Below are 72,089 nucleotides of genomic sequence, written 5' to 3'. Positions count from 1 at the left end.
CAGTGCGCCAACAAAGCAGTCTTTACGAACTGGCGCTGTTATCGGTTGTGATAGATTGGAAAATTATCAACGGTCCCAAAGTTATTTTTCCCGTTTGACCAATGCGGTTGGATGTTGTTGGTTGGTTGGTTGTTGGTGCTGACGTTGCCACCATATGTTTTGTCTTGCCTTCATTGATGTGTAGCCCAAGATCTGGCGCCGCTTGCTCGATCTGGTTTGTACGTCTCGGGTCGTTTTTCCCATGATGTCGATATCGTCAGCATAGGGCAGTAATTGGGTGGACTTAAAGAGGATCGCACCCTTGGCATTTACCTCAGCATCACGGATCACTTTCTCGAGGGCCAGGTTAAAGAGGACGCATGACAGGGCATCCCCTTATCGTAGACCGTTTTTGATGTCGAATGGTCTTAAGAGTGATCTCCTTGTCATATCCCGTTGTTGATGTTCGAATGGTCTTCAGAGTGATCCTGCTGCTTTTACCTGGCCTCGCACATTGGTCAGAGTCAGCCTAGTCAGTCTTATCAATTTCGTCGGGATATCGAATTCTCTCATGGCCGTGTACAGTTTTCCCCTGGCTATGCTATTCTAGGCCGCTTTAAAGTCAATGAAAAGATGGTGCAACTCATGTCCATATTCCAACAGTTTTTCCATCGCTTGCCGCAGGGAGAAAATCTGATCTGTTGCTGATTTGGCTGGAGTGAAGCCTCTTTGGTATGGGCCAATCCGGCTATCCGGCCTAGCAAGATAGCGAAGAATATCTTATAGATGGTACTCAGCAACGTGATACTTCAATAATTGCTGCACTGTATAATATCCCCCCTTTTATGTATGAGCCAGCTAATGCTTCGTTGCCTGTCGACAGGCATTGATTCGCTGTCCCACACTTTGAGGGGATTGTAGGTGGTATTGTAATTCGAGCTCAGAACACTATGTCAACGAGATAGTGATCCGAGTCTACATTGTCCCCCCTATATGTTCTGACATTCATCAAAGCTGAGAGGTGGCGGTGTTTGATCAGCACGCGATTAATTTGGTTGAAATTGATTGCGTCTGGAGAGGCCCACGTTTGTTTGTGGATCGCTTTCGGCGCAAACCAGGTACTTCCAACAACCATTTCGTATGACACTGCTACTTGAATAATCCGCAGTCCATTATCCCAAAGTATGATTTTGATATGATATCTGGGACAGGCTTCGAGGGTTCGTTCTACTGCCTCGTAGAAGGTATCCTTCTCCGACTCTGCAGTCTCCTCTGTAGGGGCGTGAACGTTAATGAGGCTTATATTTCCGTATAGGATGTCAGCCCTATCCAACCCCCAATCTGGAGGACCAGTTGGTACAATTTGTCCCGTTTTTAGGCGCGGGAGACTCACCTTCATCCTTCTCCGTCTGCAGTTTTTCGTTAAGAAAGAGCTCCCAACGGTCACCACGTGGAGGTGGAGATTGGATTTGGTAGAAGAGCTGTTGGTGTTGGTTCAGCAGGCGTTTCCCAGGTTTTATCCTCCATCATAGGTATCAATCCACGTTTCGCCCTGGGACCTATACTACCCTTTGACCACCAATGTTCTATTTAGTCTGCCTATATTTTTCACTTCCACCCATCGTGACCATTTATAGTCACGCGGGAAAATCAATAAAACGGCACTCCCCAATAAATACATTCAAATTTGAATGATTCCTTCACTTTCCTGAATTACATCGCACAGCGATGACTATGGAAATTGTTCCTATATTTGATTCAAGTGGTTTATCTTTTAACTTTTCCGGCTCCTGGGTCAACCAAAGCTAGCTCATCCTTGTCACTAACCTGTCCAACTGTCATCCTTACTTTTCATGGAAGCATTTTTTTAACTGGAAATATAAAGCAATATTTTTCGTAAAATACGTTTTATTGGCGTGACATTCAACAGATTTCAGTGATCAAAAGACAACGTTGTCTACACTCAGCGGTAGAAACTATGGAAGCAAAAACCCTAATGATAGTGCTAATATGCAGGAGCAATACGACGTAATTTGATATGCATGCTATTTCGGTACCATTCCCGAGGGTAGGTAGGTAAGTATCAGTGGCCGCTCCGAGGAGCCCAATTAGCGCTTTGGTGCGCCGTTTTGACGCCACAAACTCCTAAGACCGTGACTGTTGTTATGGGAGCAGGGAGGCAGAGTCCAGCCGGCTCGGATCTTCTGAGCCAGCCCGTAGCATTCACGAAGGGAAGCAGCTCTCCGAACCTGCAGCTAGACATCTCTCTGAGGTCCCCAAAGAATGATTTACCCAGTGTCCACAGCCTGATTCTAGCCAGAGCTGGGCAATCGCAGAGAAAGTGCATGAGGGTTTCCCTTCTTCGCAGCTTCGGCAATGCGAGTTGTAGGGTATACCGAGCCTAGCGGCATGGTCCCCTATGGGCCAGTGCCCTGTGCAGGCCGCCTTGATTTTGAAGGCATTTGCACGCGTCTGGCACAGGAGCTCTCGTAATCGGGCTATTTTATAAGCGGGCCAAATTCTCCTTGACTTGGCACAACTTGTAAGCCTTCGCCATCTCAGGCCCGCGGCTGCTAGGTAGTGCCAGTAGACTCGGCCCCCGACAGCCGCCAGCGAAACACCGACTGTATTCGCCGAGGGACTGCCAAGAGCAGAGCCTTGCCTGGCCAATCCGTCAGCCCGTTCATTCCCCTCTATGTTCCTATGCCCGGGAACGAAGAGGAGAGTGACCTTGAGCGTGCCGTCCAGACTGTTGAGCGCATCTCTGCACTGCCCCACCAGCCGGGAAGATGTCGTCGTTGAGTACAAGGCCTTGATGGCCGTTTGGCTGTCGGTTAGAATGGCTATGTTACGCTTGGGGCTCGAATCACGCTCCAACCATCAACAGACTTCCAATATCGCCAGTACTTCCGCCTAGAATACACTGGCGAAACCTGGGAGACCATACGACTTGGATACACCGTGTGTATTCGAGAAAACCCCCGCACCGACTCCATAGGCCATCTTTGATCCGTCCGTAAAAAATAATGTATCATAGTCTTGCAACACGCCGCACTTTGCCCTGGTTGGAAGGTCCACAGCAAAGTTTCTCGTGAAGTTCAGCTTGCGTGTGACATAGTCCGTGGGGGATGCCCAAATTTCCCGAGGTATTTCATCTAGGATGTTGCTGTGGCCGTAGGACTTCGCTGTCCAGCATCCGGACTCACGTAGTCTGACGGCATTGCACGCTGCAACATATTTAATGTGGAGGTCTAGGGGGAGGAGATGCAGGAGTACATTGAGAGCATCTGCTGGGCAGGACTGCAGAGCCCCAATAGCACCTGCACACGCGGTTCTTTGAATCCTATTAAGTTTCGTTCTATTGTATTTTTTCTTCAAAGCCTGCCACCATACAATAGAGCCGTACGTCAGGATCGGACGCACTACAGCGGTGTACATCCAGAGAACCATCCTCGGCCAGAGACCCCATTTCTTTGCAAAGGTTCTTTTGCAGGCATAGAAGGCTATACAGGCCTTCTTAACCCTCAGTTCTATGTTCAACCTCCAATTTGGCTTAGGATCCACGATTACACTCAGATACTTTACATTAGAGGAAAAAACCAATCTTTGTTCATTCAGCCGTGGTAGATAGAATTCAGGTATCCTTGTCTTGGTGGTGAATAGCATCAGTTGCGTTTTGGTTGGGTTTATGCTGAGTCCGCATTTTGCGGCCCACAGGCACACCTTTCACAACGCTCCTTCCATGATGTCACTCATAATGGACAGAAACATCCCTGATACTAATATCACCAAGTCGTCGGCATACGCCACCACTTTCACCCCGCTGCTGTCTAATGTACGTAATGTACGTCGCTTGCACTGCAGCGACCGCTCAACCGTGCCAATTACCTCGTGGAGGGCGGTTTCTGTGGATTTCCGTTTGAGGTAGGCATGCTGGGACTTAGAGAAGGGCGTTCTCTCCATAATCGTCCTTAAATGAAAGTCCAGGACGCGTTCTAGGGTCTTCAGCACGAAAGAGGTCAGGCCGCGTCTGCCCGCACAGTCTCACAGTTCTGACTCACAGTCCTCCTTGCTGGAGGGAAAGTACGTTTGAACCAGCAGCTCCAAGGTTTCGTCCAGGAGCCTTCCGACTTTTTAAGGAAGGATGGGCTCTTATGTTCCTTGGACAGAATTTTACTGAGCCTCGCGGATTCACTAGTGTTTTCGATGTTCTGACAATAGTCCAGCCAAAACCACCTCTTGGCGGTCCTGATGGCCGACTTGTACTTCTTCAGGCAGTCCTTGTATGGCTGCCAGTATTTTTGCCTGTAGCAGATGTTGAAGATTTCTCTGGGTAGTTTCCTGAGACTAGAGAGATCTTCATTCCACCACGGTGGCAGGATCTTTTTGTTGTACTTAGTAGGGCACGAGACTTTAAAGGCGGTATCAAATGCCTTCTCCAGAGCCCCGACCTTTGACTCCAGTTCGTCTGTCGTGGCAATTCTACCAATTTGCGCACCGGAGAGTTTGTTCGCCATTCCCAAACTCTGAAAAAATAATTAAATGACTTCTAAAATGTATTCGAGAATAAACCTCAGTCATCTATCACATGGGAACCCTAACGAACATCACTATCTTTTCGTTTCAAATTCAAATATCCACTATCTAGTGCAACCGGCTGTTACTATACTGTTCAAAAGCAGGTGTGAATAAACACAGGTAAGGAGAGAAGGAAATGTGGTTCAATTCCATAAAAACTATGTGTATAAATTTATACATTAAATTAGTTGAATGAACGCATTACATCGCCTCACAGGCATATATCTATTTATCTATAGCTCATAAATAAATCCCATCAAAAGTAAAAAAGATGGAAAAACCCCTAAAAGAATGACCGTAGATAAAGGCGATAAGTAAGGTTGCAATATAATAGCAATAACAACAATGAAAATATACAAACATATTCGCATTGAACTAGCTCCAAAAACTTGACTGCAGCAAAGTAAAAAATCGTTAAAACTTTCAAATGCGCAAAAACTTCAACGGTTACTGTTGGCGCGTATTTCAATATTCGAATGGTTAGCGTCAATGAACTAGAATTCGCGTTTAATGACTCCACGCGTGGCAAAGCTACAGTAAGTCAACAATTCGCATTGAAGTTTAGACGAAAAGCCCCCAAGTAGGTGCTTCCTCTATTCTGTTCACTTTCCTACATATTCTAATGTAGGAATCAAAAGACGGTTATGAAACTGCTCGAAACGCTCATATGTTTCGTTTCCAGCTTGGTGGAACGATAGAGCGAAAAAAAATCATAAAGCTTCTTTCGACACCTTGGTACCCACAGTGGTAATTAACCTTCGAAATATTAACAAATTTGTGGTTTTATTTGATATCTTTCTTTTCCCAGAATCAACAGCCAGCTCAGGTGGGGTTCTTTCTAAATGCATTCCAATATTTAATTTTGCTCTTTTGCTTCCTTCTTTCCTACATGCCATCATGCTTTAGGCAATCGAGTATTTTAAAATTATTTAGCAGCCATAATTTGGCGATTTGGCTGCGGTTCTTTCAAATGTACATAGTAAGGGGATGAACCTTTCTGAAATAGTGGGATAATAAGGATAACGAAAAAACTACCCAATTTTGGAAAGATATGCATCATGGTACAAGACGGGTGGATATTCTAAAGAATTTTAGTAATTGTAATGACTGTGTTAATTTAGAGATGGTCAGTATGCCATTCTAGAGTGACTATGATCGAGGACCGAGTTCTTCCAAGATCTAAAACAATTAGCGAAATTTGACGGGCAGGTCCGCCAATACTAAATGCAGTCAAATTGAAATATCCTAAAAATACCGTATATCGGAAATCAGTTGTTCCCTTTTTCAGGGTTTTTTCGCGTCAGAAAGAACAACTGGTTCTCGAAATATGGTATTTGCTTGAATAAACTAAATTGTAGCCAAAAAATGGATAGAAAGTTTTTTTCGTACGTGTTTCCTTTTTGTCTGTCACGCGCGCTTTTCTCAGAAATGGTGACTCTTATTGGCACTCAATTCGTTAGAAAGGTTAGAACCTCATACATCTAAAAGAGGAGTATACCATTTCTTTTCACCGAATATGGCCATGCGGGGTATCAAAAGAAAGGTCTCGAGGAGTCTTTTCCGAGCTATTAGCTTGGAAAGGAGTAAGGGAGTTCGAAATAGGCCAATTATTTCAAGGACTCGCTCTAGGAAACTACCCAACCGAAAAATCAGTACCATATACATGATATCTGGGCTCAGAAATACCCTCCCTTACGATATCAAATGAAGTTAATGATAGTGTATCATTATATTTTCAAATTTGCTGCGAACCCCCTTTATATTTATCCTAGATCGGTAAAATAATAATATTGGCTTTAATATGAAGCAGCATACTGGAAAGTTTGATGAAAATAATAATAAGTAAATAATTAAAAGAATTTTCCATTTTCAATAACAATCCAGTGTACGTTTATATATATATTTACCTTGATTTTTCGTCCCAACATCATGTCATTGTGTACAAGTGCATTACACTAGCCACAGACTTGCGGACGACCTAGCCGTAATAATTACCGGCAAGTTTGCGGACACAGTATGTGACCGCTTGAATGCAACTCTGCATGTAATCCACAGCTGGTGCCTCCGCAATGGACTCACGGTGAACGCTAGGAAGACTGGACTAGTTATGTTCACTAGGAACGTCAGGTGGGGCAGCTATACGCTACCCACCTTAGCAGGAGCGGAAATCCAGCTGGCACAAACAGTCAAGTATTTAGGAGTACATTTCGACTCCAAGTTAACGTGGAAGCATCATATCCAGGAACAATACCAGAAATCCTGCAGATTGCTCTGGTGCTGTAGGAATGCGATAGGTAAGACCTGGGGACTTTCACCTAAACGGATATATTGGATGTATACATCCATAAAAAAACCCATTTTGATGTATGCATGCATCGTCTGGTGGCCAAGACTGAACTTTGCTAACAGCAGGAAGCTGCTAACGCAGATTCAGAGACTTGGTTGCCTAAGTATTACTGGAACAATGAGTACTACGCCGACTGCGGCACTTGAAGCTATTCTAAATTTACCTCCCATTCACTTGGAGGTGAAACGGGAAGCAGCCAACGACGCATATAGGCTCGATACCATTGGGGCGTGGAAAGGCGGCCAATCCAACGGGCATGCGTCTATCTGGAAATTCCTTGAAAAACATCCGCTAGCCCTGATGCCGACCGATCATATGGTTTCCAGATTCGTCTTTGAAAAGACATACACTGTCGTAATCACCGAAAGAGAAGAATGGTCGACAAGTGGCCATGAGTCTTTTCAGATTACAGACCTAATAATCTTCACCGACGGGTCAGTCACGGAGGATGGATCGGGTGCAGGTGTGTTTTCGGAGAATCCGATTATAGAACTGTCACGACCCCTCCGAAAAATGACGAACATATTCCAGGTGGAGATATATGCCATTTCATTGGCAGCAGAAGAATGTCTGCGACAAAAATGGAGGGGTCGCACCATTCGAATCTGTTCCGACAGTCGGGTGGCATTATCAGCACTAAATGGCAACAACATAACCAGTTGGTGTGGAGTTGTCATCAGGTGCTGCTGAAACTTGGCCGACTGAACGAAACATTCCTGATGTGGGTGCCGGGGCACTCTAACATCGCTGGTAATGAGGGGGCTGATAGACTGGCTCGCCGAGGGTCTGGATCCACAATGGTGGGGCGAGAACCAGCTCTTGGAATCCGACCATCTACTGTCAAGTCTACTCTGAAGGGTGAAATTGCAAGGATTCACGCAACCGAGTGGAGAAATGTGGACTCTTGCCGGCAAGCGAAAATCCTTGCGAAGGAGCCTATGGCCACTAGCGGCATTTTTGTTGTCCCTTAAGAAGTGGGACATGAAAACCCTAGTAGGGCTTTTGACGGGACACTGCCCCTTAAACTACCATATGGAAAAGATTGGGGTAGTGGTTTCGGCTATGTGCAGCCAATGTGAGGAGGAGGAGGAGACAGCTCTGCACTTTTTATGCAGCTGCTCGGCATCCTCAGATCTCAGACGAAGACACCTTGGCAAGGTTTCCTTCAATGAAGAATCTGCACACTCTCTGCCTCTTGAGAATGTTCTCAGATTCGCTAAAGCCTGCGAACACCGTGGGCAGGAAGCCATTAAATAGGCAACTTACGGGGATAGTACAATGGCCTGAGTGCTCGGAGCTGCGGCTCCCCCCAGTTAACTAAACTAAACTAAGCCACAGACTTGCAAACAAGTTGTTGGTTGGCGTAATTGACCCAGCAAGATTCACTTCACGAATGGCAATTGTCCTAATGGAATCTGTGAGCGAATGATGCTTCAGAATTTCTCTATAGGAGGATTGGTGGAAGTACTCTGTCTATATGCTTGTGCTTGGGACTTTTTGTTAAAATTTGGCAAATATGTGGACGCCGTTTTCGGCTTCAATCAGAGTATTTCCGGCTAAATGAGAATTGCTCAATTTCTCAGTGAAAAGGCCATTCTTGGTGGAAAATCTTTCAGTTTGCAAATTGTTTTATATATTTTTAAGGTTTTGTTGAAACCAAAGCCTTATTAAAATCGATTTAGTGTCTGTCTGTTTGCCACACCTATTTGCTCAGAAACGGTTACTCCTATTGATACGAAATTCGCTGGAAATTGAAGAACTGTGAATCCCCTTCCATGCCAGGAGTAACATTGTTCTTCGTAGAATTTAAGAGGGTCTCTCTTTATATTCAAAAGGGGGATGGAATTTTTTTATGGTATATAACCATGTGGGATATCAAGTTGTTTGCAAAGGAAAGAAATGCGAGGTTCCGAAAAGGGTCAATTATGTCAAGGACAGAAATTATCTGACCTAAAAATTTGAAAAAAGATTGTGGTGGTCAGTGCATATCGTATTTAGGCCTCAAAGTACTTCCGCTAGGGTATCTGCTTAAATAAAGTTAATAATAGTATATTATACCATGTCGAACTGATTATCAGGTATATTCACCAGCTATGTTCTATACATTACACTCCCCATATAGTCTTCTGTGATACGTTTTTCTATTCGGTCTTTTTGGGATAGTGGATTCCAATGCATGGTATACTCAATTTTGGCCTAGATACTCATTCTAGATTACCTCAAGCCAGTTCGATAACCCGGATTCAGGAGGAGGCTAAAGAAAAACATCTTCGAATTAAAATGCCGTTTGTTATAAACAATTTGTAGTAGTCGAAGTTAGAAATTATGGAGTCGCAAAGATATTAATGCTTTGCTAGGATCCGTGTCTTTAAAATAAGGTTTCCAAGGCAATGGAGCCGCGAGAAGCGCCTTTCTGTGGGATGCGTCCACACTGCAGTGTAGCTTGGTTTTCTTCCTTCAAATCTCTATCAATCAGAGCTCGCGTTAGTTATGCGAAATGTTTGGACATGCGAAAGTGGGTCAGATAGTTGAACGCCATCGTTCCGTCGCAGGCCCTTATAGACTTTTCGGGGTGGATCATCCTCATCCACCCACCGCAACCTATTGAGCCTACTCCTGCTCCATTGCTGCTAATAATTACTCATATATAAGCTCGTTTGACAAAAAGAAAAATTCGTAAAAACAATATGGTGGCATTGCAGCTGTGACAAAACGATCTTTTCTTTCGTTGACTTATTTGGATGAACAGTTATTGTTCGTATACCTGCATCTGGAACAAAGAATAATTTTTTTTTGTAAAATGTAACCTAAAATCGAGTGAGGATTGTACAATTTCTTCTAAGGCTTTGTGCGTAACAAAATTTTACTAAAATCGATTCAGTGTCTGTCTGGCTATCCCTATCTCCGACTGCTGTCACACCTAATTTTCCCGGAAGCGGCTGTGGTCTGTGAAACCCTTTACATCCAACAAGTGGCATCATTTTTCGTTGGGTTCCCATACTTGCGAAAGAGTGCGCAAATTTTTTTTTTCACAAATAGAGTCAATAATAGCATATTACCATATATTTAAAGGAATAGATGGCGCGTAGATTTGTCTATAATATGGAGGCGGCTTGGCTGGTGGATGCTGTCGGCTTGATAGCGCCGGCTTTAGTTTTCCGATTAATTCGACTGCACAATCCACGTGCGCGGTGGGGGCACGTACTCCGAACCTCGCATGGTAAAACCAGAACCTGTCGGGCGACGGCGAATCCTTCCTTGACAACGAACGAGAACTCCGATTGCTATTAGATTTTTTCAACTCCGACAACGAACGAAAACCTCTATTGGGGTTAGACTTCTTCAATTTCGAAAGAAGGACGGACAACTCACGCAATTCAGAGAGGACTCAACATGTGAGCTAAACCTGCACATGAAAGATAAAATAATGGCATAACGCGCGTGAGAAACCGTAAAATTTCGTACAAGAGTGCCACGATTGAAAGGAAATATCCTCAACGGATCGCATCCTCGATCGATGCTTCTCCATCTTTTAGGTAAGGTGCAGTCTTTGGTGCTCCTACCCTGCTTTGATATCCCTTAGGCCATTATATTGGAGGATGCGGAAGAGGGAATCCCCAAATAAAAAAAAACGTAGGACAATGTATGGATGGTATTGCCTTCGTGTTAGCGGAAAGTGATGCTCTGGTTATCCCTCTTCTACGGAGAATTTACGAATTCTATGGAAGTATCTGTAATTTCGGAAGCATTTATTATGTGTCTTCTTCTTATTGGACAGCTCCTTAATCTTTTTAACTTCCTCAATCGGACATCAAGACGCACCTACAAAACAAAATCATCAAAAAATGAAAATTCATTAATAATAATGTGGTCTTCTTAACGTTTTGACAATACTTCCTAATAGATTCACTGATATAATTTCTCACTTTATGCACTGGAGATCAGCTCTTCCAAATCTCAGCTGGTCCAGGCCACTAATTTTGCTATGGTTGATCTCGACTTTGCATTCAGCGTAGCGCAGGGGTCATAGCAATTTTCCTATCCTCTATGTCCCGAATCGCTTTATTACAAACAAGCTCCAATTCGTCCCAGTCTGAGACAAAACGTTAGGAATGCATATAATAATATGACGCATGAACAAGCCTATATGCAAGCAAAACGGCAACGATCGTTTCGAAATATTAGGAAGTGGATATATTAAAAGTTGAAATATTTAAACGGGAATGTATTTTAGGGTTTTGGGGAAGGTACTAGGGGGGCAGGGTTTTGTAAATAAAAATTAATTTGATTGATTATTTTAAAATTTAAATTTTTAGTATAAGTGAATGATTGGATGGGAATTAAGAAATTAGAAGGAGTATATTGGAGAAGCTAATGGGCGCTAAAATGTGAGAAAAAGAAGAACTGCTGCATATAAGCAAATGTACTGTCTTGTCAGATTGTCACTGGACAAGGCGCATGAAGTATTTCATATGCCGCAAAGCCGCAGATACTACAAATGTTAAAGATGAACTTGAATTTAATGGAGAGCAAGGAATTTGGAACAGTAGGAATTATGAAAGCTCTATTATTGGGAAAGAAAAGGGATGTAGCCAACTGAATGAATTTGCTAGTCTATTCCAGAGCAATCCCCTAAAGTACATAAGTTGTCCGTGAAACGTAAAAACGCTGTTAATATAAATAAAAAACCAAAACCGACTTGAGTGGTTTGGTATAATGGAATAGGAGGGAAGTAATATTATTGGATAAGAAGCATCTTAAGGACAGTTGATTCTGGAAAAATTAGCAGTTGCGTGAGGAAATGGTTAGGTGCAAGAAATGAAATACAAGCCCAAGTGTGGTCAAAGAAAAATTGGAAACCTAATTGACATTCTATCTGACACTTGTAGAGCAATCCAATTAACTCCCCCCTCTGACAAATAAGAAAGCTGAAATAAGGTGAACTATAAGTGACGAGTAATGTAAGTATCCTTAGCATCGGTGGTATTTTTTTTGGGATGGGGGTTTGACTTCAGTCGCATCTATGTTACCACCACCATCTTATGTTCACTCATGGCAATTATCTTTTGCCGCTCATGCTCTAGTTGAATTGTGTTCTTGTCAGATCTCTACAACGAAATTTGGACAAATTTTCGCGCTTTTGGTTTCGCAGACTTCTTTACGAGAAAAGGGGAAAATGAAAGTTCATTTGGCAGCTTCATTTCTTCTAATCTTTAGGTAGTGACAATAATAACAATTGGCAAATAGATTCTATACAGATTTCACTCTTTTTCAGATTTGTTTATTAATTATTAATTTTTTACAGTTCCAATAATTTTTTGGTTCCACGCTTAGTCAGTCAATGTATGAGGAGCTAATCAATATTTTATCATCATAAGGAAGTCATCAAAATTGGTCACGATGAACTCTCGGAAATGACCATTAGATTGTTTCTGACTAAAAACTGTATTCAATGAACTTTAGTCTGATTGAACGGTCATAATTTCAGAATGTCAATCTTTTGTGATAAGAGGTTTACATTGGCCAAACGTAATATTCAGGTGTAAACACAAGTCATTGAAATTACTGAACTGCTGAAAGTTCATTTGAAATAGCAAATATTATATTATCTGAAAACACCATTTTTCAGAAGAGCCAACTAACATTCTATATCACATTAGATAAATTTTGCGCAAACTTTGATAAAAGCGCGACAAGATTCAGATTAGCTAAACTCTTTCCAATAATAATACGTGATATCATTTGAGTTTTGTTTACGCATTTTACGTATAATTTCCTGAGATTGGAAGAAACTTGAATATTTATATTTCCAGATATATCTTCATTATCATATTGTAAATTATTAGAGCAGTTGTTTGGCTTTGTGTGGAGTTAAAAAAATATCAGACACTAAGTCTATGTTAATTTCAAGTTCATTGCTGTTATTCGTTAAAATAATTAATTGTATAATGATCATAAAAGTAAATCATAATGAACACTTTTCTAATATTTAATGATAATATTTTTCGGGTTTATTCCGTTGATGATTTGAATTAAGACAAAAATTAGCAATTAAAATTACATTATGAATAGAAAGCCCAGTTTTTGGTGAATTAATTGAACACTTGTAAGTGAAAATTGCCTGAAATCTATGATCTAAATTACAATGCAGAGCATAATTTACAGTTCCTTCACCTGCAAAGTAATTATGAATTTACAAAACATGAATAGATACAAAACATGAATAGATACATATTTGTACAAAAAATTGGAGAAAGGTAGAAAGGTTTGAAGTGTAAATAAACCGAGTCTAAGGAAATTTTTGATGTAATTTCAGTAAGGTATATGATTTTCGTATTTCACTCTTAAAATTGCGAAAAAAACTTCAATATCAACGATAACTATGTACAATGCTGGTGGTCATAATAACAAAGTTTTATTGAAAATGGTAGAAATTATACGGGAAAGCTTCTTGCGGCCAATAATTTGCGCATTGTGTATCATTGCAAATAGGAGTGAATGTAGTTAAGGAGGAATAGGTATTTTTAGAGTTATATTCATCCGATAATCGCTTTAGATTGCGTTTGATAACTAGTTACAATCAAAGAAATTTTACAATTTCTAGTAATCCTGTTTCGTTAAACATCTATAGTAATTGGACGTGGAGTTGATAGGGAGTCGACCTCTAAATTCGCATGGTGAATCCAGATGATCTATTATGGATAGGAATCTTGCTTCTGGACATACTTTCTTTACAGATTTTTATGACTGAATCGCAAGCTTACCAGTTATAAAACAACGTTTTCCCATATTTAGTTTATACATGGTTATTTTGTGGAGATAGTTCACACAATGCGACTATATCCTAAGTGGATGGAATTTGTCAAGAATGTGGAAATTGCTTCAATCAGGAGCATTATTGTGACAGAAGCTGCTCGTGATTCAAATAATTATTATAGTCTACTCCAAGGTTTGGATAGTTATGATAGTGTCAACCCCTGCTGATCCAGTAAAGGGAACCCAAGTATCACTTTCATCTGAATGAAAAATCAGGAAGGACAGCTACTGTGGTAGTTGTGGCGTGTATCAAGAGCCAGCCCCTTCGGGATCCCCGAGGATATACGCGTTCCTGACTATTGTGACCCGCTCCATTGCACACGATGCGCTGGTCAAGAACTGGGAAAGAAATGGCAAACACCAACAATACAAACAAGTAGATAGTGGGAATGGAGAGTGAGCTGGCTGCATTTATATACAGCTCGAAAATGCGTCGCTCGCCCCAGCGCCCAGCATAGGACGCAACAAGGGTTGAAATACCCGACCAGACAACGGAATCCGCAGGCATAGAAGAAGGCTCATAAAATGATGCGACATCTGCAACAGAGATGGCGAACCAGTACCACACAGCGCTATAGTTGCGGAAGGAAGCACAGTGGAAACTGCCGAAACTAACCAAATGGTTTCGAATATAAGCCGAGTGGGAGTGTTGTCAACTACTCTGACGAAAGCTGAAGAAAAGAGGCCAATTAAGTAATGCGCGGGAGTTGTGAAGCGCATGTGATTTGCGACGTTTCTCCAGAAAAACATCAGCAAAGGAGTGAAAAGTAGGTTAATGGAGTTGGAGGAACTCCTGGATAGAATTTCATATTATAGGCGGACATGAAGAGTAAGAGAAAATCCACGGGAAGTAGAAACAACCGCATCTTCTAATGAGAATACTACGAGCGTCAAACGGATCGCAGACAGCCCATGCAGGGCGAACTTGGGAAAAAACGAAAGGAAGAAGGGGCATCTGAAGGAAATTTCACTCAGGTACTCCCCAGGGTTTAAAACAAGAAGGTGAAGAGGGACAAGAGACAACAGCACGCCGCGTCATCCGAAAAACCTGTGCTGCGTACATGAAGGACGGAGCACCATAAGAAAAGACGAAGGGCGGAAGCCAAGACATTTGCGAAAGTTGTCAGTGAAATCCGTTACAGGATCAAATCGGAAATAATTGAGCAGAAGTGTCTCCCATTCAATGAAGAATGGTAGAGTCCTAGTCGAACTAAGCCCGATTACAACAAAGAAAGTTACGTTCTGTGAAGCAGTCAAGGGGCTTCTGGGAGAGAAAGCTTCGGTTTCCAGGATGAAACCCACGTGTTCTCTGGAAATCCGAGACTTTGACTGCCTCAGAGAATAGAGCGAGGTAGAAGAGGCCATCAAACGCGAATACCCGAGACCAAAAAACTCGCTGTTGTGGAAGTTACGGAGCAATACACGAGGAACCTTCTAAAAAGCGGAAAAATCAGTATAGGGGTAGTGTAGTGTGTAGGATACGAATCCAGGCGGCCTCAACTAGCAGTGTTACAGATGTTTGGATTATGCGCAGACATAGAAGCGCAGCATGCCACAAATGCGGTCAGACAGGCCATAAAGCGAACACTTGCAGCGAAAAGGAAAGCTGCGTCCTATGCAGGGACCGTGGCGCGTCTGATGAGAGTGTTGTGCATACTGTGGACTCTGGGCGGTGTCCAGTCTTCCGAGCAGAACTGGACAAAGCTAGGTCTACATAATCTGTATCCTACAAATCAATATGCGCCGGAGTGCAGCGGCTCACGAGTTACTAGCGCAGTTCGCTGCAGAAATCAAACCTTATTTAGTGCTCATCAGTGAGCAGTACCGAAACAAGAACCCAGTTTCATGGCACCCTGACATATCGGGTGCTATCTGGGTTCGGGACGACACCAAGGCCGAGGGGCGGCTTTGTCTGGATTCGGTGTCTAGGGATAACGTTTTTGAGTGTTTATCTTACGCCGAGTGAGACGATGTCGGGATTCGATGCAGGCTTGATGCATTCGAGGACGTTATTTTGGGCACAGAGGGGCGAATCCTGGTCGGAGGTGACTTCAATGCCAGCGTACTTGAATGGCGCATGCTTGACCCAGACCCCAGAGGGAAATGAATTCTCGAAATCGCGGCAAAAACAGGATTGGTAGTTTTAAACACCGGATTCACTCCAATATTCCGGCACCCAGACTGCGAGGGGAGCATTGCAGACGTAACCTTCGCGTCGGAGACACTAGTGTCGCTGGTGGACGAGTGGCAAGTTCTGGAAGACTTCTCGGCAAACGACCATCAATACATTGCCCTCGAAGTAGTTGACACAAACTCTCGGTTTGCGCCACCCCGGCACTCTTTCTTTGCATGGAACGTTGCGAAGGTGAACACCGGGAAATTTGTCAAAACCCTTGGAACAGATGGGGCCGCGCTGGAGGGTACTCCTGCGATCCTGGCTAAAAAGACAATTCCGACCCTGCGTCCATATCGTTCGGCAAGTCGATAATCAACTCAAAATCAATGGTAAGGAACCTTGGGCTGACTCTTGACTCAAAGATGAGCTTTTTTGAGCAAATCAAAGCAATAGCGAGCAAGGCTGCAGCTGAAGTCTCGGCGTTTAGCAGGCTGATGACAAATATTGTGGGTCTTACGTCTTGCAGACGACGTCTCCTGATGAGTTCAACGCAATATGTCCTGCTCTCCGGCGCAGAACTATGAGCTGACACTCTTGACAAGGAGGTACATCGTAAGCGTCTTGCGTAAGTACAGAGACGGGGAGCTTTGCGGGTGATGTCTGCGTACCGCACTATTTCTGAACCGGTCATGGTGTTGATCGCGGGAGTGATCCCCGTTGCCCTTCTTGCTAAGGAACGTTAAACCATATACCACCGCAAGGGAGGCAACTCTCTGGCAAAGTGAAATTAGTGGCAGATGGACTGCGCAGCTCATCGCATGGCTTTTTCGATAAATTAACTATGCTTCAGATCATGATGTTGTCATAGCTGAGACTTTGAGCAGAGAGTTCAATATGGCCCTCAGCAGGCTTCTCTCTTTCTGTAAGAGATATAACAATGTTCTTATCACTGGGGATTTATTTGCCAGATCCAAATATCTTGGAGACTACCTCAGTAATCGCAAAGGGATGAATTTGGAGACAGTTGTCTTCAACTGCTCTTTTAACTTCATAATAATATTGGACTGCCCACTTATTTCAACCCACCCTCTATGCTGAACCAATTGGGTTCCGTGTTAGACATTACTCTTTCTTACTCCACTTGGCAATGATGACAGCTTCAAAATTAAAAATTGATACCAATAAGTTAAAGGTTCAGATCATCAATATAAATCCAAAAGCAGATATCCCCACTTTAACTATCATTAAGTTATGTAACGTGAAATAGCTGTCTCATCTAGACCTATTTAAGTAACAAAAGTCAGCCCAAGACTTGGTGGTCCCCGAGCTCAAGATTTTCTTCAAAAAGAAAAAAATCGCGTGTAAACGATTCAGGGCCAAATCAAAAACTACAAGTTTTCTCCTTTTTGAGGAGGCTAAACGCGAAGCGATCGCGTGAGATCTGGACTGACCTGACTATGACAAAGGATGTAAAGTCTTTCTAGAAATTCATGAAGGGTTTCCGTAAATACCTTAGTGATAAATCTATGCTGGGACCCAAGGAGAAACCTTGAATATCTTGAATTTTTGGCTGGGCAGTTTTGCCCCATCTCCCTCACTGCCTGACTACCTTAGATATCTTAAAGTTTCCCAACCTTTCCCGGAAGAAGACTTATTGCTGCCCTATCTAGGCACAAAACAGTCTCTGCCCCTAGTCCAGGCAATATTAATTTCCAGTATATATGTTGGTTAGCGCCGGAAGCGTTCTCTTCATTGAAGAATAGAAAATCCTCCCCGCAAACTGTTATGCTTATACTGCAGGTAAATCCACATCCTCCTGTATCAATGATCTTTTATTCTACATCTCAACCGCCAAAAGTAAAGGTCAACACGTGTTGGCTGTGGCGCTTGAAGTGTAGAACGCCTCTGAGAAGGTTGATCTGGCGACGTTGAGTGACACAATGTCAAAGTTCCTTTTTTCTGCTGAGATTGTTCAATGGGTGACAACTAGCAGTTTCAGCTATGTCTGGATTCTGCAAGAGTCACCACTCCGTTTCAGAAGGCCCCTGCTGGTAGTCGAGGAATTTCTCAAATTAAAGGAAAAGAATCTTAAAACCTATCAATTGGTAGTGCAAACCCAGATGCTGACATTGGTCTATCCTCGATTTTTAATTCTTTCCAAAGCTTGTTCGATACTTTAATTCCCAATGTTATTCCTACAACCCCTTAATAAGATTAAGGTTATTCTGTCTTATGACTGTGGTGGCACGTGCGGCGGCTGCGTGTGGTAGGGTCGTGGAACGCCTCAAATCAAGGAATTTTCTTGTCCTTGCGTCGGACGCTGCTTTCATTCGGGATTGGTCTGCCTGCACTGTAATTGGTCCTAAGGGGACGGATGTCTCACGCTTTTCTTTAAAAGTAAGTACAGTCTTAGTCGCTGAACATTTTGCTGTTTTTGTGGCCTTCAGAATGGATGCCCAACTTTTTGCGTTAAAAGTTGCTATCATTACGGGCTTTCTCCATGCCTGTAAATTACTCGAACATACTGCGTTGTCGCATCACCTAGTGGTTAAAATGAATACATGCCCTCGCGTCCGACTTCCTTTTTAAGTCACTGAAAATTTTATGGTTCCCGGTTCATGGGGGGTACCCACTAAACGACTGAGGACGCTTTTACAACAATTCAGGTACACTTCTTTAGAGAACGGAGAGAGGATTTTCTAGCAAAATCACGAATCAAAGAACTCTTTTTCTCCAACATTCACACAACTCTACCTTTAACTAAACAGGAGCCCACATATAAACTTACTTCCGAAGAAAAATTACTTAATCGTTTTCAAACCAATCATTCCATTCGCTTTGTTAAGCGTTGGTCCACTAACTCCAACTTGGTCGGCTTTACCAAATGTCTAAATTCATGGCAAGAAGTGTAAACAGTTTACATTCACTATACTCACTTCGACACTGTAAATTACAAGATACTTCTATCCAAACTCTCGCCATACCACTTGTTTTATGGCTTGCCGCTACCTCTCTTTCTCCTCTGACGTCCCGCAGGGATCTATTCTGGGTCCTTTATTATCTTTATTTTTATCAGCGAGCTTCCCCCTCCTTACTTTTTCCTGTTTGCTCTATGCCGACGACCTTAAGCTGTTTTCTGCTATATCGTCGCCTATGGATTGTGTTTTCCTTAAATTTAACCTAGATACTCTGGTTCGTAGGTGCTCTGCTAATGGTTTAGCGCTAAACGTCAGAAAGTGTCTCTCTATGTGCTACTCGCTTGAACTCACCCACTTCCTTCTCCTACTCTCTTAACGGACATTCCTTATCATACCGAAATTCCATTCACGACCTCGGAGTCGCTTTTGACAATAAGCTCTGCTTCGACACCTATTGCTTCGAAGTCACCAATCGAGCAACGAAATTGCCATATACTTCGCTCTTCCAATGATTTTGACTCCATCTAAGCCTCCTTAGCTCTCTTCAATTCCCTGGTGAGGAATACCCTCGAGTACTGCTCCATGATCTGGTCACCTTCCAGTAACTCTGATTGTCTTGCCCTTGCAAATGTGCAATGTAGATTACCCCGTTCCCTCCTCTTCAAGAAAAACTTCCCTTGTGTGGACCACCCCTCCCGCCACTGTTCTCTGAACCTCCCCTTCCCCAACAGCGTAGATCCTATCTGAAGTTATGCGAGTTTTTTAAACTTTCCTCGGGTCTGATGGACTGCTCCACCTCTAGTGACACCATCTGCCGTCCTGTGTCTTATAACACACATAACGCAGACATTTTCAACGTGCTTTTCGCAAAGCTCGAAATCTGCTTCCATTCCCTGATTCCTAGGGATTGAGGAGTCCTAAGTTAGCATCCACTTAATGTCGGATCGAACCAACTTGCTCCCGCTCTTTATGGTCGCGGACTCCTCTTTTTGGGCTTAACACCCAAAGTTCAAAAATTAAAAGAGGGACGAAAACAGCTACGGTTTCGTACCATGGCAGAGGCAACTCATCTGACACTGCCTCACCTCTGTCCTGGGAATCCCCCATCCCCTTTTATAATTCGCAAGACAGGACAAAAGTGCAAATTACATCCAACGTAAATCCGTCCCTAGTTCGGACCAACGCTTAGCCGGAGTTAGAATTTTTTTGTTTAGGGATTGAGGAGTCCTGTGTCGGCATCCATTTAATGTCGGACCTGACCAAATGGAGAGCAACTTGCCCCCACTCACCCTTGTCGTGTTTTGCGAATTATAAAAAGGAGCACACCTGTGAGCCGCTTAGGTTACGCTGCTCCCAGTGCAGAGGTGAGGCAGCATCTGATGAGTTGGTTCTGCTGTAGCACGAAACCGTAGCCGTCTTCGTCCCTCTTTTAACAACGAACAGTATATGCATACATGTCGATTGAAGTGAACTTTTCAGGCTCATACGCAACACACTTCAATGTCGAAGTGTCCAATAAGCCGGCGGATTTGTTAATTTATTATCGGCGGCTTTTCATTGATGATTACGCGTTGCTTCCAGCACGCGTGGCGAGTTTTTTCCTATTTTTAGATTTCTTGCAATACCAGCAATCAAATAACTTTGGATTAATGTCCACTGTTGGAGGTTTTACTGTATTTTAGTAATCCGTTCAGTAAAATATCAATTTTTGGCACAAATGTAAAAAAGCCAGTTTCTATAATTAGCAAAGTGCCTACTAAGCAGTTCCGCTGCTGACCCTGTTTATCTATTTACTTTTAGAAAACGAAACTCTGCATTTTTGTTGATCGCGGTTTTTCCTTTCTTTTTACAACATACCGTATCAATGCTGAGAAAAAGATTCATAATCTTAAATTAAAATTCCATTCATTGAAAGACGTACCATCCGGAATTAATTAGCAACTGACCAAAAATTGTTGCTCATATCTACGAGTATGTTGGAAATTTCAACTATGATTTTCACAAGCTTACTAAGATGGAAATGTGAGTTTTCAGCAACTTATCTAAATTGTGTGAATTGCATAAAGAATGTAAATGATGATTTGTTGGTATAACATTGCGTACATCCAACATATATTTTGGCAAAAATCAACTTTAGATAAACAAGTAGTGAAACAGAAAAGTTATAAACAAACTACGTAAGTTTATCTTTCTAGTCTACCACCACTGCTCATAGATATTCATATTGAAATAAAGATGCTCTGCCTAACCTTGAGCGCGTTTATTAACCTAGAAAAAGACGATGCCTTCGACTAGTGGTTGTATGATATAAAATACAAACACGATATATCGTAGATTATTTTGATTTTATTAGTAGGAAAAAATGGCTAAAGGTTCCAGTTGTTCGACAGTGTATCCAAAGATGAATGAGAACTAGAGTAGAAGCAGCATTTAAATTCGAATAATGAATCTCATTAGTTAACAGTATAGTATTACTTCATAACATGTCTAAAATAAAAGGTGATTCTGCTATTATAATCAGGTTTTGGCAAAACACGTGGTCCTTTCACACGCACGCGTTGCCGGAGTATTTCAACTAATGTGAGATAGGAAATTGCGTGATATTGTCGTTGCTGACTAGAACTTACGACTATCACTATCATACAAGTCGGGAAACCGGAAGCTTCAGTATAAAAGGTTTTGTGTATCCCTATGTGCATGCATGCATGACAGTTCCGTATGTACATAGTTAAAAATTCCATTGTTCTCTATTTTTAAACCTTATTAAAACCGGTTTACTGTCCGTCTGCCTGTCTGTCTGTCCGTCACAGGCATTTTTCTCAGAGACTGTAGCAGCGGTTGACACCAAATTTGGTGAAAAGGTGGGAACTGGCAATGCTCACGCATATAGCGGGAACATCCTTTTACATCGAATTTAAGGGGAGGTCCCCATGCAAAAGGGAGGTGTACATTTTTTTTCACCAAATATAGTCATGTGGGGTATCAAATGAAAGGTTTCGGTCATTACTTTCCGAAGCTGGTCTTAGTTTTGACATTTGTTGGAAATGCGGGGAGTTTGGGGGGTCGAAAGTGATCATTTATTTAACGGGGCCATTTGCAGAGACTGAACAACCGAAAAATCTGAAAAAAAAACAAGAGGCTGCCATTATTTGGTGGCTAGGCTCAGAAATACCTTCCATACTATACTATAATTTTCAGTAATTGGCTGCAGCACCCCCCCCCCCTTAATTATGACGTCAGCATCTAATTTCTATGCCTTAGAATGCGGGCAATTTGCCTGAAATTGGTAAGTTTTAACTACTATATTTCCATGAAATGAAAGATATTGTCTTCTATGCTGTTGCAAAATTTAGTATTCCTAAGATGAACTTAAGGGGGGTTTTCAGTCAATTTTTAAGAGTTGGTAACATTCTATTAGAAAGTTCATTTGAGCAGATGTCGAAATGGCATATATTTTGAGGCCTAGATAACTGCACGTAATAATCTCGTGGTTGCCGATCTTTTTGTTTGCCCGATATATACCTTCGGGCAATCTGAGCAGGCGATTTTATAAATGCCGCTCATCTCTTCTACCGTTTTTCGATCTTTTTCCCCCGCCAGCTGGGTTTTTAGCTGGTAGATACGGCTTGATCCTACCAGCTGTATGTCAAACCTTTTCAATGTCCTTTGTATGTGTTTGGACAGATTTGAGAAGGTGACACTTGATCTTTTTTGAGCAGTTAAGATTAATTGTTGGCTATAGAGTGTAGTAAGATTACTACGTTCTAACCTTCGGGTGTGTTTCTTAATCATTGTTTCTATGGTGGCGCCGGGGTACCCGTTCTTCATAGCCGTGTGCAAGATGTAGAGTTTTTCGCTCCGGTGGTTTTCCTCAGTGAGCGGGATTGTTAGGAGGCGGTGGATCATGGTGCCATAAGCAGCCATTTTGTGTTGGTAGCTGTGGAACGAAGTGGCCGGGATTGTACGTTGAGTGCTGGTCGGTTTCCTGAAAATAGACGTTTGATTGTCAAATCTAGGAAAGCCAATTGATTATTAACCTCAATCTCATGAGTGAAGGTTATTTTAGGGTGCAGCGTGTTGATTTTATCCAGCATATTTTGGATATTTGTGTCCGGGATTACTGCCAAAATGTCGTCCACGTACCTGAACCATTTATTTGGCAATAATCCATCCTCCTCCATTTTTTCCTCTAGTGATGCCATGAAAATTTCACTTAGGAGTGGGGAGAGGGGATTGCCCATCGCTACACCTGAGGTCTTTTTGAAATATTTTCCCCTGAATGTGAAATAGTTCTCACTCATGCAGAGGGAAGCCAACCTCGCATATTGTTTAGCCTTTTTCCTCCATTCTGGTGTCGAACCAAAACGTAGTAGCCACTCTTCAAATTTTGTTATGGCTTCTTTTACAGGCGTGCTTGGGAATAGAGCTTTGACGTCAAATGACACTAGTCGTTCATTATCCGCCAAAGCCCCCACTGCACTCAATCTATCAATCAATTCTTTCGAGTTTTTTACGGATTGGTTTCCGTTAATGGATCCCAATTTTTGGCATTCATCGACCAACCATTTAGCAATGTTGTACGTAGGGGAGTTAGAATCTGCAATGATCTCCCTCATCTCATTGCCTGGTTTATGAATTTTTGGTTGGCATCTAATTCTAGGTAACGATGGGTTTGGCATCCGCAGCCTGGTGGGGTTACCAACCACTAGAGAGCATTCTTTGAAGGCCTTCTCTACTTTTTTTATAGATCCTGGTAGCGGGTCATTCCTTAGTTCGAAATAGTTTCCTCCAGTCAACTTTTCCATTACAAGGTTATCGTAATGTTGCTTGTCCATAATTACGATCATGTTACCCTTATCCGCTTTTAAGTAGTATACCGACTTCTTCTTCAGTTCTCGTACGATCTTGATTTCACGCTGGTTAGCAGACTTCCGAAACCTGTTCTGGTGAGCCATGGCTTTTGACATTTCGTGCCGGATTTCCTCCTTTGCTTCATTGCCCATGAATTTTATAGCTCCTTCTACATCTACTACAGTGTGCTCAACTGGCAGGTCGGATTTTACAGCGTAGTTCCAACCCTTGTTTAGGAGATCCATTTCATCCTTGTTGAAACTAGTAGAGGATTTTTTAATAACTTGATTAGGAATAGTACTTACCGTTGGTTTTTCATGACTAGTGTGCGGGGAGTTTTTTATCAACAGACTGAGCTTTTTCCTTAGCAAAGTCCGCTTGCGTTCCTTTTCACATTCGTAACCCCGTTGAATTTTGAAGAAGGTAGATTCCGCACAGTTTTCTGTTGCTGCTAATTGCAAGTGCGCATTATATGCCTTCAGTGTGGTATAGGCTAATTTTGCATGAAGCTTTTTAGCACTAGTCCTAATTAAGGTTTCTTCTACTGATCTAGTAAGATTATAGGGTAAACTTAAACCTGACTTAATACTAACCACATGGGACTTAGGCGTGACGCCATATTTCAAGCATAGTTTAAGAAATTTGATGTCTTCACCGAGTGCAGCCATGCTTTTTTTGAATTTGAGCAAACTATTAAAAACCGCTTGAGGCTTGACGGCCATGTTAATCAGAGTGAATTTGGGGTAAAAAAATTAGAAACCTTTTGAAAAGTACCGGTTTTAATTCTCGAATTGCTAGCAATAAACCGTACATTTTCTTAGTGAATAAGAAAAAGCACCTCGAGTTTGCAGAAAAGTACATCTCCAAGGGCGAAACTTTTTTTTAGAACGGTCTTCTATGACGCGTCCAAATTCAATTTGTTCGGTAGCGCCGGGAACAATGAATTTATGTCAGGATTTGGGGTTGTTTCGCGGCGCACTGCAGTTTATTGAAGGAACGATGACTGCCATCAAAATTTTAAAACAAAATCTGCGACAGAGTGCTGAGGAATTAGGCATCTTAGATTCGTTCTAGTTTTACTAGGATAACGATCCGAATCATAAAGCGTATGTAACTCGGGCATGGTTCCTTTACAACTGTCCTAAATTATTAGCCACGTCTCTCCAATCACTGGATCTCAATCCTATTGAAAACCTATAGGACCAATTGTACCGCAATATTCGTCAGCGCCCACCCGTCAGAAATAAAGCAGAAATGAGAACGCGACTCCTCGAAAAATAGAATAATCTTCTGACACATTATTTTCGAACCCTGGTGGAATCGAAGACTTACCGGTTGTTAGCCGTAATTAAAGCCAACGGTGGATACAGGAAGTATTAACAACTGTTTTGATTCTGTCTTTTGAGCGCGATTGCTGGGGAGTTGGATTTGCTTTCCTTTTCCTACGACTGTGATAATTTGATTCACTTTTTTTCATTTTGAAGGTTTTGTGTAAAACACAACCTTATTAAAATCGGGTTACTGTCTGCCTGTCTCTCCATCCCACGCATTTTTCTCGGAGACGGTTTGTGGAAAGGTGGGGACTGAGAACGCTCAAGCATACAGTGAGTTACATAATTCCCCATCGAATTTAAGGGGGTGGAGGTCTCCGTACATGCAAAACTTGTTTTTCATCAAACATAGTCATGTCGGGTATCAAATGACAGGTCTCGGTTAGCGCTTTCAGAAACCGATCTTAATTTGGTCATTTGTTGGAAAGGTGGGGAATTCGGGGGTCGAAAGTGATCATTTCTTTAACGGAGCCATTCTCAGAAACTATCAAACCCACAAATCAGAGAAAAATCAAGAGGCTTCCACTAAGGGCTAGGGTCCGAAATACCGCACATACCGACATCTGTTCAAATAAAGTTAATAGTTTTTTTTTGATAGTTTTTAGTAATTGGTTGCAAATCCCCCTTAAGTTCATTCTAGCACCACAAAATAGGATACAATATAGATCAAGATCCTACAAAGTTTGGTGGAAATTATACTATTACTAACAAAACTTCATACCGGAAGCGTCGCGCTTCCGGTTTCCTGACTTGTTTTTTTTGTACATGTTGTAATGATATGAGTGGAAATAGGAGATCAGGTCGATCATTCTGAGTGGCCGATAACGACCTAGAGGGCAGAGCTATCCCAAAAATCTAAACAAATTGGCTAAATTGACCGTGAAGTTCCGCCCACAAAGATTGAAGCTCTATCAAAGTGCTGGGTCGACACGTTCTTGCACGCCTCTGTGCTAGCCAGGCTCGGGAATTTGGGGGGGTCCTTTGAGCGCTTTGATCCCTCACGCTTCAATCTTTGTGGGCGGACCTTCACGGTCAATTTAGCCAATTTGTTTAGATTTTTGGGATAGCTCTGCCCTCTAGGTCGTTATCGGCCACTCAGGATGATAGACCTGATCTCCTATTTCCACTCATATCATTACAAATGGCGCCCAACGTGGGGCCCGAACCCACGACGCTGAGATTAAGAGTCTCATGCTTTACCGACTGAGCTAGCCGGGCGGAGGAGGAAAACAACGAGGAGTTTGGTGAGTGAGGAGAAGGTTGCTAGAAGTTCATTATGGTCATGAACATTCCTGAGATTAATTTATAATGTGGATTGGAAAGCGTTGCGCGGAAAAATAACCGGGAGTTGGATTTTTGGCGGAGTGGAAAGGACAAAGAAGTTTTTGGGATCGAAGACAAAGGAAGTAACGTATTGCAAAAGAAAGGGTGGAACACCGGCTTCAAAGAGTGCATGAAGGGTCGTGAGCGTAGTGGAGTGATTTGCCAGTTGCGTTGTGATTCCGTAAGATACTTAAAACTTCACCTACTTAAAGCGGAAGCGCCAGAACAGTTTGTGGGAATAACTGGTTCGATACGTTATTTTATGGATGAGCGGAACTTTCGCTGAGTGAATTCAGTGATTTTGCAAATGTTTGACGGGGTCCATTCCAGGACTATCCGTGGACTTGCTAGCACTCCCTCCTTGAAGTGAACGGGGTACAAGCTGAACACTCTCACAAAACAAACGAAAATCTTGTGTAAATTGAGTTTTCCCACCTAGATTTTGACCAGGACGGAATTCCAAACTCAACTTACAAAATCTCTCGTCCTGTCCTGTTGGAGTCGTGCGTAGATCTGGTTTTTGCAGTACTGTCCTCCCCAGTCATTTCAGTTCCCTGTACTGAGGCTTGGAATTTTGATATCTGGATGAATATTCAGTAAAAGTGTTTCGTGTACTTCCTGGCGTCAGGACGACTTCAGTGTGCTGCTGTTCATCTGCATCACATAAAACTAAGGTTACTAGAATAAGAACATAATGTAGAAAGGCGTCCAAGCAATTACTTAAAAATAGAGTAAGCAACCTTGAACAAAGTAAACCAGCATCAATCCGAGCTCGGAGTGACACCTGGGTAAGTCCTTGTTTTTTTATTTTCTTTTCTATTTTCTTTTTTTTTTTCTATGATTTCATTTTTTCTTTAAATCTTACATTTTGTTTATTTTTATTTTCATTTTTTCTTTAAATTTTATATTTTGTTTACTTTTATTTTCATTTTTTTTGTAATAATTTTTGTAATAATTAATGAATGCTTGAACAACGAACAATGGTGATTGACTAATCTAATCGTAGTTTGAGGACTTCCTCCCTTTCGTTCCTCCGTACTCCCGCGGAATTTCTATAAAGGGACATCCTCAAAGTGAATAATTGGCCGGAGGATGTCGAGGAAGGGTGGGAACCTCAGAGTCCGCGTCTCATACAAGATCTGAGGCGGAAGAGACAGCAATTGAGACGGTGATCCGTCGTGGATCTTCCCCTCCTTGATCGCGGCACTCGGGTCCGGAGACTTACGGCTCCACGCGCGCGGTCGAGCCGGTTTTTTTTCTCTTTTCTATTTTCCAACGTTAGCTCGCGTTCTGTTTGTCCTTCGATAGGCCGTCGCGAAATTCGTTGTAATGGAGAATTTAAAATCCGGTGCGGACCCACGCATCGAAAAAGGCACGTTGTTTTGAGTAATGAAGCGTGAGGGATCAAAGCGCTCAAAGGACCCCCCACATTCCCGAGCCTGGCTAGCACAGAGGCGTGCAAGAACGTGTCGACCGAGCACTTTGATAGCGCTTCAATCTTTGTGGGCGGAACTTCACGGTCAATTTAGCCAATTTGTTTAGATTTTTGGGATAGCTCTGCCCTCTAGGTCGTTATCGGCCACTCAGGATGATCGACCTGATCTCCTATTTCCACTCATATCATTACAATGTGTATTGAATAATGTTTCTTTTGTATATCACAACCCATTCTGGCATAATAAACGAATTGTTTTCCTACATTACCTCTCGTGTTCATTTTATTGGGCGTTATTGACAAACTTTTGACCACTGTTTGTTATACAATTTCGAGTTTTTTCTAATTCGTACATCGATTACGGCACCTAGAGTTAATTTTCTTTATTTTGGACTCCCGATAATTGATAATCGTAATATTTCGTACCAAATCTTCTGTAATAGTTTTTTTTGTTTTTTTTGGGGTAGGGTAGGTGAATGCATTTACGCACACAGTGTTGGACTCCCGATTCAGTACGTTGTCGGACTACCAACTAAACACCTTCCCATCGTCAGAGAGCTAGCCTGGAACCGTTTGTCACATTACTTCGGGCCAGCCCCCGAACTCTCCCGCCTTGCGGAGCCTTCAAATCAGGGAATTCCTTTCACCAACGGGAGGGGAGAGGAGGAAGGGAACTGTCAGTTCAAGGAACCCCCTGCCATCCGGCTCCTCCACCGGTCGAGTTCTATCTTCTTAGCAACGAGAAGAGCCCGAACGTAATGGGCAACACGGTTCCAGCTGTCAGCAGTCCTCAGCATCTCTTCCACAATGTTGTCTGGAGAGAGATCCCCTGTGTTTAAATAGAGCTGCTGACGAACCCCATCCCACCTTCCACAAGAAAAACAAGTCGGGAAACCGGAAGCTGGACGCTTCAGGTACGAAAGGTTTTGTGTATTTCTTAGTACGTAGCACATAATGTATGCATATGTCCACTTTCGGGTGATATTGACATTCATAGTCTTCAATTTTCAAAGAAGCAACAACTTCGACGTATTATAAATTTGTTAGTAATAGTGCGATTTCCATCAAACTTGGTATGATCATGCTCTACATTATAGCCTACATCGCTGCAGAATTTGGTGCCACTAGGATGAATTTAAGGGGGGTTTCCAGCCAACTACAAAATTTTATAGTAATATACTATTATTAACTTTCTTTGAACAGATATCGGTATGAAAGGTATTTCGGAGCCAAGGCACCATATAGTGGCAGCCTAGTGATTTTTTTCAGATTTTTCGGTTTGGTAGTTTCTGAGAATGGCCCCCTTAAACAAATGATCACTTTCAACCCCCCACACTCCCCACGTTTCCAAGAAATGTCAAAACTAAGACCGGCTTCGAAAAGTACTAATCGAAACCTTTAATTTGATACCCCACATGACTATATTTGATGAAAAAAAATTTTACACCCCCTTTTTGCATGTATGGGGACCCCCCCTTAAATTCAACGTAAAAGGATGTAATTCACTGTATGCGTGAGCGTTCACTGTTCCCACCTTTCTACCAAATTTGGTGTCAATCGCTATAACCGTCTCCGAGAAAAATGCGTGTGACGGACAGACAGACAGACAGACAGACAGACAGAGGTGCGGAGTTGCCAGATCTCCCATCAGGCGCGACCCCAGGTGGCGGATAGGGGCATACCTATTGATGTGTAAATATGTGTTCATGCACTTTTCTTTTCTGACTGTGTATGGGCTAGTGTTTGCTCATCTCTGGTGCGCGGACCAAAATGGCTATGGGAAGGATACCCAGAACATAAAACCACCATGGAAGACGAGAGAAGGAGTAAACTTACGGTGCAGGGGCTCGGAACCCCAGTACCGGCGGCTTTTGGGAGTGAGCAAGCGGGCTCCCGGTCGTCGATATCCCTCGACCGCAGTGCCTCGGTGGTGGACAACTTGGCCACCTTGGCATATAATGTTACAAGTGATTTGGATCTGGAGAAGGAAGTGTTCAAGCGAAGTACGACCTTACCGAGAACACCAGTAGCAAGAACAACCAAGGATGAACTGAAGATGGATCGTTGGACGACAAAAACTGTAACAACACCCACAGCATATGTTCAAGATGCGCGACAGCAGGAGGTGCTCCAGGAACAAGATAAGGATCCATTCAAAAGAAGCTCATCAACTTTGAGATCTCCACCAATGCTAAAGGGGATGAAGGAAAAAGTACAGGCAAGATCAATAACTGGCAAAAGTGAAACAGCGTATAAAAGGAGTAACCCTGTCGGGGCTTATAAGGAGCGGAGTCCTGATCCGGAGGAATTACCCTTCACCCAGCTTGGGGCAAAGATAGTTGAGCTGTCCGAGTTTATCAAGGACAAGCACAACGTGCACCAAGCCATAAAGAATATGGTGAGGGCCATTAGAGTCCTCTATAATAGATCACATATGGAGGAGAAGAATAATAACAACACGCCGAACCCCGCTGTGCCAACAGTATCACAAGCGACCCAAGTGACGCCTAACCGTACTACCATCGAATCCCAGCGAAATAAGCGAGTACGTGAAAAAGAGGGGGATCCTTTAAATAATCAGCAGGCGCCTAAGAGGAAAAAAGGCGGACAGGACATCCTGAAAACCAGCACCAACAGTTCAGAAGGAGGAAAGCATACAGCGAATCTAGGAAACTCGACCAGCGTTGCGAAGCCCAAGACGAACGAAAACGATGGATGGACTAAAGTAACCAACAAAAAAGCGAAACGAAAAGCAAAAGTGCGAACTCGTCCAGATGCGATTGTTATCTCCAGTAAGGGCAATCTGTCCTACGCGGAGATACTCAAAAAGGTCAAAGCGGATCCCGACCTAAAAGATCTGAGCGGAAATGTGAACAGAATCCGAAGAACCCAGAAAGGGGATCTCATGTTCGAGCTGAAAAGATCCAGCGGTGGCAAAACTGATGACTTTCGCACTCAAGTGAAAAACTCACTTGGGGAGAATGCCGCAGTGCGTGCCCAAAAACATGAGATCTATATACAATGTAAGGATCTCGATGAAGTTACATCGAAAGGAGAAATTTGTACTGCTCTGAAGGAGCAATTCAACTTGAAAGAACTTACAGAGGAGTCTGTTGTCGGTCTACGGAAAGCCTATGGTGGCACTCAAACGGCCACCATACGAGTGCCAGCGGAGGCAGCACAGATGTTGTTAGCTGCCGGAAGGGTTCGGATTGGATGGGTTGTTTGCCGTTTAAGGGAGCAAACTTCACTAAAGAGGTGCTTTAAATGCCTCATGTTTGGTCACTTCGCGAAGGCATGCACCAGCAACATTGATCGGTCCGATCGATGCAGAAGGTGTGGGGAGAAAGGCCATATTGCCAGAGAGTGCAATAGGGACCCCAAATGCCTATTGTGCGTAGCCAAAGAGGGACAGGATAACCGGCACATTGCCGGAAGTGCCAAATGTCCGGAATTTAGGAAGGCGCTCACTGCAATGAGAAAATGAGGTTTATTCAAATAAACCTCAATCATTGCAGGGTCGCTCAGGATTTACTTGAGCAGACCACGTTCGAATCTAAGATGGAGGTTGCCATCATAAGTGAACCGTACAGAAACCGCCACGGTGGCGTATGGGTCACAGATTCGACTGGTGGAGCGGCGATATGGGCTTGTGGTCGACAAGCCATACAATGTACTGCAAGTGAGGCAGCCAGTGGCTTTGTGTGGGCGAAAATAAGTGATGTATATGTATACAGCTGCTACGCCCCACCAAGTTTGACACTGCCTGAATTCGAGCAAATGCTTGATAATCTTGTTCTCGACGCAAGGGGACGAAGTCCAAAGGTGATTGCTGGTGATTTCAATGCTTGGGCCCTAGAGTGGGGTAGCAGAGAATCAAATGCTAAGGGGCGCAGTCTATTAGAGGCTTTTGCGCCGCTGGACATGGTTTTGGCTAACGAAGGTGCCGTAAACACCTTTCAGAAAGGGGGGTCAGGCTCGGTTGTAGACCTGACCTTTATCAGCCCTGCGCTGGCGCGTGGTATGTCCTGGTGCGTCAGCGAACGCTACACCCACAGCGATCACCAGGCAATCTTCTTTGAGACATGTGTCGAGCCACAGGCCAAAGAGCTATCATGCCCGAAACCGAAAAAGATTTCAGGCTGGTCTGTAAAATCCTTGGATGAGGAGAGCTTTTTAGAGGTTTGGTTAGATCAACCTGATATAGCAGGCGCCTCTACGGAAAGAGCCGTCCATCTAGCTCAATGCGTCGCCAAAGCATGTGACGCGTCTATGCCTAGGAGGTGCTCATTCCCCAGTAGAAGACCAAACTACTGGTGGAATGATGAACTGACCGGTCTTCGATCAGCCTGCCACCGAGCCAGAAGAGCGGCTCAGAGGGCGGTAGGTAGAGTCGATCAGGGGCAGAAAGAGTGCGCCTATAAGGCAGCCCGCAAAACCCTCAAGCTCGCCATCCAGCGAAGCAAGACAAAATGCTTTAAGGAGCTCTGCTCAGAAGCGGACATCAACCCGTGGGGGAGTGCTTATAGAATCGTGATGGGACGATTCAGAGGCCGCTCCTCTCCGCAGATCAAGTGTCCCACCCTCTTGCTGAAAATCATCCAGGGGTTATTCCCCCAGCAAGAGGAGAGCACCGACATATTCCAACCACCTCTGAATGTGACGGCAATTCCTCCAGTCACCAGAGACGAGCTGCTGGAGATCTGCAGCAGAATAGGAGACAATAAAGCGCCGGGCCTGGACGGAGTGCCGAATAAGGCCCTTAAGCTTGCCGTGAAATCCAGGCCGGACATGTTCGCTGAGCTGTTTGAAGCGTGCATGTCCGAAGGAATATTTCCGGCGGCTTGGAAGCGACAGAAGTTGGTACTTGTGCCTAAGCCTGGTAAACCTCCAGGTGAACCATCGTCATACCGACCCATATGTCTTTTGGACACGGTGGGGAAAATGTTAGAGCGGGTAATCTATAATAGATTACTCCCGGTTGTTGAGGGCCAAGGCGGCCTTTCAGATCGGCAGTATGGATTCCGAAAAGCCAGATCAACCATTGATGCCATCAAATTGGTTACTGGCTTGGCCGAAGATGCAATTCACGGAAAGGGTAGTACCAGCAAATATTGCGTGGTAGTAACCCTGGATGTGAAAAATGCATTTAATTCGGCCAATTGGAATCTAATACGCAAATCCCTAGCGAAGATTGGTATTCCCGCCTATCTCGCTGCTATCGTCGATAGTTACTTAACTGAAAGGAGGCTATGGTATGACACTGATGACGGACCGCAGGAGTACGTTATTTCCGCCGGTGTCCCACAGGGCTCCGTATTGGGCCCACTACTGTGGAACATCATGTACAACGATGTACTTAATCTTCCCCTTCCGGAGGAAGCCACAGTGGTGGGTTACGCTGACGACATAGCACTGGTTGTTGTCGCAAAGCATCTTGAAGATGCTGAGTTATACTCAAGCGAGGCAATCAGTGCTGTCAAATGCTGGTTGGAGAGCTCTGGTTTGACGCTTGCGGAAGAAAAAACAGAAGCGGTCCTCATCACGAAGCGCCGGAAGAGAAATTACGCGTGTGTTAGAATCGGGAATCATATCATCACTTCCAAGCCGACCATCAAATACTTGGGGGTGGTGATAGACAGGAAGCTCAGCTATAAGCAACACTTACAGTATGTTTGTGATAAATCATCCACTGCTAGTATGGCCCTGGCGAGGATGATGCCGAACGTGGGAGGGCCACGGCATACCTCTAGGTTGCTTATAGCCAGGGTGGTGACCTCGATCATGCTCTATGCGACCCCAGTTTGGAGGGAGGCGTTGTGGATGTCAGGGAATGCTACCAAACTGAGTTCAGTCTACAGGAGGACAGCCCTGAGGGTATGCTCTGCCTTCAGGACTGTCTCAGATGATGCAGCATTCGTCATCTCTGGAATGATGCCGATTGACATCTTGGCAGATGAGATGGCGAATATATACAATGCGAAGCCAACCTCTTCCTCATCGCGGACGAAGAATGCTGAGAGGGAGAGATCCATAAATAGATGGCAAGAGCGGTGGGAACGCTCGGGAAAGGGCCGGTGGACGCACAGGCTCATTCCTGCCATCAAGGAGTGGTTGGAGAGACGACACGGTGAGATTAATTATAATCTCACCCAGTTTCTCACGGGGCACGGAGGATATCTCCAATACCTTCACAGGTTTAAATTGGAGACCTCACCCGATTGTCCAAATTGCAATGGAGTCCCAGAGGACCCAGAGCATGTATTCTTCCACTGTCCGAGATTTGTGGAAGAAAGGAGGAATCTTGAAGAGACTCTAGGAGAGGTGCTGGTACCAGAAAATCTGGTACCGAAAATGCTAGCACATGAAAAGAATTGGGATGCGGTCAACTCCATGATCGCATCTATTCAAGATAAATTGCGAAAGGCAGAGGAAAGGAGAAAAGCGCGGTCTCGTGCGCCGCGTATAGAAGAAAGGTGACAAAGCTAGAGTGAGCTGACTCCGCCCCGTGATGTAATACCTTATGGTGGTTCCGCGGGGCAGGGAGGGAGTCGGGGGTGGTTTTAGTGGGTAAAAATCCCACACGCTGGTGTGTCCAGACCAGTGTCTTTTTGAAGATTTCCACCTCCTCAACAAAAAAAAAAAAAAAAAAAAAAAAAAAAAGACAGACAGACAGACGGACAGACAGACAGACAGACAGACAGACGGTAAACCGATTTTAATAAGGTTTTGTGTTTACACAAAACCTTAAAAAGTGTGGTGGGCATCGTCCACAACTCCATTGCAAAACACACAATCCGGAGAACGCGCCTTTCCAATCTTGTGCAGGTAAGACTGAAAACTTCCATGCCCACTTAGAAATTGGGTAAGGAAATAGTCAGTCTCACCATGCTTCCGATTCAGCCACGCACCTAAGTTGCCGATGAGGCGCGCAGTCCATCTGCCTCTAGTTTCATTTTGCCAAGAGAGCTGCCACTCGTCTAGAGTGTGTTGCCGTTCTTCGCGAGCAACCACCTCCCTTGGCTCATCTCCCTTGCGCTTGTATATGGCCTGACGCTCCCTAGCAAGAAGGGCAACGGGGATAACTCCCGCGATCACCATCACGGCCGGTTCAGAGACTGTGCGGTACGCAGACGCCACCCGTAAAGCTCCCCGTCTCTGTACTTGCGCGAGGCGTCTACGATATACCTCCTTGTTAAGAGCGCCAGCCCATACCTCCCGTAGAGCCGTAGAGCAGGGCAGACTGCGTTGAGCTCATCAGGAGACGTCGCCTATTAGACGTAGGACCCCCAATGTTTGCCATTAGCCTACTTAACGCCGAAACTCCAGCCGCAGCCTTGTTCGCTGCTGCTTGGATTTGCTCAGAAAAGCTCATCTTTGAGTCAGTAGTCAACCCGAGGTACTTTACCGCTGATTTTGACTCGATTATCGACTCGCCGAATGATATGGGACGCAATAGTAAGGTATAATTGTGGGTACATATATGAATTCTGTATGGTTTGTAGCATTGTTTAGGTTGTCCTGTGTATCAACTACATGAAAAGATTGTTCTTTTTATTAGTGCATACCGATATTTCGGAAGCCAGTTGCTGCCTTCTTCAGTACTTACAATCATGCATAAGCACTGAAGCAACTGGCCCCTGCAATATCGGTATATGCTAACAAAAATAATAGGGTCGTCTCAATTAAAGAACAATCTTTTCACTCAACTATTATTAGTTTATCTGGAAACAATGATATCTGAGAGGGTTATTCGGGCTTGGTAAGAAAATGATGACCCCCCCCCCCCCACAATTGACCTAATTTATCGAGATCACAAGAAAATTCCAAGCCCAGAAGGGTCCTCTCTTCCTACTTCCCTCTCGACGGTCCTACCAGTAACTTTCACTAGAAGGAAGTCATCAAACAATATTTCTGGCACGCATTCAGCCAAATCGAATTCATAGTCACTTTGAAAGTTTAATTCAACCCCAACACGGGTTAGTGGCGTCTATTAAATGATCAAAGCTCCGCTGCTTCTTTTTCATATCATGCCTCTCATTAATAACAATAGTAAATGTAATTCATCTCGCCTAATGTCGTTAAACTTTTGAAACAGTAACACTTCTTGAAAATTGGTCGTAAAAGTTTAAATCCATGCTTTTGATCCTCCCAGTGTGGGGTCGAAAAATATGCCGGCTATCAGGAAAGCATCCCAAGCAAACTCCAAACTATTTTAGATAAAAAAAAATCAGAAATTTTTCTTCTCAATGAGGTTATATTTATATTCACGGAACTGAAGGGAAGTTACTACCTCTTAATGTTTTCTGATGATCATGTTTATTTTGGTTCTTGGGATGTTATGAGAAGTTTGGAAGACAATAACTTTGTGTGGGCAGTTTCAATTTGTGGTTTGAGTATGGTTAGCATGCGTAATTTTAGAAAAAGACTCATTGAAAGCAATTCTAAGCCAATTGAACACCTTACCAAGCCAATGGTGACCATGGATGGATCTACATTAAGCTTTACTCGAGTTTATTGAACGGTGACATAGAAACAATTTTCAGTAAGGAGGGCAGTTAACTCGACCAAATACTCAAGGTCATCATGCCAATGCTTTTAGAAAATGATTTGGCTCCATTTGGCCTTACTCTTCCTGAGTTGGATACTAGGCATGCCAACTGACAAGCGGCGCAAGCCCCCATGCCTCATGACCATAGGTTCACCGAAAAGTTCACAGCTTCACGATCTTTAGGAGCTTAATGGACTCTGATTTGAAGAACATTGTCGTTGCGCCCCGAATTTCGCAAATTTTGTAACTCTAACAACAGACAAATCAGAAGGCATTAACATGGAGGTGATTGAAAATTTGTGGTTAGGCAGTGGTTGTGCTCTTTCAAGGCTGAACAATCCAACAGAGCCGATGAATAACCAAGCTAGAATTTGTGTTTATTTGTTGTCTTTCCCAGAATAGATGGTAAGTTGTTTTATAACACATTCAAACCTGATTGAAGCATTTGACCTTTTCAAGGTGTTTCTAATTAGTCAAACTTAATATTTGAGTAACTTTTTTTTTTTATTTAAAAGAATGAGAAATTTGATTTAGTGAATTCAATCTGAAAGGAATTTGATTAATTTTATGTATGTGCTAATATGTAAAACCGCAATTTTTACGTTGAAGTAATTTGTCTCTTAGTATATTATTGTAGGCTGAAGCGATTATTTTAATTAGTGTTGATACGAACAGAGAAAGTTCAGAATGGGTCGCCCCTTTCCCACATCACATCGATTATTGGGTCACCAATAAACTTATTTACGATGTGAAAATGACCCTACTTTGGGACCTCAGGATTTTTCAGGATGGGGTGATCACTGCGAGGTTACAGCGGGATTAGAGAGGAAGATTTCGCTCCAAGGGTGGTAAATCAAACTTTATCATGATATTGTCAAAATGCCCCCACTCCTTTGGTGCACTGTAACTTTTTAAGTGGTGCTCATCGCTGCGATTTTTCAATCACGTTCCCCCTCCATACTGTCTAAAATCCGGCGATGAATGTAGGTTATAAAAACTGAAACCCTGGCGTCGTGACTTGCAAGTTGCTTCCACTTGAGGCGCTGTTAGAGAGGAGAGATTTTCCTCTTCTTCCTACGTAACCTCGAAACCCCCTCTGAGGACGATGGTTGACTGCTGCGATTTTTCATCTGGATTTAAGAGAGAGGATCTCTCACTTCTCCGTTCATACCCTTCTCTAGGGAAATTCAAAATCAAACCCAAATATTTTGACATCAAAACATTTCACTTGGAGACGCTTGCCAAGGACCCTCCTTGGGTTACCGTCACAATTCTTTAACGGAATTAGAAAAGAGGGACCTTTCCCTTCCTTCTACATCTTCTCCTCTTGGCGGGTAGGATTCAAAATTAAAATTTGACCAAGGTGAGATATTACAAAGACCCCTTTAAGAGGCTATAATTTTTAAAAGCCACGAGTTTTCATTTCCTCCGGATTGAGTTGAAAATTCAATTTGCCTACCTCAATTATAATAAACTGAAATCTGGAATTGTGAGTGTTATTAATTTGTGCTTGACGTATAAAAACTTCTGGGAAAGTCGGAAGAATATTATAGTTGGAGTTTTAAGGATATTTGTTAGCCAGTAATTAAATAAAAGGAAAAAAATTTCGAAGAGAATTTCCGTTGCTGCCAATTCGGAGTGTCAAACTTGTGTCTAATTAGGCACTGCGTTATGTGGCGCCGAAAGAAAACTTGCTAGTCGAAGGGCTTGACGTATTGAACGAGAGTTTGACGTTGTTGAACGAGGGAGTGATTTTTGGGATGCTTCTCTGGGGATTTCTTCGATATCGTCGGCTATTGAGTACGTAGGTTTGATACCATTATGTTCGGACGAAGGGATAGCTTGTTGATGCCAGGTCTTCGAAGCCCTGTAATATAAAAGTTCTTTTACTGTTCTGTTTACTTTCGTCCGCATAAAACTCGGAAAGAATGTCTTAACTTTTTATCGAAGTTATACGTGTATGATTGCTGCATCGGTTAGTTCAGCGGATATTGTAGCAGCATATTACTTTTAGCTTTAGCCTGATCATACCATTGACTGCAGGATGATATGCACACTGTAGTTCTGATGTCGGTTGCACGGTCAAATTGCTGAGGACTTGAAAGAACCTCTATTCAACTTGCCGCCGATTCGCTAATTTGAGGTAATACCAAATTTGGGCACCCACTCGTCGTGCTGCTATCTTTGGAACGGAAGAAATGCTATATCATGGTTGTTGTCCCAAGCAATTTCCAATTTGCTCGAATGTGTACAATAGTGACATGAAGGCCTTGACTAGCATGGTTACATAACGAACCACCTTCGTTCAGCTAAAATTATTGCATGAAATTGGTCTGGTGAGCACTGATTTTGTTTTTATGTAAGATGAAAGTTACCTGCTTGTATTAGGCTGTCGCAGACGACATGTGGGTTTTCAAAATGAAGTAAAGTGGCACTGGTGGTATTGGATAATGGAGTACAAATAGTCCTACATTTGATCAAGGTGTCATTGTGGTTGCAGATGAAAAAAAAACATAGAACCATGTGGAAAGCGTCTAACATTTTCTTATGAATTTAAACGAGGTCATAATTCAACGGGGGCAACCAGAAACATTTGCATGGTATTTGTAGCAGGCCCGTTAAACGAACGAACCTGAAAGTGGTGGTTTGAAGAACTTTGGTCAAGCGCCATAACCCTCCAAAGTGAGCCACGTAGGCAAACCATAATTATCGATCAAGAACGAGTTGGGTTGCTGGTAGAATCTGATATACGTCCTTTCGTCCACGTTCGTCCGCTCTCAGACGTTATATGCTCCCTTTTATAATTCGAAAAACACAAGGGTGCGAATTATATTCAACGTAAATCCACCCACACTTCAGACCAAAGCTTGGTCGAAGCTAGACAGCTTTTTTGGGGATTGGGGAGTCATAAGTTCGCATCCACCTAATGCCAGATCGATCCAAATGGAGAGAGGCTTGGAAAGAAACCGAAGCCATCTTCGTCCCTCTTTTGCCTTTGGAAACTTGGGTGTTAAATCCAAAAAGAGGAGTGCGTGGACCATCATGGGTGGGAGCAAGTTGCTTTCCATTTGGTCCGGTCCGGCATCAAGTGGATGCGGACTTAAGACTTCCCAATCCCCAAAAAACTGTGCTTCAGTTTCCTTATCATCGCACTTAGTACTGTGCTAAGTGATAAGCCCAAAGCAGCAGGGGAACACATAATCTCGAGAGATACGCCAACGGCGGGTTGACCGTGCACTTTGATCGCTTCATAGCGTTATACCGCTTCTAAACTTTTCGACTTTACCCACTTCGTTGCTAAATGGCATAATTCACGACAAGAGGTATGCGCAATTTATATCGATTTCTTTAAAGTCTTTGATTCCGTCAATTACAATATACTCCTTTAAACTCTCTGCTCAATTTCCCTTACTCATTTCTCTCTCAGGCTCCCTAACTCTCTAATCGTTCCTCCAGAGTTTTTTCTCCATTCTTACTTATCCCGTTCCATCTTATGGAGTTCCCTGAGATTCTGTACTAGGCCCAATACTACTTGTATATACACCTATTTTTTATTAATGACCTTTCATCTTTCCTCATCTGCCCATGTTTACTGCTTTGTCTCTGGTTGTTATCTTTTGCAATTCGACCTAGGAACTCTGGTTTGTTGTTGCTCGGTGAACAAGGTGATACTAAATGTCAGCAGATACTATTCGATGTGTTACCCTTTTAAATCCTTCCCAATATCCTTTTCCTACACCTATTTACGTATAATCTTCGACGAAAAGTTTCGTTTCAATTCACATTTCGGCGCGGTCGTTATTCGCTCTTCCAAAATGTATATTTTTTCCTGCGTTCCTCTTCCGAATTTACCTCAACTCAGCCAGCTGTATCATTTGAAATAATCTTATGTGATTGGTCAACGACCATCATCCGGAAATGACCAGGAGAATGGTCTTTGGTCGTTGGTAATAGCAAATGGCGCCCATGTGATGTGCGATTGTTCAATGGCCAGAGACGGCAACGGTTGCCAGGTTTGATTCACTGGTTGGTGAAGAACGACGCCTACCGCTGTGTCTGAGGCGTCGACGAACACAGCTAGGGGTCCATCTGACCGAGGAAATGCTAGTAGTGCAGCATCAATAATCTGTTACTTGAAAGTTTCAAACGCCTGGACGACCGCAGTAGCCCACGCACCCTCGCGACAGTTCTTGGTTTTGGGCCCAGACAAGTAAGTGTTGACGACCGCTTGGTGATGATCGGCCTTGGGCAAGAAACAACGATAGTAGGCCGTGGTTGTTAGGGGGGAAGTTTTTTATCGCTTTAGCCTTGTCTCGGTCTTGTTGAATTCCGCCTGGGGTAAAAATTTGGCCTAGAAATTTCACCTGCTTCTGTAGGAATTTACATTTTTCAACGTTTAGAGACGTTGAAAAATGCACTCGAGATGGTCTAAATGTTCAGATTCGGAAGAAGACGCGACCAAAACCAAAATCCATGTAAACGAAACAAAAGTTTAAGTTTCGTAGGACAGAGCAGATGAATCTCTTACACAACCCAAAAGTCATCCTGGTGAACTCGAAAAGTCCGAAAGGTGTGCAGATAGCTGTTTCGGTATGTCTTCGGGTGCAACAGGGATTTGATGATACGTCTTGGCCAGATCCAAGGTCGTGGAAATACGGTAGTTTTCTCAATGAATACGTCAAATCATGGATGAGTGGAATAGGGTATCGGTCGGGAATTGTCTGAGCATTCAGACGCCTGTTATCTCCGCATGGTTTCTATTCGCCGTTTGACTTGGGGACCAAATGGAGTGGAGATGACAAATAGCTATTGGAAGATCTGCAAATACCCTGCTTCATGAGATCATCGAACTCTTTCCTTGCAACAGCTAGCTTCCGGTCGGAGCAACACTGCTACACGTCCAATTGGTGCCCGTCCTGAATATATTGCAGCTTTGTGCCCTCACCGAACTCAGTTCACGAGCAAATTTATTCCACAGAGCGTGTTCGTCTAACTGGCGTGGGCGGAAGCGGATTCGGGGAGAAATCTTCTTCAGGGCATCCAAAACCGTTGAATCGACGTCTAATTCCTTGGCCAAAAAGTAAACTTTTCCGCCGAGTGTCGAGAGTTCTGGGCGGATTGTTGAAGTTCTTGATTTGTCGTGAGTCCAGTTGAATTCTTTTCCTACGATTTGTGACAAGAGCCTAGTTCAGGCACAAACGCGACCATACCGTTACTGAATGATTTGTGCTCTTGCAACTGTAAGAATAAGAGTCACTATTCTCTCACTGCCGAGGAGAATTTATCCGACGAAAGAAGAAGAAACGGTTTTCACGCTATGGACGTTTTCACTCCACTTTCTGCCGACTTCCTTCTAGACTAACTCTTATACAGCAGTCGCCAACAGCAATGCAGTCGGGGTTTTTTGCCTTCGATGTCATCATTATCAACAACGGCGCAACAACCGGTATCCGGTCTAGGCTTGCCTTAATAAGGAACTCCAGACATCCCGGTTTTGTGCCGAGGTCCACTAATTCGATATCCCTAAAAGCTGTCTGACGTTCTGACCTACGCCATCGCTCCATCTTAGGCAGGGTCTGCCTCGTCTTCTTTTTCCACCATAGATATTGCCCTTATAGACTTTCTGAGCTGGATCATCCTCATCCACACGGATTAAGTGACCCGCCCGCCGTAACATATTGAGCCGGATTTTATCCACAATCTGACGGTCATGGTATCGCTCATAGATTTCGTCGTTATGTAGGCTACAGAATCGTCCGGATGAAGGCAGTTTGTACGTCTCGGGTCATTCTTCCCATGATGTTGATATCGTCAGCATAGGCCAGTAGTTGGGTGGACCTGAAGAGGATCGTACCTCTTGCATTTACCTCAGCATCACGGATCACTTTCTCGAGGGCCAGGTTAAAGAGGACGCATGATAGCGCATCCCCTTGTCGTAGACCGTTGCTGATGTCGAATGGTCTTGAGAGTGATTCTGCTGCTTTTATCTGGCCTCGCACAGCCTAGTCAGTCTTATTAATTTCGTCGGGATACCGAATTCGCTCATGGCCGTGTACCCTGGCTATGCTATCATAGGCGGCTTTAAAGTCGATGAACAAATGGTGCAACTGTTGTACATATTCCAACAGTTTTTCCATCGTTTGCTGCAGAGAGAAAATCTGATCTGTTGCTGATTTGCCTGGAGTGAAGCCTCTTTGGTATGGGCCAATGATGTTCTGGTCGTATGGCGCTATTCGGCCTAGCAAGCAGAGAATATTTTATAGATGGTACTTAATAACTTGATACCTCTATAATTGCTGCATTGTGTGATATCTTCCTTTTTATGTATGAGACAGATAATGTCTCGTCGCCAATCGTCAGGCATTGATGCGCTGTCCCATACCTTGAGCACAAGTTGATGAACCACTTGGTGTAACTGGTCGCCTCCATATTTAGCCAATTCAGGTGTAATTCCATCGGTCCTGGCGACTTATAATTTTTTAGCCGATGAATTGCACGAACTGTTTCTGCTATACTTGGTGGTGGCAGTATTTGTCCGTCGTCTTCAGTTGGCGGGACCTCCGACTCGTCGATGTTCTGGTTGTTCAGTAGCTCATCAAAGAACTCAACCCATCGCTCCACTATGCCCATTCTGTCGGAAATCAGATTTCCCTCTTTGTCTCGGCAGGATGAGCGTCGAGGTGCATAAAGCTTCATCCTGCTGACTTGTTGGTAAAAGTTGCACACCTGGTGCGGTTGTTCCCCGTACTTTTCTAGTTCACAGACTTGTTGATTATCCCAGGCTTCCTCTTTCCGTCTGTAAAGTCGCTTCTCCTGCTCGTGATAAGTCTCTGCGCGTGCCCGCGTTCTTTGAGAACGCAACATTACTCAGTATGCAGCATTCTTCCGTTCCGGTCAATTCGGTTGAAAGTGGTCCCGTCTGGAGAGGCCCATGTATGGTTGTGGACCGCTTTCCGCGCAAACCAGATACTTCCAACAACCATTTCGTGCGATACTGCTAACTGAATAATGCGCAGTCCGTACTCATTGGTATCCCTATATAAGCTATGGGGGTCGACGTATTGCCTGAATACGGGCTCCGTCCGTACTTGACTGTTGAAATCTCCAAGTATGATTTTGATATCATACTTGGGACAGGTTTCGAGGGTTTGTTTTACTGCCTCGTAGAAGGTATCCTTCTTCGACTCTGCAGTCTCCTCTGTAGGGGCGTGAACGTTAATGAGGCTTATATTTCTAAACTTGCCTCGCAAGCGCAGAGTGCATAGCAGTTCGCTTATATTTTCAAAGCCGATAACAGCAGGTTTCATTTTTTGGCTGACTAAGAAACCTACTCCGAGCACATTGTTTGCTGGATAGCCACTATAATATATGGTGTAGCGACTCTTCTCCAGGAAACCAGTCCACATCTGCTGTAACGCTGTTACATCAGCCCTATATTGGGACAGGGTGTCGGCTAGCTGCTCAGCAGCTTCATCTCTGGGGACGAACGCACGTTCCATGAGAAAATGCGCAAATCGTTATTCCTTTGTCGTTGCCGGGTTCGTCGGTGTGTAATCTGTCCTGTCCGAGGCTCCTGTTGTGGCTTCGTAAGAAATTGTTTTCCATGTAGGGTAGTCAGCCTACCCAACCCCCAACCTGGAGGAGCAGTTGATACAATTTGTCTCGTTTTTAGGCGCGGGAGACTCACCTTCATCCTTCTCCGTCTGCAGCTTTTCATTAAGAAACAGCTCCCAGCGGTCACGACGTGGAGATAGGGTTTGGTAGTAAAGCTGTTAGTGTTGGTTCAGCAGGCGTTTCCCAGGTTTTACGCTCCATCGTGGGTACCAATCCACGTTTCTCCCTGGGACCTATACTACCCTTTGACCACCGTCACAAAATCATATAGGAGCATCATCTGTCTTTTAGATCCTTGATTTAAATGTGTACTTTTCAATCTTCCCACATTTTACAATAAATGTTGAAATACCTCGCATGACTATATTTGGGAGAAAAGAATTGCAGTCATCTTTTGGATGTGCGAAGAACTTCCCCTCCCTAAACCCAACCTAGGACGATGGCGCTCACTACATGCGTAATGGTTCATAGATCCAACGTTTATGCCGAATTTCTTATAGATAGGGGTAATTACCCCCCAGAAAGTGTGTGACCGCCGGACAGACAGTGAACCCATGCCAAAATGACCAAAAAGAAAACAAACCTGAGTAATCTAAATGAATCTTCAAGGAGCAATAGATTAGCTACAGCTCGATGAAAAAAAAGGCGTAATGCGGAGGCCGGTAGCACGACGAACCGCCGCCTGTTTACTAAACAAACTGGGAATCTAAAAAAAATATCTTTTGAATTTATTCCTAATACTAAATTAAATAGATACTAATTTCCTGATTTTCATTGCACTCAGTTAATTTTAGATAGAAATTTTATTCTTTTATACTCAAAACTGGCCAATTAGGAAGACTAATTTATTTTCTAATCTTTATAAGAACATTTCTGATATGGGAATATGCATTAAGTTTTCCTTCCCCCATGTGAAATGTGCGATGTCTAGCCATTATTAATTAAATTTTCTACCTGCTCAGCAATAAAAGAACCCGCCAAAAGTCAACTCTGATTAATAAACTGAGAATTCAATGAAAAACTATAATTATGTATACATGTGGTTTTTGAATAAATGCAATCATTAGTGAAGAAATCCTTAACAGCCGACATGAGGTCATAGAATATTTTCTGAATTTTCATAACCTCTGTCGGCTGGAGGCACCTCCATCTCCACTCATTCATGGTGGAGCCGAGTACATTGGACTACATCGAATATTTTATTATTGTTCTAGCATTTTCTGTCTATTACTAAATATGAACTTTACACGCTATTTTTGAAATCCGGTCACAGACCGAATTATAGTAAGAGAGAATATATTATCGTCGGTTTATTGTGGAAGTGGTGGAAGTGGTCTCATGAAACCAAATGAATGGATCATTTTCGGCTTTAATGAGATTGTCATTAGCAAGTATAACAAGTTTTGCATTGGCGTGGCAAAGCCCGTCAAATAGGATGTACAGAAAGCAGAGAAAATTGAATAATGGAAACTAGGGGGTGAATGAGAGCCAATTGAACTGAATGTGCGGCGAGACCATTGATCGCGAATATACGCAAATGACTCGGACTTTCCTCCTTATAAAACTTTCGTGCAGAATAGTTATCTTATATCTATAATAGTATCTAAATGGCCGCTTTCTAAACAGAGGGTTATTTGGACCGTTCAATGTATTTTATCAAGGTCACAATAGGAGACTACGTAAATTATTGTAATTGATGGATATGGTGCTAATATAAATAGATTTGCCAGATTCTGGGCACTTTTGAGGATTTTCATTGCACTCTTATTCTACCCCATTGCAGCACAGGAGATTTTCCACTTTTTTACGTTCCCCGATTCGTTGCGAAAAAAGTTGGAGCCACAAAACAACAGCCTTCCTTGAAATACCGAAATGCCGATTTATGGAAGTGTGTGGTCCAGTTGACGGAGATCTTGAATTTGCTGACGTCTTTCTTTTGATAATGTTATACTACCGAAAAAATATTCACCCGATAAAAATCCCTGCAGTCCTTTAAACAACTCAAATTCTCATAAGAGATCCTTACCTTGGCTCCTGGGAAATACGCTTTTCAAGAAGTTGGCGCAAATCTGCAGAATCAGCCGCTAGCATTCATGAATGATAGCAGCTCTCCCACCCTAGAACAGAAGATCTTTTTGAGCTCTCCAAAGGACTGTTTACTTAGCTTTCGCAGTCTCGCTCTAGAGTTGGGCAACCGCAAAGGAACTACCTGAGGGCTTCTCTTTCCTCTTCGTAGTTTCGGCGATGCGGATTGTATGGTATACCGAATCTGGCGGCATGGTCCCTTTAGGCCAGTGTCCGTGTAAACTGCTGTAACCCTGTACGAATTTGCACGGGTCTGGTCCAGAAGCTTCGCAACCGAGTCTTGTTGCAGACAGGCCAAATCCTCCTTGATTTGGCGCAGATGGTGTGTTTTCGCCATCTAAAGTCAGCGGATCTTTAGTATTGCAAGTGTATTTTACCCTTGACAGTCACCAGTCGGGTGCCAACCGCACTTATCAAACGACTGCTAAGAGCAGAGTCCTGGCTCACCTATCTGCCTGCCAGCCCATTCCTCTCTATGTTTATATGACCGGCAACCCAGAGGAGGATGACTTTAAGGGTAAGCCTAGACTATCCAGTGCGCCCCTGCACTTCACTGCTAGCTTGAAAAATGTCATCTCAGAGTACAAAACCATAGCCATCGACAGGTTTCTAGTATCGCCAACACTTCCGCCTAGAATACACTGACATATCCTGGGAGACCTTTAAACTCGGCAGGCTGCGTGCATTCACACATCGACTTCACGGGCTTTGATCCAGGGTGTTTGATAACCTTGCAACAGAATGTTGTGGTATTGGAATTGCCTGCCTCTGTGATTCAGTCTGCACTGTCAGGTGGCCGATTGATTTAATCTTCTAAATTTGTGCCTCATTTTTTGAGAGTTCTTTCATAAGTTCGGAAGGACCTTTGTTGGTTTTAAGTAAGTCGCATTCGATCGAGTCTTTGGTAATGTTTTCTAGAGGAATACCAAGGAAACATGACAAGTCGCATCCTTTTTTTTGAAAGTGTCTACTTTTTTCTGACGGCTTTTGGCGACTGCTGACTCCATCTGGGAGCCTTTCAAGGCGCGTTATTTATACCTTATCTTCACCTCGTTTGTATTTACAGAGGGCCATTTTGTCCATAGGGAAAGACAAAAAAAAAAGGGAAGACAGAGAGCTGAGTTGGCTTTGAGTAGGGCTTCTATGATGTGGGTAACGTTGGACATTTTGGAGTTTATAATGACACCTAGACATTATTGGAATTACGGAAGACAGTGGCATTTTCGAGGATCCAGGGCGAGCTTCTACCTAGTTAAATAGTGGTATAGTTCGTCAAGATAAGAATTCAGGCGGGATTCCCCAAACAGAATATTTCTGGTCAAGGAAGTGTGCTGTGGAGAGAGAGAATAAGGTGACGGATAGGACCGAACCTTGTGGGATACCAGCTGGGCGGAGAGATGGTTTCAAGTATGGCTACTTTCGCCGAGCGATGTTCTAAGAAGGGAGGGGTGTAATTTATGCACTAGTCCGTGTTGCCAAACTGAGTCGAAAGCTTTCTTTAAATCAAGAAGGTATGCTATGGTAGGGGTAATATTATTGAGGCCTAGCAGGGTGTCCCGTTTTTGGGACAAGGAAGGTGTGCTCAACTGAATGTCCGGGGCGACTAGCAAACTGAAAATCGGTTGGCATTCTAGAGTCGATCTGGTTGTCGATGAACGTTTTGATGGTTCGTTCAAAGATTTTTGCTAGAGAAGGGAGTACTGAAATTGGTCGGGATCTTTTGTTTTGGAGTCGATTTTCCTGCTTTTTTTTTTTTGAAGATGGGATCGATGTGCATTTCCAGCTTGTGGAAAAGTGGGCATATAGGACGAAGTGGTTTATCAGGGGGGACAGAAAAGGACTGATGGAATTAGTTCATTTTTTAAGAACGATTGAAGAGATACGATAAAAATCGGTTGATCGTTTATTTCTGTTCTTTAGTATGATGTTTTTAATCATACTGAGGTTGTTGAAGGGTAGGCATGGGGAGGATTCGGGTTGGTGTGCGTAGGCAAGTATGTTAGGAATGTGTTGTGTTTGTAGGTAGGTGTTGGAAGAATCTATTCGAGAGATAGCTTCCGTGACTTTCGACTCTGTTGGAGAGTTTTGTATTGAGGCAGTAGTTTGGTAGCCTTCGTGGAAGTGGTTTGCTAAGATTTTGGCTTTTTCCGAGAGAGGTAGGAACGCGGCTGTCGGGAAAGATTTTCCGAGACCGGGGTAGGTTTATCTTATCCAACGGAAACTATCGGCATTGAGGATAGTTGGTATGCTCTCAATACAGAGTGCGGGTCCTGGTTCCAATAGATAAGCGGAGACTGTTAATGTCAGTTTTTAAAGTGTGGAACTGTGGCAAGAATCTGTTCCTGAAGAGTTTGCCCAAGGGGTTTTGTTAAATTTTACATTTTGAAGGATGTTATTAAGGAGTGTGATGAGGTTCTTGTAGCCAAGAGCACGTTTTGGGATTAGCTCATCGCATGAGGTTTGGATGAGCTAAGTGAGCTGTTCCACTGTATCGTCGATTGCGGCGTTGGAGATTTAATTGGAGATGGGGAGGTGGATAATATTAAGTTTTTTACTCAGGTGCTTATTGAGTTTGTTCTACTGAAGTCAGGGACGGAGCGAGGAGGGGTTTTTTACCTTCCCTGGCAATTTGCAATCGAATATGGCAGCGTCATGGTCCCTGAGTCCGGAGATGGCTTCTAGGAAAGGGAAGGTGTTAGGATTTAGGATGATGGTGAAGTTGGAGAAGATCAAGAATTGATATTGCAGTAGTTGGGACGAAAAAAAAGTTGGTCGTGTGGGATTGAACCGGGTTATGTTTCGGGCTGAGGATGGAGATGTGTAGTACACCTGCGGAATTGGCCATCATTGAAATCAGGGTTTTGGTTGAACCATGAAGGGTATTTGGTGTTTAGGTCTCCGTTAACGATGGTGGCCCAAGACTCGGTTACTTCACGTGGTTGAAAGCAACAAAAGGAGGAGAGATCAGAAGAACCGAAGGTTTGATGTGAGTGTGAGTAGATAGCAGTAATGTAAACCGTGGTAGACACAGCATCTATGGAGATGAGGGTGGAGCCCATTAGAGGATAGTGTTGAGTGGACATGTATCTATCAGAGATCAGCACTGCGGTTCCACCTGCGATTGTGAAGCCGGGTTGGAGCTGCTGGAAGCGGTCCGTTTTAAGCAGATTATAGTTTGGGAAAGTGAGTTTGTAGCGGTGGATCAGCCTGGTCTTGCAAAGGAGCGCAAACTGCGGTTTGCCTTCGTTGAGAATTAGTGCGAACTTATGTCGGCGTGCTGTATCGGCAATCGAGTTAATGTTCAGTTCAATAAACCTAAAGATCATTATTGGTGATTAGAGAATTGATCATCATTGAGAACATTTCGAACAGTTGTTGCATGTTGAATTTATTCGATGGATTGGTGATAGTGGGTCCCAAATTGAAAGTTGTATCGGATAGGTTGGGGAGCGTATGACACGGAGGGACTTCCAAAAGAAGGAGTGTTGATAAGATGCGACGCTGGTTGGGGGTGCATGGGCGCTTTTGTGCGTTCTATTCGGGGACAGCCATAGTTAAGGTCGGCCAGTTTTTGTAGTTTGCCGGGTGTTTATTGTAATCACAGTTGAGGTTTCTCCTCTTCCATTTTTGGGCAGTTCTCTGGTGGATGGATTTGGTCGCATTTTACGGAGCGGTAATTAAGTTTGTAGTTAGGGGCGGCATGGCCGATTCTTGGGCAGTTTTTACACTGCAGGATTTGTTTGTTTCGTATTTCTTCGAAACAAACGATTGTGCTTTGGATGGCCCTGAATCTCTTCAAATGTGTCTCCAAAAAAGTCGCATCGAAGATAATGAGCCAGAGATCGAGAGTGCGGTTCTCGATTTTGGCTCGGCTAGTTATGTCCGGTTTTATTGATAAGATATTTTGGATGTCTTGGACGTGTCGCCCAATATCTCTTGGGGAGAGTAGGTGCGGTCGAGGCGGCGGATAATTAGGCTAATAGTCTTTTCAGTTGGATGAGTGTAGGTGTAAAACTTGGTCGGCATCGAGGCCTGATTTCTTTATCAGAAGATCATGGGGGAGGGACTTTTGTAGAAAGGGGGGGGGGGGGGGTGGGGGTATTTTACTTACCTTGGTAGTGTGGGATGCGGTGGCAATGGCTGCATTGTATTGGTGGTTCTCCTGGATTGTAACCGGGTTGTGCGCCTATGAATGGTGGAATAAGATGTCGTATCTGGGGTCGGGTATGTGGGTAGGCGTGTCGACATCGCCAGGGAATGTTTTGTTCGCAGATTGACAGTAAGCTCGCGTTTCGCCTTTTTAACTTGCACAAGTACCTGAATGTCGGCTGTTGAAATGCTTTCGTGTGATGAAATTGAGGCGTCATCCTACGGTGGAGCCTCATTGGGTAGAGTGCCTTTACCGGAGCTCGGGCTTCTTTCTTCCGGCTCGTTGCCTCACTCATGACGAGTGCTGCTTAATTTTAGTGCTAAAAGCTATCCTGGTGGCGCTGAGTAATCTGGAAAAAGAATGAAAAGGTGATTAGTAAAGAGCTAGCTGATGCGGTGCAGCTTTTAGTGTTTGAGTTTTTCTTCTTGTAGTTCGTTGTTCCTGGCACATGGAGCTTTGTCGCGTCCGACTTGCTCCGCTGTCGGTCACTGACTGGCTGTGCATTGTGATCCTAAGGTACCTCCTTAATGGGTATCTCTTATAGCTGAGTTTCTTAAGAACTTATAGTGGCTAGTGATCTATCATACATCGAATGCATAGCTTCGTTTATTCCTCATTTCAACAAAATAGGGGTTTCTCACATTTGACTACTTTAACCAAAAAGTAATACCTTACTTTTTGACGCATTGTTGTCACCTCTATATTAGAAAGGCCATAAAAAAACGCAAGTAGATTTAAGCCTCCAATGATCCAACAAGCCTAATCGTTCAATGACACAAATAAACAACTTTCAATCAATCGCCATTTATGAGTCTCTTCATTTTCCAAAAGAATTAGGTAATATTTATCTGCAGTATTTTATCGGAACGTTCATTCATATCAAAATGATTTGTTTTGGTGTAAAATTTAAAATCGGACTTAAGAATTTGAATGCCAAATACCTGAGAAGGTATCTGCACGAATATACGTCCATATGCGAATAAATATCCATTTATGTACCTGCCTGCATGGTAAAACCGTTATTAATACTGAATGCCACCATTGGTCTTGATGATTGGCGTGATTACCATAAGATATCACAAAAGTCTTTACAATTTACCGCCATATCCATGTGACAGCTCAATTTTTGTACTTTCATTGTAAGCAATCTTTTAGTTAATTTATGTTCCTTTCACTTCTTGTTTTTGCGTCATTTTATGATTTTGACATTACCCGAAATTATGTAGAGATAAATGGTCAAAATCTTCATTTTGTTTTATGTTTTCTCTTCGCTACGAGAAGTGCTTATTTATCCAATGGAGATTTATTTATAAAAGATTAATTTATCTATTGACTATTCTCACGGAAAAAAAACTACTATTGGAACTTTACTCGCCGGTAATAATAATATTCCCAATTTATGTGTTTATTGCTGTCATTTGGGCCAATCAGATTCTGGGATTAGATGGACTTCTGTCTGTAGCTCTTGCAGTAGCAAAGGTGTCCACCGTATCAGATGTGCGCATATGAAACCGCTGGTCGCAAGTTCAGCATTACCAGTAGCTTCTGCAAGTTTTTTTAAAATTTTTTTTTATTTTTTTTTATTGTTTTTTTTTTTACAATTCAAACTTCCCGGAATCTTAAATTTCATTTCAATAATAAAGAGATTTTTGGAGTATTTTAAAAACGCGAATTAATCGTTTTTCATTGTTTTCACAAAGACCTGATCATGCTGCATATTAGTAAATGCTTCGCTAGCGTTTGTTTCGGGAAAATGCAATCCATGCAAATGCAAACGGGAAATTGCGGGGATTTATGTTGTTGACAGAGGTCGATGCAAAATATGCCTGAGCTTTCGTTGTTGTCCCAACTGATAATGAATTCAGGATTCATTGTCTGGGCTAAAAATTAGCGGACAGTGAGCATCTGAACGATGATGGACCAGCAAAGCAATTGACTAATAGAAGTTCGTGCCTGTTGCTGGAGTACCCAGATCTTCTGTGATTTCTGGTTTTTAAAAACTGGAAATCACATAGAACACACATCGGAAATTAAAGCAGAGGAAGTGGCTTCGATCTAATATTTGCACTTAATTGGGGGAGTTCGTTTAGGTTCAGTGCAGGAAGTCCGAAAATAGAATTTTTTTTTTCAGAAACGCAGGAAATAGTGTAAGACCAAATTAGTGAAATTTTGAGGTTTGAATGGTTAAGTGGAATTCTGTGCAATGGAATAAGTTGAGGATTGTGAGATATCAGAAAGAAAATCTAAACGGGTACAGATGAACGAACAGATTATTTTTTAATTTGGGTCAACCCTAGGGTATTTCATCGCATATATCGATCTCGGGAGGCAGTTGCTCCCTTCCTCAGTGTTTGCACTCCTACACTCTCTTTATTTGAAATTGACTGGATTGAAAATGATTAAGTGTGTTACTGGGGAAGGGTGAAGTTTCATTGATAGGACTGCAGTATAGTAGTGGTAGTAGTACTAACACTGGTAAGGATTATAGCATATAACATAAAAGAGACCAGCAGATCCTACGATGATCCGTTGAAGATAATCGGGTGAAACGGACTCGGTGCGAGGTATTAAAAAAGCTTTAGAGCTCTCCATTTATATGCCATTCATGTTATAATGGAGGCAATGTGCATTTCACAAGCATTACAGTTAGAGAAAACCAACAAACAACTGAGCGCTCTGCCTCCTTCATTAGCCATGAAAAAGGATGGAGTCGGTAGCTTTACCGTAAAATTTGGGGTTATGATCCAAAGACTAGACGTGCCAACGTTTTCTTTAATTTTTTAAGAAAGAAATTAGAGACTCAAAAGCCGTGTTTCATGGCCATCTGAAGCAGGAGAAGCATTATTTCTTTAGACGGCTCGCGGTTTCGTCCAGGCAGAAGCAAGTCTGCAAGATGCCGTCTACGCCCTGGAAGCAGCGTTACCAACTCATGGCTCCCTCATATCCTTAAAAAAAATCTAGATCAGCCCGGCCAGCTTAGGCCTGAATTTACTAAGCGGTTTTAAACATGAATATCATTCATGTCCATGGCGTGTTATGAATTATATACTTGTAAGGGACTCCAAGGGAAAAAGCATCGTCTGATGAACCGCTGGGGACCAGAAACCGAGAAAGAAAGTCTCTTTTCAATTGGTAAGGACCCCTTCATATCCCTAAAAAAATTTCCTGTTTGCTTTTCAAGTTCTGGTGCATCGGTATAAAAACACGTGAAGTTTTGTATAACGACAGGAACTGAAGTGCCCAAAAAGAACCTCCACATTCCCAAAACTGGTTAGCGCAGAGGCATGTAATTGCGTGCTGACGGGACATTTCACTGGAGCTACAATATTTGCGGGCAGACCTCCACGGTCAAATTCGCCTACATTTTAGGTTTTTGAGAAAGTTCTTCTCTTTAGGTCGACTATGAGCAACGAGGATCATATTTTCACCACAGCTAAGCCACTGAATCATTATTGCCAACGATTTGCGCGTGCAATATTTTTCGTAACGTTATACAACAAAGTTAATTATTTTTATAATAATGTGCAATTTTGCGTTTGACAGCATCGTTTCTGCTTTCAACTAACGAAGAGTGGCTGTTTTGCAGAAGTTGACAAGACGCAAAATAAGCTTGAATACTAAGTATTATGAGTGAATATGATACTTGTGTTAACAGAAAAAGGCGATCAATAAAAAGCGAAAACGGCTTTCTGGTTTCTTACCAGGGCAGCGGAAACTCGTCAGACGCTGCCTCACCTCTGCTCTGGGAGCAGTGTGACCGAAGCTGCTAGCAGATGTTAAACGTTTTATTAAATAATTCGCGAAACGTGACATGACTGAATTATATTGAACGTAAATCCGTCAGTACATATTTTGGGCCAGAGCTGACATATTTTGTTTGAGGATTGCGTGATCTTAAGTCCGCACGTTGGCGTTGGTAAGAAATCGCAAAGCCGTCTTCACTTTTTATTTTTTGAAGCTTGGGTGCTAATCCCAAAAAAAGGCTCCGTGGACCAAAAATGAGGAAGTTGCCTCATTTGGTTCGGTCCGACATCAAGTGGATGCGAACTTAGGATGCTTCAATTTTCAAGCAAAATATTTAAGTTGAATTGCATCTAGCAAACAAATTGCAAAAGCGCCAGCTGGCTGTTTGGTAATTTTGGGACTACAAGATTTCCGCCAATGCTACACCCACTGCCGATGAGCAGATCCACTGGAAATGGCGAATTTGGATTTTTTGTAAATTCTTCTCCAGATAGTAGGCCAAGATCAGTTTCTAGATCTTCCTAACCTGATCGCCGCCGCTATCACTAAAATTACGAAGTTTATTAGATTAAAAATTGTATTTTTTAAAATCACTTTTCAACTCACGTTCATATTGACAATATATTATTGCAATCTTCGGAATATTAGTGCATAAACGTGAATCTGTCCAACAGAAAACTGCTTGTGTCCGCCCTGTAATTTCAGCTGCCCAGCACTGTCTAAGCCGACCTTTTTCGAGCCAGCGGTACAGGTAGATCCCAGCATCCGCATGCATAATATTTCTTTTTAGTCAGAAACAAGCATTGGCGATGCACTTCGTAATATGCAATATAATTAAATCAATGTGTATACAACAAAAAAGATTAAGGATGATTTTCGAAATGTCAGAAAATTTCAATATTAACCTTGAAATATTTAAATGAATTTTAAGGTATAATATATTGCAGACACTGCCGGCTCTGTACTCTTGACCACGGCCACCAATCCCTTTATCGTCTCAGCTTTCAACCTGCATAGAGACCCTGCAATTGAACATTTTATTTCCAAAAATTAATGATTTTTCAAGAGAAACAATTTTTTATTTTCTGACTTATGCCAGTAGCATGTTGGACTTGTCAGAACGCGGAGTTAAATGCTATGACGTAGATTTATTATGAGATTAATAGCAGCGAATTGATGAGAATTGACGCGAGGATGTAGGCCAATTCGCGGAAGCCGGAAGAAAAGTGTTCCTGGCGATAAGGAACTTGATGGCTATTTTGGTCACAGTTGCAGCAATTCAATTGTGGATTGCACATTACACATTTTACAATTGCTCTCCTGAGAAAGTTGGAAACTTGCAATAAAAAGACCTGATTGCCATTTCATCATATAATGCTGATTGTTGCTTATGTTTTTGCATGTCACGAAGTTTTCTAACCATACGCAGCTTACGTTTGGGGTGCTCTGCTTCGAACTCATTAATGATGCCCGCGATGCGTATTTCCCTGTGAAGTCCATGAATAATGAGAGATTGGGTCCTGGCTAGACGAAAGATTCTGGTTGTGGTTTTAATCTCTTGCTCTTTAATGCGCATGAAGAACTTGAAGAGATGGTCTTTTGCGAAGATGAGGCTTATATTTTCCCTCGTATTCTTTAAAGACAACATAGTTCAAGCCCCTTGTTTGTTACTATATTGTACACAGTGGTTGCATTTTGTATTTTCCTTTTCCTGTGTGGATTGGAAACCACCTGCTCCCAGTGGAGGTATCCTATCGGTTACTCTACAATAATACTAATCCTTATTTTTCTGCTTTCTTCTTGTTGCGCAAGAGATTCCGACACTTAAGTGGTTAAATTATATGTTATTTCCGGAGGAAATCTTATATTTTTCACTTTGTTATGCCGGAATCCCGTACCAAAACGTGAGACTGAACCAAGTTAGTACAGACGATCTTGGAAGTACACCATCAGGCAGAAGGGGTTATAGAAGTAGTAAGGGGAGAGTTGACGGTTCTTCAACAGCTTCTTGATGCAAAACTGCTGACATTTCCTCAGCCAGATGCACCCCTAGCTATGTTCGTCGATGCCTCAGACACTGCGGTAGGCGCCGCTCTTCACCAATGTTGAGCTTCTTTTCAAAACAGCTTAACCCAGCTCAATGCAACTGCAGCGCCTACGATCGTGAACTACTCGCTACAAAATACTTCCGTTTCTCCATTGAGTTCGCATTTAAACAGAAGCCCGACAAAGCTTCCCCTCGCCAAATTAGGCACTTGAGTTATATCAGCCAGTTCACGCTTCGCCTCGAATCCCAAAGGTCACAGTTCCGGCCGCGGTCGATTATATGGCAATCGCCGAAGCACAAAAAGTCGACTCATTGCTTCAGAGTCTGAAGGCAAACTCCAAATACAAATTCAAGGAGTTTCCCATTTTCGGCTCAAACTCCTATTTACTCTGCGAGACCTCGGATAAGGGATCCAAGCCATTCATTCCGGCCGGTTTTCGCAAGGAAGTATTCCACGCGATTCACGATCTTGCGCACCCAGCATCAGGACGACGAATCGGTTAAGCACTGATATATATTTTTGGTCATCCATGAACAAAAACGTAAACTCTTGGGCCAGACAGTGCATCGCGTGCCGGAAGTAAAATATCAACAAGCACGTTCGAAAGGAAGTAGGTGTTTTCGCTCGGTTAACCAAGTGCTTTCACATCTTACACAATCTTAACATCATCAGCCTTTTGCGTGACTCGCACGGATTTAAATATTGCGTTACAATCATCGACAGGTTTACACGGTGGTTTGAAGTAATACCTCTGTCTGATATTACGGCGCAATGTGCCGAGGCCCTCTTTCAAGAGTGGAATCCGCACTTTGTTGTTCCAGCCATCATCATCACGGACCAGGGTAAGCAATTCGAATCTAGTCTTTCCGCGGGGTTAGAAAAGTTCCTTGGCTTCAAACGGCATAGGGCTACTGTATACCATCGTGGAAAAGCATTCGACAGAGCCAAATGGTGAAACCGATCATGACGAGCCGACCCCGCTTGTGAACGGGACAAAGGTTGCAGAAAAAAGGATACCATTCGCAGTTCAACGGTATGCTATAACGTTGGCACCGGACACCGAAGGTCGCTCTAATGGCTCGCAACGATCCGTCGTGGTCACGGTTCTTGCCTTTCGTGCTTTTCGACCTCCGTACAGCGAGAGGAGTTCATGGCCGGCTCAGCGAAGATGGTCTACGAGGAAAATCTACACCTCCCCCCGACCCTGTAGTGAACATCAAAGCGGGGTTAAACGACTCAGAAATGCTGCGTCTGCTCAGGGACGCGGTCTCGCAGATGCGGCCGACTCTATCATCCCGACATGCGACATCGGAGGTCAACAGCCCTAGGGATCTTGAGGCGTGTGAGCAGGTCCTTACCATGGTGGCCGCCCCTCGGAGGCCGCTGCAACCACCATAGGCCCCTTTAAGGTGCTACAACGAGACGAGCACTCGTTCAACTTCGATGCTCGAGGCGGACCTAAGTGGATTTCCTTGTCGAGGCTGAGGGCCTTCGTCGAACGACGACCGTTCCGAAAAAACGCCCGAGAAGCGTCCGATGCGCCCGATGACTCCCATTGATGCGGTTTCAGCTAGGGGCGGAGTGATGTGACGGTGTATCGGAGGCGCGAACCTAGGCGCCAACGTGAATTCGCTTTCTCCGCTGTATTAATGGCCGCAATATCGCCAACAGATGGCCTGGCTGAGGGGAAAAGGCCGAGAATGACAGTTTTAAGAAAGAGGAGTCAAAAAGGAGACATTCAGCAGGACCATCATGGGCACCGGTTTTTCAAGCCGAAGTATATACGATCCTAAGGGCGGCAAACTGGGTGATTGACCAGTGGTTGAATGGCAGACGCATCGCAATCTGCAGTGGTAGCCAAGCCAGGTTCAGGAATGTAGAAGCCGTTTAATCTCTATCTCTAGATTCATTACGGTGGAACTACTCTGGACACCTGGTCACTGTGGCGTAGAGAGAAATGAAATCTCAGATGCATAACAAAAGAGGGTTCAATCTAATCCCATGCCAGGGCCGGAACCAACTATGGGAGTATTAGTAGCATTGGCTAAGGCTGTCTTTAAAAACTGGAAACAAGCTTCCCACAAGAAAGACAGCCTAAATGATGGTAGGCACACCAAATTTTTTTCTGTCAGAATCAAACATGCGTACCGCAAAGTTTATCCTGTCGAGAAGCAAGACGACTTGCAGGAGTATTTTAGGCATTCTGACAGGCCATAATTCACTACCTGGATGAATAGGAATTATTCAAGATAATACGTGTCCCTCCTGTAATGAGGAAGCAGAATCCACGGATCATTTTCTATGTGAATACCCCGTCTAGGGACGCATCAGACATTAGATCTTCGGTGCCGATGATCTCCAGTTGCAACGGGTAGCATCATATCCACTAACGGAAATCCTGCGATACGTTAACAAATTCGGGATATTCTCTTAGACGGGAGTGGCGAGTACAATGGGCTAACACGGCGTGAGTGCTCAGAAGCTAGGTTATAATTAAAAAAAAAGTTATTTATTGAAAAAATAAATACAAGGAAACTTACTTTTTCTCCCAAACGGATGATCCTCCCTTAAGTTGCACACGTATTTTGTCCGCAAAAATATTGATTCCTGTCAAGTCAGATTGTTTATTTTGATGGGAACCGCGACGGGAAACGCATGCATGTATAATTACGCCAATAAACATTTGTATATTCACGTTTTTGGGCACTTTTCCAATAAGGTCATCTGGTAAACATTTTACTGGCTAACTGCGTAGACCAAATTAACGTAAATATTCTGATAGTTAATTGGTAATTCATTTCATTCAGCGATTAGTTGTGGATATGAGCTGTGAAGTTTTCATTTTTGTCGGATTCCCTTATTTTCCATAGTTACATTGTAAGAATAGAAGAATTAGAATTAGAAGTTTTGTATTTGCAATTTTAATTTTATGCACATTGCATCAAATTAGACCAAGTATTTTCAGAAGAGAATACAAATTATTTTCCATTTATATTCGTAAAATTTCAATGGATGTGTTTACTACGTCGTAAAATTTCAAGCTTACTTTGTTGATACCCTTTGCAATCGACAAGTTCGAAAATATTTTTCAAACCATGCAACAAAGTGCATAAATTCTTGGTATCGAATGCGATTTCCACCCCAAAGAGAAAATTTCTGGGAAAGCACTTACTCAATGGTTTTATGGCTGCAGTGCTCGTACGGTGGTATTGTAACTTTGGCGCTGTAATAAAACTTTTCTTTTTTATGTTTTGCATTACAAAGCGTAAAATATGCATTTATGGGTATTAGACGAGCTTGTCTGGATACTTGGACGGTGACGTGATGGCGTTGCAGTACTGACAGCACTGAATGGTATACTGAACAAAGTCTCTCATTTTAAAGGATTTATTGTCCATAATCTGGGGTATTTCTTGGGAACTACTTTGTATGTACACGTCTTATGAGTAGTTCTTACAAACAATTACATGTTAAAGCTGCTCTTTTACATAAATGTCTCTGTTCATTACAGCCACAGGTGCATAGAAGCGTCAGATCGTCTAAGGCCTAATTTCAAAAAGGTATGCCAAAGTACAAAACTCCCCAGTATATTCCGTAACCAGGACATATAGTAATAAGGCATTATTCGTCAGATTGTTGTCTACCACAACTTTTTACAAAGATTACCAGTAAAATGTTTTTTTTTTTCTAAATTTTATGGTTTCAGCACAGTAGATGAGATATCCCCCACTCGCCTAGGAGTATCCAAGTAAAACCGTAGGATGAGCGTGGCAGGCAACTACTTAAAACTGATTACGGTCTGGGTGTTTTATTGATTTCACCATCATCAAGAGCTCTCTACACTGAATCCTATATATCTGGGAATAAGATGGTAGTAAAATATCTTCCAATTTTATGTCCCAAGAGTATAAAATTCTTAAGTGCAGACGTTTTGCTGTTGGGGTCGATATTGATTCCTGTTTAATGTTTTAAAGAAAAGACATTCAATAGTTAGATCATGTCTTGCGCTCTGGAATAAATGAGATGGGTTGTACACACCCACTGCTAATTGGAAATGGAGAGCTGTTTTGAAATCTCATTTAACTGGTTTTTGGATTTAATAATTCTTCTAGGATACTTAAAATGAAAGATTTCTTTTTTACTACCAAAGAAGTTACGTAGAAAAAGTATTAAGAAAAGCAGTAGGTGAACCTGATTTTATGTATTATTTGAATAGACTAGTCAATTTTGCTACCGATCGCAGGTGCGGGAAGATGATATTAATAATGGCGATCGTGTCCAAACGTTTAATGTAACAATAATTGCGATTTATGAAGCCTTTTTTCGTTTTACTGAGTTACTCCTCCAACCACCAATGTATATTTATGGTGCTCCTGGCAAAGAAAATAAAGAAATTCAATTGTAGTCGCCGTTTCCGCCGCTAGTAAACTTTTTATGGTGGCATATACCAAGCATTTCAAGATCCTTCCTCAGTGCAAGATACTTAGCATTGCTACCATCACTGGTAGATTTGGCCATTCCTTCACCCAACATCCATCATTTCACCCAACCCTTAGATCGGGGAAACTAGCATGTCTTTCTGTTACTATTTTTTTTTGGAGCCTTTTTCAAACGTTACCATACTGTCTTATTCTTGACTGCGGCGACCAGTTTCCTCCCTTCTTCTTTCCTGAAATAGCTTGATAACTGGAGCTTTTTTTGATCTGAAGAATCTCTTTTCTATTCCTCTAGCGATTATTGAAGAGGCATTTCTTTATATTTCAACCAGTATGTGCCGGTAAAGCAGGATTCCTTGGAGTTTCTGTAAGTGTCGCAACCGTTTGTGGTACTGATTATTTTTTTCCTAAAATTCAAGCAATACAATTGAGTGGATTCAAGGTACTATAGCCACATCTTGGCCATTTAGGACTACTTCTCCGTCTTTCAAAGTAATCCTGAACTCCCTAGTTTCTATTGACAGATTATACTTCAGTCCTGATGTTTGTTTCTAATTCGTATCAAGATGTCCTTTTTGGGTACTTGTGGTTTCGTCTCCCTTTTTGTAGAAACAATTCTCATTAGCTCGTCCAATATTCCAGCTCCATTGCATAAAGATGTGAAATAATACTGTTGAGAAGGTGTTTCATCGCCCCGCACCCACATCATATTCTGGACTTTTAGCTGCAAAAAGAAGTTCTACCATTCTTCCTGCATTTCTTGCATATATAATCCATCTCTCCGTAAAGATGACAGGCAAATTGAAACCGAGTTTGGTGGGTAACTTCGTAGTATTGATGATGAAAACGTCATTGTTGACAGAATCCTTGACATGTCCTCCCTTTTACTCCTTTTGGTTCCGCCGGTTTTCCTCGTGGGTTGCTCGTTTATCAACCTATTCTCGGCAAAACCTTTATTGACAGAGTATTAACGACTAAAACGAAGTTGGTTTCCTCAACGGTCGCCTCTGTTAATTGTAGTTCTTTAGTTAATTTTTTTAATTAGACCAAGTGGTTGGTTAGTGTTTGCAGGCAGCGTTATATCAATAGTTGACTGGATATGTCCTTGCGTTTGAATGTTACTAAAAGCGACGTACATAGTTCGCGTACATGGTAACGGTACGCCTTTTTCTTATTCTAAGTTTTTTTGGATAATCTTGGACTTGCATTTGCGATTTGTTTGACGTTGTACGTTATCGGCTCGAGTGTTTGCGGGAACTCTATATTTTTTAACCATTTCTGCCATTCAACAAGTGACGTTAGTTTTCTTTGGATAAAGAAAATTTACCAAATTCCTTCCTTTTGTGTATTTTCAACTACTAGAGTGTCAGTATCTAAAAATGTATGTTTTGTATATTTGATGCGATAAAATTTAGGGAGTCGAAAATCATATTTATTATTATTATTCTGTTAAGGGAAAGTCCCACCGCATCCTTGAAGAACTATTGTGCCCCTTTTACTGGTTATAGTGATTGATCATAGTATCTCAAGCAGTCCTATAACCGTTAGGAACTTTAGTATGTTCCCTACTTCCAGATCTTTCAGCTTTGCATCTGGTATTAAGTGTTCTCCCAGATGCCTCGACCTACAAGTGCCGGACACTGTCCCAGGACGTGTATAGTGGTTTCGTAATCCTCCTCACAAAACCTGCAGGCAGTGTCCGTAGATATCCCTAGCTTCCCTGGGGGATAGTTCAGCCGACAATGACCAGTGAGAATTCCCACTATGATTCGGAGGTTCTTTTTGGTGAGGTTTAAGCAATCCTTTGTGCGTATGGGTTCGTATCCCCCAATAAGCACCCTGGACTGCTCCATCCCTGGTAGGCCCGCCCAGTATAGTTCCCTCAACTGTTCCTCTTCATTTCCTAGATTCATAGCCATGAAACCGTTTCCGATTACACAGAAGGATTCTGGCCCGTGTAAAGGCGTCCCTGCTCCCTTCTGGGCTAGTTCGTTCGCTGCCTCGTTGCCGTCCAACCCAGCATGGCGTGGAACCCAAAGTATCCAGACCTTGTTGGACGAGCCGAGTGTATTCAGTATCTCAAGGCATTCCCATACCACTTTAGAGTTCTCCTGGTTGGACCTAAGTGCCTTGATCACTGCTTGGCTATCGGTGAGAATAGTTATGTTCTGCCCCCTGTTGTTCCTTTGCAGATAAAAGGAGGCACATTTGTCTATGGCGCATATTTCCGCCTGGAATATGCTAGTGTACCTGCCCATTGGTTCAAAGTACATTTTCCTTGGACCAATGACACCGGCATCCGCTCCCTCTGCTGTGAGGGATCCGTCAGTGTACTATGTCGCAGCCACGCTCTCCCAGTTTGCCTTGTTTCACCAACGTGTTTCAAACTTCTTTTCGAAGTGAAACCTCGTTGTCATGTTATCCCTTGGTATCAGTAATTCGGGATTCCGCCTAGAAAGAATATCAATTTTCCTTCCATTTAGGCAGCTCCCCGCCTCACTGATACCGGCCATCCTGAATATTGCCCTCCTTGCCTGCATCTGTATGTGCAGATGGAGAGGGGTTAATCCCAGAAGAACCTCCAGGGATGCCGTTAGGTATGTCCTCATTGCCCCACTGATACACACGCAAACCAGCCTTTGGAGCTTATGTAATTCCCTGGCTTGTGTGCTGAGTTGGGTTCTTTTTGCCCAGATTACCACTCCATAGGTAATCATAGGCCTTACTATTGCAGTATATATCCAAGTAGTATCTTCGGGCTGCAACTCCATTTTTTTCCTGCTATGAATCTACAAGTCATCAGAGCCCTGACATGTGTCTTCCAGAGTAATTTTTGGTCTAGCGTAATTCCCAAATATTTGACCTCTGTTTCTCGTTTCACCTCCATATCATGTAATCTTCTGGCTCTCAGGTGATCAAGCTTACGCCTCCTAGTGAATGGTACTATGGTGGTTTTGGCTGGGTTGATCCGCAGTCCCACTTTCCTGCACCAGGCACTAGTAACCCTTAGTCCAGTTTGGATTCTATCACATAGGGTATCTTCATATTTGCCCCTACAGATTAGAACAATGTCGTCCGCGTAACCCTGGACTTGTATTCCAGTATTTGTTAGCACGTCGAGGAGTTCGTCCACTACCATACTCTACATCAGCGGCGATAGTACCCCGCACAACCTTGAGTAGTGTTCATGACAAAAGATATGCTACCTGTCGGTACTTCTACTTGCCTGCTTTCCAGCATTTTGCCCATCCAGAATGCCAAGGTGTTTCCCACACCCATTGGCTCCGTTATTGTTGGGAGCTCTTCTCCACTATCGGAGTATCTCCTTCCTCTTCTGACATGGCGCTTTCCTGTGCGTCGTTGTCCACCCTGAGCCCTAGTAGTCCTAGGTCTAGGTCGTTCAGCTTCTGCTCTTCACTGGGCAGCACGTCTACTTCCCTGGTTGATCCAGTCCTTTCCGTCCCTACGGCTTTCGAGACTTCTTCGGGCTCCTCGGTATGCGTTTCATCCGGTGTCTCCTTCAAGGTGTCTTTCCTCGGCTTTTCCCTATGAATATGCACGGGTATGTCTCCAAATCGATAGCTGATATGTCAACTTCGACGTTTGATTGCCTCCTGGAATCGGGGTAGATGCCCCGATCGTGAGAAGTTTACCCTTTCCCTCCATTTTGCTTCGGAAGATTTTCCATTCTCGCATATAGAGATCCTCATCCTGAGCGATTAAGAGGCCCATGAAATCTTTCGTCTTTATTGTCGCAGCTTTTGGGCTCCTGGTATATCACCCCCAACACATGTAGACAGTTTTGCTTCTTTCCAGCCTGGCAATTTAGGAAGTACGGTCCTAATCCACTCTGCAGTGTCTTCCTTCGCGCGGTCCACCAGTATAAGACCTGGTCAAAAGCGTATTCTGGTGAACACAAGTTTCGAAGTCCATCCCTTGCACATCTGCCTGACGACAAGGTCTTCGATGGTTTCCTGCTCCTAACGAGCGAGCATTTGTCCGTGAAACATAACAGGAGGACTTTTTGAGAGCATTCCCTTCATGCGGGGTAATCTCTGCTGCTCCTCGCTTTCTCGTCTCCGGTACAGATAGCTTAGGTCTGTCTTGACCCTTCTTAAGGGTCTCTTTTGGTTTCAGCCCTTTCTTCAGGTAACGTAGTCCTGTCTCCTTCCTGACGTCTAATATATTTATCTCAGACGTGCTTTTGCTGGCCCCTGCTTTTTGAGTAGTGCCGTTTATTGGTTATGGTCTATACGGTATACCAATGTTAACCTTGCATCCACTGCTTGACGTCCCAACTTCTCCCTTGTTGGGTGTAATTACCTGGCTCTCAGTATTTCAGTCTGATTAACCAGTTTGTGTGCGGTACAGGGTCCCGCTTTATTGGTTTTAGTTTTTTTTATTTTTATTGCTGGTACTCATTTGATTCCCACGAGTATGGGGGTTCGGGGATCCGCCGTGCCATAGCCCCCCGTAGCACGGCAAGGTCTCATTTACTCACTGAGGCGACCAAGTATCAGTGAAGCTTCGTTCGAATACAATCAGTTACCCTCGACTGTAAACTATCCAATGGGCAAGGTTCGCATGACACCCTGGATGTGTTTTTCGACTCCCTAATCTAGATCCGTAGCGTTTTGTTAATAGTAGGGTCACCTCGTAAAGAGTCTGGCTATCACCACTCACTAACGGTCTTGGTAGACGAGAGGCTTGGCCCCTGAAAAGCCACACATCGCCCTAGAGGAGAGATAGCTCACCCTCAGAGAGAGATATACGTTGGCCTCAGGGAGCTATATTCCGCGTCAGTCTATCCTGCAGTGCATTGTTTTACCTCGAAAATTGGTTGATTTGACTTTTTAGTTCCTTAACGTTACCAGTTAAGTAATAAATTTGCAAGGGACACGGCCCTCAAATAAAACAACTCAAATTTTCATAACTGGAATCCATTTTTAAGGTTTTGTGTATTAAAATCGATTCACTGTTTGGCTGTCTGTCACACGCACCTTTCTCTAAAACGGCTAAAGCGACCCAAGCGAAATTTGGTGGACAGATGGGAACTATAAAATCCCACGCATACAGAGACTGACATAAATTTAGGTGGAGTTTAAAGGGGGGCCCCCCATACATGCAAAGGGACGATTTAAATTTTTTTGACTGGATATAGTCGTGTAGGATATCAAATGAAAGGTGTCGATTAATAATTGCCGAAATTGATATTAGTTTGGGCGTGAATTGCAAATTGGGTAAAGGATCCAAATGTACGCGCTTAAAGTGAGACAGGACTCATTTTCGAAAATTACCCATTCCAAAAATCCGAAAAAAATCCAGAAAGTGCGTTTAAATGAAATCTAGACCTTTCCAATTTCGTGCGAATTAACAGCATCCTAACCATGCTGACGTCATAATTAACGAGAATTATTGACATTCTGGTCAAATATTAAAATTCCATTCTTGAAGAATCTACTTCTCCCTAGCCCTTTTTAAGGTTTTGTCTAAATACAAAATCTTATTAAAATCGGTTTACTGTCTGTCTGTCTGTCCGTCACACGCATTTTTCTCAGAGACGGTTGCAGCGGTAGACACTAACTTTGGTAGAAAGGTGGGAAATGTGAACACTCACGCATATAGTGCATGACATCCTTTTACGTCGAATTTAAGGGTGGGGTCTCCTTACATGCAAAAGGGGGGTATAGATTTTTTTTCATCAAATATAGTCATGTAGGGTATCAAATTAAAGGTCTCGGTTAGTATTTTTCGAAGCCGATCTTAGTTTTGACATTTTTTGGAAGGTGAGGAGCGCGGGAGGTTGAAAGTGATCAGAAACTACTTAACCGAAAAATGTGAAAGAGTTTGCCACTGTATGGTGCCTAAGCCCCAAAATACACTCCATACCTATACCTGTCCACATAACATTAATAACAGTACATTACTATAATTTTTAGTAATTGGCAGGAAAAACCTCCTTAAGTTCCTCCTAGAATCGTGAAATTTTGTAGCGATGTAGGCTACAGTATAGAGCATGATCCCACCATCCCATTCAGTCAAATTTGGTGAAAATTGCACTATTACTGACAAAGTTATAATAGGTCAAAGCTGTTGCTTCTGACGTTTAGCGCTAAACCATTAGTCGAGCACCAACGAACCAGAGTGTCCAGGTTAGATTGAAGGGAAACACACTCCATAGGCGACGATATAGCGGAAAACAGCTTAAGGTCGTCTGCAAAGAGCAAACAGGGACAAGTAAGGAGGGGAGGAAGGTCGTTAATAAAAAATGGGGGATTTAGTCGACCTGGAGTTCCGTCTACCTTTACACCAAGGGCTGGAATTGTTCATGAATGAATTACGTCAGCAGCTGTCACAAGAGACGGCAGGATCGGTTGGAAAGGTAAGAGTTAAGCCATAAAAGAAATGGTATGGGAACGTTTCGGGACGAGAGTTTGGATAGAAATATCTTGTGATTTACAGTGTCGAAGGTCGAAGTCAGTGTAAATGGTATGCACTTCTTGCCGTGAATTTAGACATTTGGCGACAAAGTTGGTAAAGTCAAGCAGGTTGGAGGCAGTGGACCGTCTAACGAAGTCGTGTTGTTCTTTCACTATATGTTGGCCAAAGTGGGCGGACAACCAGTCGCTGACATATCTTTCCAGCACTTTGGAACAAGAGGAGAGAAGGGAAATGGGATGTATATTACGCGCCACATACTAATGGGACAAATGCACCCTCAAATCTCTTTATAAAAGAAATACACAAAACCTTTCATATCTGAAGCGTCTAGCTTCCGGTTTCCCGACTTGTTTATATCTGATGTAGGTTAAATTCTTGGCATTTGCTAATAATATTAAACTCAGAGCGTGAAGCCTATGAGGTTGGCTATTATCAATACAGGGCTCTCCATCAAATGATTTATTTAAATGGCTTTCTAAAAAATAGAGGGTAATGGAATTTTTTGCTATGTGACACGGAGTTGTCATGGACTCGTCGCTCCTCACATCCTCTTCTTTTTCTTCGGCCTTTGTCCCGTTCACAAGCGGGGTCGGGTCATCGTGATCGGTTTCCCCATTTTATTTTAATAAATGCTTGGTCTGGATGTACACACGAGGCTTTTCAATCCCCATCCAGCGTATCAAGCCACCGTTGTTTCTGACGGCCTTTTGGTCGCTTACCATTGGTTTCGATGTTCAGAGTAATATTGGCAAGTGAATTCTCGTTAGTGCGAATTACGTGCCCATACCATCGATAACGTTTCTTTCGCAGTTTTTCCACGATCGATGCAACCCCATATTGATCGCGGATATCCTCATTTCGGATGTGAGCAAAACGTGTAACGCCACCAGTGCAAGCAGCATCTTCGTCTCCATTACCGCAAGACTCCGTTCATTGTTTTTCATAGTCGGCCAACACTCAGAAATATAGAGAACGGCTTACGGACAACATTGCGGTTTCCCGACTTGTTAAAAGTAATGGAGGTGATTGGGTGATGTTCAATGTGCTATTAAGTAGCTGTGTATCTCCTTAGAATTATCTTAAACATTGTATTACTCTTTTGTTGGCGGCGTTTCGAAATAAACAATTGTCGAAAACAACTAAATCATGCTATTGTTCGCCACATTCTTTTAGAAATCAATCAGTTATGAGATGTTGATTTATAAATTTTGCACTTTCACCATGAAACAAACAAATTTATAGGTCGATAAACAAATGGTAAACAACATGACGAACTTTCAGCGTAATAGCGGGCAATCATGAAATCCAATTTCAAAAAATATTCTTGGACAAGTTCATTAAGCTCTTGAATCAAAACAACTCTTTTTCTTTAATATTGATGTATGTACATTTACATTTTCAACAAATTTATGACTTCTTCAACTGAATTAGATATTTGAATCTTTCACCGCGCCCCTCACCTTCGCTTGAAATCATTGGCCATTGCCTGAAATAACATTCAGCGACATTGCTACAAACGAAAGCAGAACTCGCTCATCATCATGTGACTATAAATTATTTAAGTGGATACCTTAGCAGCCATAAAGTCATGCTATATTCAACTATAAATATGTAACCAGAAGGCCCCGGTTCAAATCCCAATATTAGCTATGTGTCGTGGCCCATTCATGGGTGATTTCATTCACATTTCCCAGAACAATTTTGTTGGTAAACATGATTGTCGGGGAGTCGGCAATGTTTCTGTTGATTTGACCCTAAATTGCTGGCATATTGGCAGATCGGGGTCGGCTTCGTGAAATGTGGAAATATCTTTTTTCTTTCCTAGGAATCAATCTGACAGAGCAAGGCTGATTATCTCTCCTACATTTTGTCATGACTTGTTTACCAACGGATAATAATAAAACTTTATTTTCGGCGCCCAACGTGGTCACTTTGAGTTCTATGATTACATTCACCCACACTTTTTCTTTGTGAGTTGGTTGCATTTTTTATAGATTTCTGGGAGCATATTACCAGACAGCACGAATGTTTGCTTTCCAATTTTGACCAAAGTGTTTCCATTGTTATTTCCGTGTTTTCATGAAAAGTTTTGTAGAACCAAAAAATCGAACTTAGGTTTCGTCTCATCTTCTTTTTCTTCAGCCTTTGTCCCGTTCACAAGCGGGGTCGGCTCGTCGTAATCGGCTTCGCCATTTGGCTCTATCGAATGCCTGATCTGAGTGCAATCTCGAGGCTTTCAAATCCCCATCCAGCGTATCAAGCCACCGTTGCTTAGGTCTGCCTTTTGGTCGTTTACCATCGACTTCGATGTTCAGATCAATCTTGGCAAGTGAATTCTCGGAATTGCATGACCATACCATCGAAGACGCCTCTCTCGCAACTTTTCCATGATTGGTGCAACCCCACAACGATCGCGGATATCCTCATTTCGGATGTGATCTAAACGTGTGACGCCACTAGTCCAACGTAGCATCTTCGTCTCCATTACCGCAAGACGCCGTTCATTGTCTTTTATGGTCGGCCAACACTCAGAACCATAAAGGGCGACTGGACGGACGACATTGCGGTAAATTTCAGATTTGAGACGTTCGTTGATACGTCGATCATGATAGGACCAAATCCAATTATTTGCCCCCTAAATTCTTGCCTCAGTGGTTTGCACTTCGGAATATGCCTCCGATTTGACCATCTATCTGAAAACATATTGGAATTCATCTTTGTTTGTGTCTCCTTAGATTCCCTTGAACGGATGTTAAGACACAATTTAATGTCATAATAACGTCCCAAATTTTGTTAAACCTCATTTTTAATTTAGGACGAAAATAATGTGTGAGTGATTACATACACCGCACTGTAGACAATTTATAATTGTAACAGCAGCACATGGCAGTTGTGAGAAATTTCTTGGATCAAATCCAAAAATTAAATGCCTGTAATTGGATATCAAGATGTTGGTTGTGGCGGAAATTCTTGAATGTCTAGTCGCCACATTTGTGTAATAGTTTCTTGCCTGTCATGAAAGATTCACAGAAGTGTTTATCGTAACGCTGTGCGCTGGCACATTCGTCTGTCCAACTACTAATTTTTCCCTGACTCCTTTTCACACATTCAACGTAATCTCCTGGGCGTGACCTTTTAAGAAAACTATATATAGAGTGCGTATCTTTCTCCTGTTCTTCGGCTTCACGTCTATAATTAGGCTGGCAAGTGGTATTTAGTGCTCAGACACACTATTTTTAGAGTACAAGTTGTATAAGATGTCTCTTGGCTCGGGAGCTTTAATGTCACCGTCATATTGTAATGCCGCTCGAGAACATCTTGCGGATAAACGAGAATCATATGAGAATCTAAAAAGGGTCACGATTTCAGATTATCTTTCTTTACTTTTATTTTTCTTTCACAAATGTTGTAATCCGAATAAGACTTACTGCGCAATCTATTAATCCTAGCCGAACGTCAGCACAGACCGACCTAAGTTGTACAATCTATAAAGAGCATACATATTCATATATCTGTGGCACCTGTGTCGAATTTTGTGAATTTCGGGCTATCTACATCACCAGAATCGTAATTTTTAAGATTTTATGTAAAACAAACCGTTATTAAAATCGCTTAACTGTCCGTCTGTCTGTCACACGCATTTTTCCCGGAGACGATTATAGTGATTAACACCAAATTTGGTGTAGAGGTGGGAACTGTGAACGATCACGCGTACAGTGAGTAACATCCTTTCACGTCGAATTTATGGGAGGTCCCCATACATACAAAAGGGAAGTGTAAAATTTTTTTTCAGCAAATATAGTCATGTGGGGTATCAAATGAAAGGCCTTCTTCTTTTTCTTCAGCCTTTGTGCCGTTCACAATGCCTGATCTGGCTGCAATCTCGAGGCTTTTAAACCCCAACCAGCGTATCTAGCCACCGTTCTTTCGGCCTGGCTTTTGGTCGTTTACTATCGACTTCAATGTTCAGACCAATCTTGGCAAGTGAATTCTCGTTAGCGCGAATTGAGTGACCATACCATCGAAGACGCGTCTCTCGCAATTTTTACACACCCCATAGCGATCGATCAAACCGTGTCCCGCCACTAGTTCAACAGCTTCGTCTTCATTACCGCAAGCTTGGAACTGTGATGAATCTAGAGCTGGTGTTCAACACCTTTGCTCCCCTCTGCTGTCGAAAGTCAGTCCTAAATATTTCGCTGTTGGTTTCCAATCGATGGGCTGATTTTCGATTTTGATTTTCCCCGGTTTCTGTTCTCTCTTTCTTGTGATGAAGATTGCCTGGGTTTTCTCCGGATTTATTTTTATCTTCCACTTTTTGAAGTATTCCAACATTGTGTTGGTTGCCTTCTGAAGATTGCTTGTGATGAGGCGTGCCTGTTTCGATGTGTGGAAGAGGCATGTGTCGTCCGCGAATAAGGAGATCCCTGTGAAGCGGTTAAATTGTCTTGGAATGTCTGCCGTGAATACTGTGTATAACAGCGGGGAAAGCGGCGATCCTTGGGGTACTCCTGCCTCTATTCTTTTTTCCGTTGATTGGTGCCCCTCCAGTGCCACCCTAAAACTTCGATCTGCAATAAAGGATTGGATTAGTCTTATCATTGAATCAGATATTTTAAATTTCTTTAGTTTGGCTACGAGCCCTGCGTGCCAGACTTTATCGAAAGCTTTCGATATATCGAACATTATTAGTCCGGTCGATTTCCGCTTGTTCAAACCACTGCGAATGTGCTGGACTACTCTGGCCAGTTGAAGCTCGCATGAATGATCTCGTTGGAATCCGTATTGTTCCTCTGGGATGATGTTGAGCTCGTTGAGTTGATCCTGCAGTCTGCTCCGTATTACCCTTTCTGCAATTTTTCCAATTGTTGGAAGTAGGCTGATGGGTCTCCAGTTCTGTGGGAAGGTTGGGTTCTTTCCCGGCTTCGGCAGAAGGATGATGATGGACTTTTTCCATGCTTTTAGATATGTTCTGAGACGGAGTACTGCATTTATTACTGCCGTGATTGATTCGGCTATGTTATTCGGTGCGTTCTTGATGCACTCGTTTGTAAGCATATCCCATCCTGGGGCTTTTTTGCTGCTTAGTCCATGGATGATGGTTTGGACTTCCACCTGATCTGTTTGCAGTTCCCAGTCTTCTCTTTGTGTTGAGTCATCTTGTGTCTCTGTTTCTGACTCGTGCTCTTCTTCAGATTCTCTGTCTCTACCTGCTCCGATGTTTCTAGTTTAGAGGTTGTAGTGTATTGTCTTAGAATGTGGCGGTAGGTGTCCCAGTTGGTGCTTTTAATCATTTTCGGCGGATTTTCAATATATATGTTGTATA

At 43.0% G+C, this 72,089-nt stretch overlaps 1 protein-coding gene, 1 long non-coding RNA gene and 1 other non-coding gene across 3 annotated transcripts; all 3 read right to left on the bottom strand.

Annotated features, from left to right (window-relative positions):
- Nucleotides 1-13,063: 13,063 nt before the first annotated feature.
- On the bottom strand, nt 13,064-24,327 carry LOC119648616. Its single transcript, XM_038050386.1, has 2 exons — nt 23,161-24,327; nt 13,064-13,078 (listed from the first exon to the last, which is right to left on the bottom strand). The coding sequence occupies exons 1-2, from the start codon at nt 24,325-24,327 to the stop codon at nt 13,064-13,066; spliced, it is 1,182 nt and encodes a 393-aa protein (XP_037906314.1).
- Nucleotides 24,328-26,081: 1,754 nt separating this feature from the next.
- Trnak-cuu lies at nt 26,082-26,154 on the bottom strand. Its single transcript has one exon. It is a non-coding gene; the product is annotated as a tRNA-Lys (tRNA).
- An 11,550-nt stretch (nt 26,155-37,704) lies between these two features.
- On the bottom strand, nt 37,705-58,894 carry LOC119650349. Its single transcript, XR_005249265.1, has 5 exons — nt 58,427-58,894; nt 54,744-54,860; nt 54,445-54,652; nt 50,056-50,443; nt 37,705-38,112 (listed from the first exon to the last, which is right to left on the bottom strand). It is a non-coding gene; the product is annotated as an uncharacterized LOC119650349 (long non-coding RNA).
- Nucleotides 58,895-72,089: the final 13,195 nt, after the last annotated feature.

This window comes from Hermetia illucens, chromosome 2 (assembly GCF_905115235.1).
Source record: "Hermetia illucens chromosome 2, iHerIll2.2.curated.20191125, whole genome shotgun sequence".
Classification (NCBI taxonomy): Eukaryota; Metazoa; Arthropoda; class Insecta; order Diptera; family Stratiomyidae; genus Hermetia; species Hermetia illucens.
Note: the sequence above shows the minus strand (reverse complement) of the source record. Positions and strands in the feature narration are given on the sequence as shown.

Coding starts and splice junctions, on each gene's coding strand:
- LOC119648616 (XM_038050386.1), bottom strand. CDS start 24,327: ATGGCCGTCAAGCCTCAAGCGGTTTTTAATAGTTTGCTCAAATTCAAA.